The 62705-nt window shown below is 38.1% G+C and overlaps 2 protein-coding genes and 1 long non-coding RNA gene across 3 annotated transcripts; 2 read left to right on the top strand and 1 right to left on the bottom strand.

Annotated features, from left to right (window-relative positions):
* Nucleotides 1-7708: 7708 nt before the first annotated feature.
* Nucleotides 7709-16096, top strand: S100A11 (S100 calcium binding protein A11). Its single transcript, XM_074263486.1, has 3 exons — nt 7709-7864; nt 12442-12600; nt 15782-16096. Exons 1-3 carry the CDS (start codon nt 7862-7864, stop codon nt 15932-15934), a joined length of 315 nt encoding a protein of 104 aa, XP_074119587.1. The 5' UTR covers nt 7709-7861; the 3' UTR covers nt 15935-16096.
* Nucleotides 10377-46362, bottom strand: LOC141539982 (uncharacterized). The gene is made up of 6 exons (XR_012481442.1): nt 45998-46362; nt 33848-33984; nt 27306-27519; nt 20562-22709; nt 19777-19876; nt 10377-11699 (listed from the first exon to the last, which is right to left on the bottom strand). It is a non-coding gene; the product is annotated as an uncharacterized LOC141539982 (long non-coding RNA).
* A 6-nt stretch (nt 46363-46368) lies between these two features.
* On the top strand, nt 46369-60647 carry S100A10 (S100 calcium binding protein A10). Its single transcript, XM_074263487.1, has 3 exons — nt 46369-46496; nt 56352-56504; nt 60219-60647. The coding sequence occupies exons 2-3, from the start codon at nt 56373-56375 to the stop codon at nt 60378-60380; spliced, it is 294 nt and encodes a 97-aa protein (XP_074119588.1). The 5' UTR covers nt 46369-46496; nt 56352-56372; the 3' UTR covers nt 60381-60647.
* The last annotated feature ends 2058 nt before the right edge of the window (nt 60648-62705 follow it).

The following is a 62705-nucleotide window of genomic DNA, read 5'->3' as shown; positions in this document are numbered from 1 at the left end:
CTCTTTATGTCTAAATCATGAACCCCATTTATCTTAATGTAGGGTGTTAGATGTGGATCAATGCCTAGTTTCTGCTATACTAATTTCCAATTTTCCCAATAATTTTTGTTAAATAGTGAGTTCTTATCTCAGAAGCTGGGGTCTTCGGGTTTATCAAACACTAGATTACTATAGTTATTGATTATTATGTCTTGTAAACCTAACCTATTTCACTGATGAACTACTCTATTTCTTAGCCAGTATCAAATAGTTTTGATGATTGCTGCTTTATAATATAGTTTTAGGCCTGGTACAGCTAGGCCGCCTTCATTTGCATTTTTTTTCATTAATTCCATTGAAATTCTTTTTTGTTCTTCCAGGTGAACTTTATTATTATTTTTTCTAGTTCTATAAAATAATTTCTTGGGAGTTTTATTGATATGGCACTGAATAAGTAGATTAATTTAGGTAGTATTATCAATTTATTATATTAGCTTAACTTACTCATGGGTACTATTTTTCCAATTGATTATATCTGACTTTATTTGTGTAGAAAGTATTTTGTTATTGTGTTCATATAGTTCATGACTTTACCTTGGCAGATGACTCCCAAATATTTTATATTATTTACAATTTTAAATGGAATTTCTCTTTGTATCATTTGCTGCTGGACTACATTAGTAATATATAAAAGTTTAGCATTCACATTTACAAAATTTTGAATTCAAATTTTTCTCTTCCCTCCTATCCCTTTCCTCTTCCAAAGATAATACAGTTTGATATAGTTTATACATGTGCTATCATGCAAAACATATTTCCATATTAGTCACAGTTATGAAAAAGAAATAGATCAAAAAGAAAAAACACATAATAAAGAATAATGGGGGAAATATGCTTTAATCTGCATTCTGAATTCATCAATTTTTTTTAAAATCTGGTTATAGATAAAGGGCAGCTTGGTGGTGCAGTGGATAGAGCACCAGCCTTGAATTCAGGAGGACCAGAGTTCAAATCTGGCCTCAGACACTTAACACTTCCTAGCTGTGTGACCCTAGGCAAGTCACTTAACCCCAGCCTGGGGGGGAGGGGGGAAATCTGGTTATAGATAGCATTTTTCTTTTTAAGTCCTTTGCATTTATCTTGGATTATTGTGTTGCTAAAAAGAACTGAGTCAATCATAGTTGATCATTACATAGTGTTGCCAGTACTATGTATGATGTTTCCCTGGTTCTGTTCATTCCATTTTGAATCAGTTCATACAAGTTTTTCCAGGTTTTTTTGAAATCTGCCTGTTCATCATTTCTTATTGCACAAAAGTACTCCATTACATTCATATACCACAGTTTGCTCAGCCATTCCTCAACTGAGGAGCATCCTCTCAAGTTCTATCATTTTACCACCTCAAAAAGAACTACTATAAGTATTTTTGTATGTGTGTAGGTATGTATGTATATGCATACAAACACACACAGAGAAATACTTTTTCCCCTCACTAGAGAATCTGGAAACACTAGAATTTATTGAGTAAAGGAATGACATGGTCAGACTTCACTTTAGGAAGATCTGATAGAGAATTGGATGGAGTGGATGGAGACACTTGAATCAGGGAGACCAACCAAGGCTAATGCAGTAGTCCAAATGTTAGGTGATACAGGGACCTTTACAGAGTAGCGACAATATCAGGAAACAGTAGAGCATAAATGAGAAATGTGGTAAAAGTAGAATCAACAGGATTTGGCACCAAATTGCATATGGTGGTGAGAGAGAGTAAGAAGTCAAGGATGACACCTAAATCAGGGGGAATGGCACTTATAGGGATTAGAATGAAGATAGTGCTTTTCAAAATAATAGGATGGACAGAAATGGGGAAGGAAGGATTTGGGGGAATATGGATATATGCATGTGTGCATACCTACACAAAGAGAGAAACACACATACATACGTGCATATATATAGATATAGATATAGATATATACAGAGAGAGAGAAAGAAATAGAGAGAATGAGAGAAAGAATGAGAGAGAGAGAGAGAGAGAGAGAGAGAGAGAAGGAGAGAGGGACAAAGGGAGGGAGAGAGAGGAAAAAGGAGAGGGAGAGGGAGAAGGATGCTATGTCAAGTTTAACATATCTATGGAAAATCTATTTTGAGATGTATAATAAGCATTTAGTGGTACGAGAATGGAGATTAGGAGAAAGATTAGATAAATACACAAGAAAGTCTTCTGACTAGAAGTGATCATTGAATCCATAAATGCTGACAAGATCAGCAAGTGAAATAATGTATAGAAAAGAACTCAGGACAGAACCTTGGGGAACCCCACATAGTTAGTGGACTTGACTTGGAGAAAGATCCAGCAAAAGAGACTGAGAAGCAACAGTCAGACAGGTAGCAGAAGAAGCAGGAGAGAGCAAAATCACAAAATCCTTGGTAAGAGGAGAATATCAAGTAGAGGGTAATAAATAGTGGAAAGGCTACAGAGGTCAAGGATAAAGAGTTAAAGAGATTTAGAATTAAGAGAGAGGTCAGTGATCATTTTGAATGGAGAAGATTTGGGTAAATAAAGAGGTCTGGAGCCAGACAATGGAATGTTTTATAGAAAGAGAGAAGAAATGATGATAGATTGTGAAAGGATTTCTCAAGAAAGGTGTCCATGATAGAGAAAAGAGATATGGGACAGTAGATAGTGGACATAGATGAAGCAATCAAGGTCTTGGAATGTATTTTATTGGGAGGGGGTGATGTTTTAAAAGATGAAGGAGATACGGATATGTTTCCAGGCAATTGTTATCTCTTGCTTGTTTTGGGCCCCTAACTAGCAGTTACAGCAACTAAACAAAAAAAAAGAAAAAGAAAAAGATTTCTCATCTCATTGGGAAATATAGATTGATGTGTAAAAGCTACTCCTCTCTCCACTATGCTTTACAATTCATGTATCTTATTTCAGATGCATTTAACCCTCACCCCAATCTCCAAAGTCACCCACATAAAAATCATTTCTGAAATGAATAATCATGGGTTCTTGGAAAAATCAGTTTCTTTAAATAAATAGAGGGAAAACTTTTGGAATATGAGGAATGGCATATATCTATCTTAGAGCCTTCCTGGGAGCACTGAATGAAAGTGAGGAAAATCAAAAGAGTGAAAGCTAGGAAGTCCAGTTGTCACCATTTTGTTCTTACTAATAGATGCAATTACAGCCACTTTGCAATTACCCCATTTACCAGAGCTCCTAGACCAAGACTTCCTAAACTTTTTCTACTCATGACCCCTTTTCAAAGGAGGAATCTTTACAAGACCCCAGGTATATTGTATATAAAAGAAGTATACAAACCAAATATTTATTGTTAATAAACCATAATTTCACAACCGCCACCTTCAGTATATGAGGTCACAGACCCACTGTTTAAGAAGCATTGTTCTAGGTTCCAAGAAGCAGCCCTCTCTTTTCTTTGATCCTCTCTCCAACCCACCCCCATAAAACTTTTTTTAATTTTGTGTTATTCTTAACTTTCCTTGAAAACCTCAGCTTATTCTGAGCTTTAGGAAGGAAAGTTTGATTTCTCTACAGCTATTTCAAATGTCAGAGAGCAAGGCCTTGTCAAACTAAGGCTTAAAGGAAGAGCCCAGAATTTTACTTTACATCTTTGGCTGTGGTTATTGAATTCCCTGAGTATATACTGAGCATAATGTCCCAGTTCTTTGCATTCTAGAACTCTGGACCTACATATAATAAGGAATCTTACATACATACTTTTTTTTTTTTTTTTTTTTTTTTTTTTTGCTGAGGCAATTGGGGTTAAGTGACTTGCCCAGGGTCACACAGCCAGAAAGTGTTAAGTGTCTGAGATTAGATTTGAACTCGGGTCCTCCTGACTTTAGGGCTGGTGCTCTATCCACTGCACCACCTAGCTATCTCCATACATCTTTAAAAATAAAAATAAATCTTGTGATTCATTTCTAATTCCTGAACAATAGCAAGTTAGTAGGAAATTAACACAAGGAGAGTTTGAACTCCAGCTCTACTATTTATTCTCTATGTGATTTTGGGCAACTTTTATTATTATTGAACCTCTCTAAGGTTCAATATCCTCATTTATAAAATAGGACAGATAGCCTATATGATCATCTTGGTTCTTGCTCCAAATTTTATGATATGAAGAACACTAATGTTGAAGTCATAAGATCTCGCTATGTATCATAACTCCTACTCTTACTGGCTATTCACCACAGAGAAGTTACTTATGGAGAAACAGAGAGAGAACAGAGAAGGGGGAGGGGAGGAATAGAGACAAAGAGACAGAGAAATTTATTAATCAATTATAAGATAATAAGAGCCAAGCTCTGTGCTACACAATGGGGACACAAATACATGACGGCAAAACCATTCTGCCCTCAAGAAGTTTGTGTTTTATGGGAGAGGGGAGATAATACATAAAAGGAGGGGCAGTTTTAGGGGAAGATAGTAGTATGGTGTGGAGATGTCCAGGAAGTAATACAAATGCCTGGTTATGAAAGAAGAAAAACTTGTCTGTGACAGCCTAATGATCCAGAGGAGAAATCCAAGGTTCTGGGGGAACCAAAATTACAAATCCAAGGAATAAATGGGGATAAAGGCCAGAATCAATCAATCAATAACCAAGCATTTATTTTTTTAAGTAATAGCTTTTTATTTTCAAAATATATATGCAAAGATAATTTTCAACATTCACTCTTGCAAAACTTAGTGTTTCAAATTTTTCTCCTTCCCTTTCCTTTACCTCCTCCCCTAGACAGAAAGTAATCCAATATATGTTAAACATGTGCAATTTTTCTATACATATTTCCACATTTATCATGATACACAAGAAAAATCAGATTAAAAAGGGAAAAAAGAGAGAAAGAGAAAAAAATAAGCAAATAACAACAAAAAAGGTGAAAATACTATGTTGTGATACACATTCAGTGCCCACACTCCTCTTTCTGATTCAGATGGTTCTCTCCATCACAAGTCTATTGGAATTGTCCTGAATCACCTCACTTTTGGAGAGAGCCACCTCCATCAGAATTAATCATCCCATAATCTTGTTGCCATGTACAATATTCTCCTGGTTCTACTTATTTCACTTAGCAACATTTCATGTAAGTCTCTTCAGGTCTTTCTGAAATCATTCTGCTTATTGTTTTTTTATAGAACAATAAAATTCATATTTCTATAACTTGTTCAGCCATTCCCCACTCAGTTTCCATTTCCCTGCCACTATAAAAATGGCTGCTACAAACATTTTTGCACATGTGGGTCCCTTTCTCTTTTTTATGATCTTTCTGGAGTAGACCCAGCAATGACACTGCTATATCAAACAGTATGCAGTTTGATAGTCCCTTTAGCATCAAACTACTTTCCAGAAAGGTTGGATCAGTTCACAACTCCATCAATAATGTATTAGTGTCCCAGTTTTTCTACATTCCCTCCAACATTTATCCTTATGTTTTCCTATCATCTTAGTCAATCTGAGAAGTTGTGTAGTGATACCTCAGAATTGTCTTAATTTTCATTTCTCTAATCAACAGTGATCCAGAGCATTTCTTCATATGACTAGAATGGTTTTAATTTCTTGTCTGAAAATCATCTGTCCATATCCTTTTTATCCATTTATCAATTGGAGAATGGTTTCCCAAAACATTTATTGACTATTATGTAAAAGCCACTAAATAGAATAGTCACTGCCCGTAGGGAGCTTAAATTCTCATGGAAGAGACATCCTATGCCCATATATATATACATGCTCTGCATTAGTCATGGTATTGCATTGATATAGATGACTCCAAGTGAGTGACTATCAAAGAAAATAGGCAATTGTTCTGACACTTGAAACCCTAGGAACTTATTTGGGCCACTGAGAAACTAATTTTGGCTTGCCCAAGATAATACAGAAAATCAGATTTTCCCTACTGGATGGACATTGCTCTAATCATTATACTGTACTATTACTACTAAAAATAGTTAGCATTTATATTACAATGTTATCACACTTAATACTGACAACAACCCTGTGAAGTAGGTGCCCTATTTACAGATGAGGAAACTGAGGTAAGCAGTGGGATTAAGTAACTTGACTAGTAACAAAGTTGGTAAATATAATAATAATGATGATGATGATAACAATAACAGTAATAATAATATAGCAATTCTATAGCACTTATTATGTGCCAGGCACTGTATTAAAGGTTTTACAAATTTGTATCATTTGATTCTCATATTCATACTGTTAGGTAGGTACCATCATTATCCCCATTTTACAAATGAGGCTAAGGTTAAGTAACTTGTCCAGCTAGTAAGTATCTGAGACAGGATACAGACTCAGATCTTCCTCAGAATAAGCATTTGGTAGTATAATACATAGAGCCCTAGACCAAGAGTCAGAGAGTCCTGTGTTCAAATCTAGCTTCAGTTACTTATTCAACATAATCTTGGGAAGGTCATTTACCCTTTCTCAGTTTCAGTTTTCTCTAGTTATCCCTTTCACATTTTAATTTTCCCTATCATGGGATATCATGAGTTTTCCCATATCATGGGAAATTAAATGGAAATTTGGGAGAAGTTGTACAGAAGCCACAGACAATACAGAAAAAAGTTAAGAAACTCACAAATGCATAAAATACAGGTATATTATATAACATCAATATATTTTATCTTTTAATACCATAATAATTCAAACTTCTCTGATACAAAGAGAAGGCCAAAACACTTTACAGGGATTTTCCAGATTGAGTAAGCACCTAACCCCAGGGTGTGGAAAAGATAACTGCAATATAAAGTTAGGATAATAATAACATTCTCCTAAAGTTGTTATTAGGCTCAAATGAGATAATATTTGTAAGTATTTAACACAATGCCTGGCACAGAGTGAGCAACATACAATACTTCTTCACAAATCTGAGGCTCAGCTGCTTCACATATTACTACATAGGAAATTAATACATGATCATTTGAAGAAGGGGTAGAGAATTCTAGCAACTGGGAGAATTAGGAAAGACTTCTACCACTTAATGACTCTGACTCAGTTTCCTCATTGGTAAAATGGGAATAATTATATCTCGAATATTTACTTTACAAGAATGTTGTGGGGAAGTTCTGTAAGTCATAAAATGTTACAGGTCTGTGTGAGTTTCTTCATTCTGTAAAATGGGAATAATTATACCTGGAATATTTACTTTACAAGAATGTTGTGGGGAAGTTCTGTAAGTCATAAAATGTTACAGGTCTGTGTGAGTTTCATTGGTAAAATAGGAATAATTATACCTGGAATATTTACTTTATGGAGTGTTGTGGGGAAGTTCTGTAAGTCATAAAATGTTACAGGTCTGTGTGAGCTAGAATTACAATAGCTATTATTACCAAATAGGAAAGAGAAAGTTTTGGGGATAATTACAAAAGAGGAACAATTCTCAAAGACTATGCCCTTTTTACATATGACTTCCCTTCAAGAAAAAAAAAAAAAGAAAAAGAAAGAAAACAAAATAATAAAAGTCCTAGGCTTCTTTTTTTTTAAGGGAAGAGAAATCCCTCCCCAAAAAAACTAAGCAAAAAAAAATAAATAAATAATGAAAGCTTTCTCTGAAGAGAGTGTGTGTGTGTGTGTGTGTGTGTGTGTGTGTGTGTGTGTGTGTGTGTATGTTAGGTGTGGCTATGTGTTTAGACACGTTCAGATCTGCAGGAAATCATGTGGGCCAACCAGAGAGAAGGGGCTGTCTGACTAACTCCTGAGCAATGTAACCCAAGCGAAAGGGGTGTTGGTCATCCAGAGATAAGTTTGGAGTCCCACAAATCCGTTGCTTATAGCATTTGCTTGCTCTCTGACGCTACTTGCTAGAAGTCCTGCTTCCAGTCTCTCTTCACTCAACAATGGTAAAGTAATTTTTTTTTTATTTGTCTTCCTCTTGACCCAAAAGCAGCAGCATAGTTTCCCACAGGTTTCTGGAATGTCATTTCTCATTTGTCTGCTCTCATTGAAAAAATAAAAAGCCTTCTTGCTCAGCTTGGGGGGTGGGGGGAAGCTGGAGAAAGAAGGAGTCCTAGATTCATACTCATCCCAAGAACATGGGTGTGAGATTCCAACCTTCTCATTAACTGAGATGGGGGCTGAGGAATGAGGGGGCAGGGAAAGATTCCTCCCCTCTGATAGTCGTACTGGGCACTTTGAACCAAATTAAAAAACCTTCCTGGCAAGGGATCAAAGGTGTAATTGACTACCTCCTCACCCCTCTTGGGCCCTGAGCATTCATTAATATTAAGCATAATAATAATGAAAATAATTACTGTGATTTCCTGTCCATATCTGAGGGGCCCCAAGGCAGGTCTCACAATAAAGGAGCTGGGAGGGCCCAAGCAAAAACCACAGGAATAAAGAGGATTTGGGGGACTATGGCTAGGGAAGCCCAGAGAGACCTGATTGTGTATTCCCAAAAAGGGAAAATTGGGGACTTGATCTCGCAAATCCTGAGAAAAAAATGGAGTTTCACTTAAACCCTGGTCAGCTGCCAAAGGAGAAAAACACTGAAACAAAATACTGTAGCTAAGCCTAACCACAGCCAAATATGTGGGAGGAGCCCCAGTCCCAGACTCTAAATTACCCCTCTTTCAACCCTTTTTTCCTGTTGCATTCTTTCTCTCTTTGAGACCAGACCAAGGGATCTCATTCTTTTTTTTTTTTTTTTTTGGTCCTTGACTATTTTAATTTTTAATGAGCTTTCTCATAGGCCTTCTTCAATATGAAACAAAATTCTAGAGTTTACCATGCATAAGGAACTAAGAAATAAAACAGATTAATTCATTTCAATATGATAAATTATTTACCAAATATTTCCTGCGCCCCCTTAACAAACCTCTCATCTCTCCGGTGTGTGTAATCATGCCACATTGGGAAACTCTGATTTAGACATACTTCTTGCCTCAATTCAAACCTCTTCTCCCAATTCTACTGGTTATATCCTTCTCCAGATTTACTCTCCTTTCTTACTCCTCTCTTGCCTTTTCATTCATCTCTAACATAGATTTCCTTTCTGATATCTGAGGGTAGTTTGGTTTTCTTGGAGTGGCTTTTCCCCAATGTGCAATCTTCCTATGTGCCACACCGCTCCCCCCTTTTAATAGAATTTCTCTTTCTCCTTGATAACATTTACTACTCATTTTTAGAACTTGGATCAGAGAATCACAACACAAAGTGGACACCCTTGGGGAGAACACTTTTGAATATGATTTTACTTTTTTTTCCTTTTTCTTTTCTTTTTGTTTTTTTTTTCTTTTGGACAAAATATATTGATGTCTTTTGTTATTTATCATCTTTATTTTCCAGTATATCCCTCCCTTAAAATGACTTTTCACAAATATATCTTTGGTTCCAGAAATCCATTCCCCATAACTCATGGATATGATCTAGTGATAAGTTGTCACATGTGTGAATGGCTCAAAGCCTGAGGCAAGCCATCCAGTAAATGGGAAGCTCTTTTTAAATCTTGCTTAGAGAGCATAAATGGTCCATCTCTCCTACATATCATAGACACACAGATGATTCTACCTACATTAAGATCATAGATTCAGGATTGAAAAGGACTCTAGAGGTCTCCAAGCCCAACCCTATAGAGAGGTAAGATGATAAGGGAGGTTCATAAAGGCTGGGACTTGTCAAAGGCCCAGCAGATTGAAAAGCCAGGATTTAAACCCAGGTCCCTTCAAACCCAGTGCTATTGCTAGCACACCAGACTTATTTAATTTTGAAGCAATCTCTCCTTTCTCCCACTTCCTCCTTTCTTCTTTCTCAATCTTTTCCTTTTGAAACGTTAAGGGTAAAAAAAAAAAAAAAAAAGAGTACAAAGGTTATCATTATCTCCACCAGACCCACTAGAGAAAAATTCTTTAAATTACAACATTCCCATTCAAAACTCTTGGGGATGGGGGAGCTGAGACTTCTGGAAGCAGGAAGCAAAATGAGAAAACCACTGTGGAATCTGGTGAGACAACTGAAAAAAGAGGTAGAAGCAACTGTGGGAACCAAAAAGGAGCACAGAGGTCTCACAAATGAAAGCCAGCCTAACAATCGGTGACTCATCCAGCCCAGCCCAGACAGAGCCCCTCCCTGGGCCACATGTTTCTTTCATTCTGTGAGGTGAAAAGACAATGGCTCTGGTAAAGTTAGGTAGAAAAAGAGAACTCTGGAGCTTTATCTGGAGGAATTCTTTTATTTTTTCATTAACTTTTTCTTTATTGTTCTTCTTAATGAAAGTACCTTTAGAAAAATTCCACCTTTGTCTTGTCTCACTAGATGGGGAAGGGGATTTACCCAAAACCTGTGCCAGGAAATTTAAGGGAGACCTAAACTATGGTCACCCCATAGCTTTGGGGAAGTTCTTGGGAAGAACTAATGGGACATGGGCCAGACAGAGGTGAAGATAAAGAGGAGAGATAAAGAGACAGAGACAGATAGAAAGGGAGCCCATTCTTATCTCACCTCAAGTACCAAGAAATTATGGAACGGGTGCACAATTCAGAGTTCCATGACCTACTGACCCATTTCCTTCCCACCAAAGTATTCTCTTTGGAAACCATATGGGAATCTGTTGTCTCTTCAGTTCAATTCAATAATCCCCCTGTTAAGTGCTTACTTCAAACAAGGCACAACCCTGTTAGCACAGTTCCTGCCTTCAAAGACATTACATTCTATTAGGGGTAAGGAGGAAGGAAGTCCATAGATAAGTAAAAACAAAGTAATTTGGGGGCAAGAAGGGGAGAGAGCACAAACTGGAAGGAGATTGAGAAAAGCTTCCCTGACCCTAAAAAACTGAATGAATACAAGAAAGTATTCTGGTTCTGGGCTCTGGGCAGCTCATAAGCCCCCAAAATAACCATCACAATTATTATCGTTATAAATAATGGGTTATTAGTGGATGAAATTTTCTCTGGTTGAGTCCCTTTCATTATTGTTTAGTTGTTCTTTGTGACTCCATTTGAGATTTTCTTGGCAATTTGCCATTTCTTTCTTCAGCCCATTTTATAGATGAAGAAACTGAGGCAAATAGGGTGAAGTGACTTGCCCAGAATCATACAGCTAGTCAAATGTGTGAGGTCAGATCTGAACTCAGGAAGATGAGTTTTCTTGACTCCAGAACTGGCACTCCATCCACCCTGGTGCCCCCTAGTGGTTCCTTGTTATTTGTTCTTTATTCTCTCTGAGAGACCTTGACACACAAATGAATTGGATTGAAGTGAGGAAGGCTGTGCAAAGTCACCAGCCTTATTTTCTCCTCTGGAGCTATCTGGGTCCAGTGGCCAGATATAGATCAAACAACCCTTTAAATTCTTTAAGAGACTGCATTTATTCTCTTTGTCCACCAGAGGAGGGAACCCAACCAGTCTGCACTTCTTTGGATTTCTGCTCCCTGCCCTCACCCTCTCTTACAGTTTCTATAGTGAGAAAAAGACCCATTTGTTGGTAACAGCGGTCGCGGTCGTTGAGGCTTTCAATAGTCTCTGATTCTTTCAGATTCATAAGTTCTTCTACTCTTAGGATCACGGACATAAAGCTGTAGCAGGCCTTAGAGACCAAGAGAATCCATATTTTTACATGAGGAAATTGATAGCCAAAGAAATTGTTTCTTGTCCACGATCCCACAGGCAGTAAGTGACAATGTAGGTCTTGATCTTGGATCATCTGATTCCAAAGTCACCATGCTGCCTCACAACTACTCTGTGAGAGAGATAGTACAATTGTTATTATCCTCATTTACAAAGTGGGGAAACTGAAGCACAGAAGACTCACTCAAAATTATACAATAAATAAGTAGCAGAATTTGGGCATTAGTTAGAAGGTTCTCTGAATCCGAATCAAACACTCTGTCTTACTCTATGATTGTTCCTTAGATACAATTTAAAATTCTCCAAATAATAAATACATACCTTTCACTTCTCTTATTGCCATGATAAGCTATGTATAAAAGTAAAGGGTTGCAACATTGGGGAGAGGAAGAGTAGGAAAATCTCACTACTTCTCCCTAAGCATTTTACTCTAGTCATTAGGAAATTTTTCCTTGTGTGCATAAATCAGTCTCTTCGGAACAATCTTCCATACTTGGCTAAAACAATTATTTTTGGACAAGACATAGCCTCTCTGATCCTCAGTATCTTTATCTATAAAATGGAGATAAGACTACCTCAAAGCACTATTTATTGTTAAATGTGAATAATATATATAAGGGTCAAGGAAATGGGACAGAGGACATAACATAGTATAATTTTATTTGGCTTAGAACCAAAGATTTCCTAAAGGAAAACCCTATCCATGGGAAAATCCATCTTACCCTTTTGTACTAAAATGTGCTCCTCACGCCAACTGAAAAGATAAGATTATCCCTTATGTGTTCCATAATTACATTTCTAATTATAATTAATTTTGCTGATTATAATCTATACCTGTTGTTTCCTTTCCAAAGGCCAAAAAAGTCACTCCCACTGAAACAGAGAGATGCATTGAGTCCATGATAGCTGTTTTCCAGAAGTATGCTGGCCGGGAGATTACTAACTCTCCAAACACCCTCTCCAAGACTGAGTTCCTGAGCTTCATGCATACAGAACTAGCCTCCTTCTCACAGGTACTAAAGAACAGTCCCTAAACCTTCTGCCTATAGTTTTGGTCACCAAACAGACCAGAAATGAGAGATTTCTTTCAATGGCTGAGCTACTGTCCAAAGTTGGAGAGACAACAGATATCTTGACTGACAGAGTCCAAAATGATCGAACAAAGCCCAAATGGTAACCTGAAGCTGACAGGAGGAAATGTAATGGAGGGAAATAAAAAGTCTTTACATTCAGGTTTAAAAAAAAATTGCAAGAGTAAGATATGGGAGGAAAGAAATGGAGCTAGAAAACAATTTATATGAAAAAAAAAATCTTGAGAGTTTTAGTGGACTGACCACATATGACTCCATAGGGTAGGGGTGGTAGCTAAAATGGCCTGTGGGTTCTCAGGCTTCATTAATAGAAAAGTCCAGACAAGCAAAGAATATGACAGTCTTATTATAGTTTGCCTTAGTCAGACCACACCCATTGTACAGAATTAATTTTTGTGTTCTGCTTTTTAAAAGAGACATTATCATTCGAAAGTTCATCAAAAACAGGAAGCCCAAGTTGGGGAACTCAAAACCATCGCATTAGAAGAATAGTTGAAAAAGCTTAAGATTTTTAGCCTGGAGAAATGACATCATAATTCTCAGATATATTGAGAGCTGCTTTATGTCAGATTCTATCTAGTCCACTTCACCTTTGGGGATAGAATCAAGATCAATAGAGTAAAAGTTATAGAGAGGCAAGAAGATAGGTTTCAACCCATTATAAGGAAAAAAATTTGTGCCAATTGGAACTATCTAGAAATGGAATAGCTGTGGCAGCTAGGAGGTAGAATGGACAGAGAACCAGCCCTGAAGTCAGGAGGACCTGAGTTCAAATTTGCCTCAAATACTTCTCAGCCATGTGATCCTGGGCAAGTCGCATAACCCCAATTGCCTGAGAGAGAGAGAGAGAGAGAGAGAGAGAGAGAGAGAGAGAGAGAGAGAGAGAGAGAAGAAAAAAAAGAGAAAAAGGAAGGAAGGAAGGAAGGAAGGAAGGAAGGAAGGAAGGAAGGAAGGAAGGAAGGAAGGAAGGAAGGAAGGAAGGAAGGAAGGAAGGAAGGAAGGAAGGAAGGAAGGAAGGAAGGAAGGAAGGAAGGAAGGAAGGAAGGAAGGAAGGAAGGAAGGAAGGAAAGGAAAGGAAAGGAAAGGAAAGGAAAGGAAAGGAAAGGAAAGGAAAGGAAAGGAAAGGAAAGGAAAGGAAAGGAAGAAAGAAAGAAAGGAAAAAAGAAAGAAAGGAAAAAAGAAAGAAAGAGAGAGAGAGAGAGAAAGGAAGGAAGGAAGGAAGGAGGGAGGGAAGAAAGAAAGAAGGAAAGAAGGAAAGAAAGAAAGAAAGAGAGAGAGAAAGGAAGGAAGGAGGGAGGAAAGATAGAAAAATAAAAGAAATGGAATGGGCTGCATCAAAGCAAATTCCCTATTAGTGAAGATCTTCAGGCAGAAGCTAGATGACCAATATTGTAAGTGGGTATCAAGATGGTCATGGAATCTAGAAGAATTAGAACCACATCTCATCTCTGAAACACACTAAGTGTGTGACTTCAGCCAAACTTACTTTACCCATCAATGCAATGGGCAAGTTCCTAGAATTATAAATTGCAGAGAAAGTGAAAACTGGCACTGATATATAGAATTTCCTCACTTATGAGTCTCTTATGCCAATGAAATCACAGTTCTAGTGTCTATTCCTATGGAGTTATGGGTTCACTACTCCCATAGATGAGGTACCTCTAAGATCCCTTCCAATGCTGAAAGCCTATGATTCTAGCATATGTATAGAGAAATGATAGAATCACAGAATTTTACAGTTGGAAGAGACTTCAATGGCCATCTAGTCCAACCTATAACTAAAAAGAATACCCACTCTAACATACCTGGCAAGTGGTTATTCAGCCTTTGCTTAGAGATTTCCAATGAAGAGTGACCTACTCCACCCTCCCAAAATATTAAATTCTATTTTTGAATGGCTCTAATTGCCAGGAAGTTTCCATCAAGCCTAAATTCACCTCGTTGCTATTTCAACCCTTTAATCCTAAGAGACTAAGATGTAAGAGTCTAATTCTTCCGTATCACATCCCTTCAAATACTTAAATCAGTTATCATGACAGTGCTGACTCCTCTCCCAATGTCTCCTTCAAAAGAAATTTCTCTTACTCCTTTCAATTAATCCTCATATGACAAGGATTTTGCTCCTTTCCCATCCTGTTTAAGTTTCTACAGATGCTCTCCAATTTGTTATTATTCTTGTTCAGTCATGTCTGACTCTTTGTGACCTATTTTGGCATTTTCTTGGCCAAAAAACCAAAGTGGTTTGCTATTTCCTTCTCCCTCTCATTTTACAAATGAGGAAACTGATGCAAACAGAGTGAAGTGATTTGCTCAGAATCACATGTTTGTAAGTATCTGAGTGTGGATTTGAACTCATGAAGATAAGTTTTCCTAATTCCAGGCCCAGCATTCTATGAACTATAGTACCACCTAGCTGCCCCCTCCAAACTATCAGTATCCTTTCCAGTACTGTGCCTAGAACCATCTTCCTGGTGTGGTCTGAACAAGGCAGAGTAAAACAGAACTTCTCCCTCCTTATTTCTGGAATTCATGCTTCAGCATTTCACTTAATATAACCCCAAATGTTAGCTTTTTTTTTTTTTTTTTTGACTGCCACATCACACTACTAACTCATATTGAGTTTTCAGTCCACTAAAGCTCCTAGAATTTCAGGAGAATTGCTCTCTCTCGCCATGCCTTCCTCACCCTGTTAATTGGGATTTTTGAATTCAAATATAAAACTTTATATTTATCCCTATTTAATTTCACAAAAAGGATATAGGAAGGGTAGATTTAGAAAATTGTTCAAACAGAAGACATAGAAAAATAAAGGAAATAGAACCTAATGGGGCAATAGCTATATTTCATTCACTTTTCTCAAGCTCTATTCTATATTTAGCAGCCCAGACACTCTATTTCTCTGAGTAAAGATCTGGCTTACCTCTGTCAAATATTCTTTTCTTCATTTATTCTTGAAGTATAACTTATTTTAAGGACCCAAATCTGTGGAATGCCCAGCACATTTATATATTGATAAACAACATGATCTTCAATCTTAGGGAGAGATCAGCATGAAATATTAAATGATGATTAAATAATGAACTTTCTTTTATTATTTCTGCAGAATCAGGACCCTGGAGTTCTGGACCGAATGATGAAGAAACTCGACCTCAACTGTGATGGGCAGTTGGACTTTCAAGAATTCCTTAATCTAATTGGAGGCTTGGCACAGGCTTGCCATGCGTCCTTCACTCAACAGCCTTCCAAGAAAATTTGAACGGGCCTCCCAGTCAATTTTCCAAATATACCCTTCCTCCAAACCAGTAAATATGTACCCATTCCTCATAGTCACACACTGAACCCTAAGAAGCCAAGGCTACAATACAGAGCCATTCACTTTGTAGCAATAAAACATGATTTTTTTTAAATAAACATAAAAGTTGTTAATTGTCTAAATGACTACAGGAGAAGAGAATGAAAGAAGATTTGGGTAAATTATAACTAGTAGAAACATGAATCAATTAAGACTTGGCCCCTCCATAGGAGGGATTGGGTTTGTCTGGGAGCTTCTCTCAATAGCAATGCCCTAGCCAGATTCTTGACTAGGAACTTCATTATCTGATTAATCTCTCTCTGAGGGCCCTTGCCACCTTAACAAATTCTGAAGCTAACAGGACATCAGAAATAGTACAGATTTATTGCTGTAGTAAAAGATTTAAAAGAGTTTCCTAACATCCCTTCAATAATAAAGAAAATTCTGCTCTTTCAGAAGGCAATCACTTCTTCTGGATCCCCAACTTCACTCTGGACCTACACAAGTCCACATGATTCACAGTATTAGCAAAAAGTTAGATGTCTTATTTTTCATTATTGGTTGCCCTTAATGTCCACTGATCCTTCTTCCCCCTGGGGGCTACACAAATAGTCTCTGGGTCTTTTTCTAGGTCCAAGTGAAGTTATATTCTGTCTCTTCTTCCACTTTCTCTCACTGATATTCTAAATCCTTTCTCTCTCTCTGTCTCTGTCTCCCTCTGTGTCTCTGCTGGTCTCTGTCCTTCTGACTCGTCTCTGTCTCTCTCCCCTTCCCCATCTCCTCCCTCTCTGACACCATTGTTTCTTTCTAAGAGGCCAAATGGAGACAACATTCTTCAGCACATCTCCCTCCAAGAAGCCTCAAATATCTGTGCCTCTGTTCCCTCTGAATCATCAAGCCCAATAACCAAGTCAAGGGTTAACTTTATAATTCCTTAAATATCAGATGGGTACCAGATTCAAGGAGAAAATAAAGAGCATATCTATAAATCTGGGGGGAAGAGGGGAAGGAAGGAGCTAGGAAAAGGGAATTCAACCCTTGATCTGGAAACGGTAGAGAGAAGAAGGGCTTATGTGACTTTTCATTACATATGTAGCCAGTCTCCACAGAGAAGACCCTATCCAAGTTAGCAACATTCTAACTTTCCCTTCTTATCTTCTCCTTTGCATTCAAGAACTACAAGTGAAAACTTGGGTCACCCCTAAGGAAAATACTACTTCCTCTAGAAGTTTTTATATGTAACTACTCTCTTATAATAGGGCAGCTAGATGGCACAGTGGATAGAGTGCCCACCATTAAGTCAAAAAACTCCTAAGTTCAAGTCTGTCCTCAGACACTTACTAGTTGTGTGATCCTGGACAAGTCACTTAATCCTGTTTGCCTCCATTTCCTTATCCATAAAATGAGCCAGAGAAAGAAATGGCAAACAACTTCAGTATCTTTGCCAAGAAAACCCTAGCATCACAACTACTCAGAAATGACTGGAAAAACAACTGAACAACAGACATTCTCTACAAAGGTGTTTTCCTGGGGATTGCACCCACTTGTGAAAGATGCTTCCTATTTACACTTTATTCTGAGTACAGAGTCAATATTCAATTATATAAACTAATGAAGAGAGAACACTGGCATTAACTTTACCCTCTTAATTATATTTCACATAAGTTAATGTTAAAATTGGCCCTGAGTTCGCATTGACTGGGCAAGTAGGAATGGGATAGAGGATGGGAAAATCTGACCTGGGATTAAAAACAACTTTGTAGCTAATACCTATGTGAATAATTAATAGTTTTAGTGATATATTTATATACTACATTGCACATGGAATATATTATATAGGTATATCGGCCTCATATCCAATCCCAAATTACATCATTATCTCTAAAATCCTCCCCAAAAAGAGTTGTAGTAAAGGAAAAACCCAAAGATTATAAAGAAGCAAGGTTGTGGCTTGATGTCTGAAAAAATTATCTTCCAAGTAAGGGCTGTCCAAAAGTAGGACAGGCTTCATTGGGAAGAGCTGGATTCCCCCACCTTCAAGGTCTTCAAGAAAAGGTTACATGATCACTCATGAGATGCATCCAAAAATGTCCCTTCTCGCTCTCAAATTCTGTGATTCACTAAAAGACAGAAAAGAAGCCTCAAGGAAGAGATCACATTTCAGGATGTTGTTCTAAGAATGTGTATCACTATGACTTTTTAATTTTTTGTTACAAACCAGTGCTGTGGAATATGAAGGCCCAGAAGTTCTGAGTCACACAAACACACCAAATATTCTCTTTTTATGTTTTAACAACTTAGAAAAAGATACTATTTAGTGAGTCACCTCCTGAGGTGCTTCGAAGTTGACCATGTGTGAAAATAAGGCTCCATCGAAGAAGTTGGCCATGTGTGAAAATAAGGTGCCGTTATTCCAAAGCACATAAAAGCAGCAAAATGATGGAGCTAGGGCACCTCTAAGGTAATTCAACATTTCTCCAATCCACCTGGAAAAGGTGAGGTCTTGTTTTAAGGCACCATCCCCAGAGTAGCATCAATTTGAAAATCAGTCAAGCAGTTTAGAGAGCAATCTGAGATTATGCCCAAAGAGTTATTAAACTACCTATATTCTGATCCAGCAATAACACCAACAAGTCTGTTTCCCAAGATGATTAGGGGGAAAGAAAAAGAACCTATATGTTCCAGACTGAGCCTAGGAGACAGTGATCGCTTATAAACAGCAAAGGCAATTCAGTCCTTGAGCCCTTCATCTCCAGCCTAACTGAGGACAGTCAAGTTCTCTCAGTGTCTTTAGTCTATTCTAGCATATCATAAGAACTTTCAAATGAAGATTAGGTTTCATTTGTCTAGATGGGGCAGTCCCACCAATGACCAAGTGCCTATTGAATAGAAGCTAGAAAGGCAATATGGAAACTTCAGTTGAGCTCTGAGTGTTCCCAGTGACTCCAGGGTACCTGGACAATCAATGGACAAGGTACCAAGTACTGTGCTTCAGAACTGAGGATAAAAGATAGCCTCTGCCTTCAAGAAGCCTATATTCTAGGAAAGAATGGGAGGTAGAAGGGAAAGATGTGTACATATGTAAATATTCACAAACTATAATAGACACAATAATTACAGCTGAATTTATATAGCACTTTAATGTAGCAAAGTACTTTACATATTTTCACAACTACTTTGGGAAGTCAGCCAGTTAATAAATACCTGGAGCTGGATATGGACTACAGTCACTCTGACCCTGGGACTATGAGAAAGATTTCTACAAAAAGCTAGATGGCACAGTGGATAGAGCACCAGCCCTGAAGTCAGGAGGACCTGAGTTCAAATGCAGCCTCAGATTCTTAACACAGTAGTTGTGTGACCCTGGGCAAGTCACATAACCCAAATTCCCTCCCAAAAACTAAAAAAAAAAAAAAGAATGTGGAGTTAGGGACAGAGAGTAAATTATTTGGCTACTTTGGGTAGTCATTCCTAACTTTAGCCCAGGACAAAGATTTGGCAAAAAAAAAAAAAAAAAAAAAAAAAAAAAAAAAAAAAATTAGGAAACCTGGATTCTAATCCAAATCTTGTCCTCAAGTAACAAGATCTGAGATCTAATTTCATCCCTTTGTGCCTCAAAATGAAAGGGTTTAAACTAGGTAATCTCACTGTTAATGTCTAAGATTCAATGATTCTTTTCTATTCTGTGGACCTTATCATTCCAAGTCATGGAGGGGAGGAGAGAAGATTAGGCAGAAAATTGAGGGAGGGCATAAGAAGGGGGAGAGAACTGTCACCGAAACACAGTCAAAGTCCCCATGACTCACCTCACCCAGCCTGTCACACAATAAGCACCATTGTACACTCCATCAAACATGATGAAAAATGTGTTGAGAGTTCAGGCAAAGTGGAGCCAGAGGACCACACCTGTACAAGAAGGGATATGATTTACTTTTTTATGTTCTCTAGACTCCCTAATCTCCCCAAATCTCCCCTTAACCCTGTCCCTCTTGTTTAAAAAGACAAGTAAGAAAGAACTGGGAAAGCAGTAACAAGTCTATGCTTGCTAAGAATTTGAGCTGTGGAGTGATTCAGTCACAGTGTGAGCAGTCAACAAGAACTTGGAAGAAATCATTCCTAGGAGTGATTATGTTGCTTGATTTCATACCCTCCACCTCTCCCTGGTGAAAAACTATTAGCTATATCCCCTAGGAGGACAACAGAAGGTTCTATTACTTCTCTTCTTAATGATACATCATTATTATCATCAAAAATTATTGAACCATGCAGTGAATAGAGGGCCAGTTCTGAAGTCAGGAGGACCTGAGTTCAAATATGACTTCAGACACTTAACACTTTCTAGCTGTGTGACCCTGGGCAAGTCACAACCTCAATTGCCTCCAAAAAAATTATGGAATCAATTTGATTTCAGCTGCATTACAAAATAATATAGAGAATAGATTATAGTTGCAAGCCTTGTTTTCAAGTTTAGAATATGTTAGAGAAAATAAATAAGATAAATGTGAAAATTTCATAATATTAGACTTGACAGCTCAGAGGGGAGAAAAAACTCTCATGAATTAGATTTTAGGTTGGACATAGTGGCACATACCTGTAATCTCTGCTGTTGGGGGAGGCTGAGGCTGGTGGCTCTCTGAAGCTCCAGAGCTCTGAGTTATCGCAGAGCTAACGCCAATCAGATGTTTGTATTGAGGTTCAAGTAACTCTATAGACAAAGTCTAAAGACAGTGTTCTAGGATAGTAGTTCCTGGTTATTAAAGGACACTAAGTGAAGTCATCCATTTAGGTGACCCGATGGTTATTAACGCATCAACCATATGCTGTTATAATCATATCATGGAGGGCAGAATATCCATTTGGATTATCATAAATTTTAGCTATTTTTACCACAGCCAAAGTACTCTGGACTCAGCTGCTGATTCCTCCATAGCCATTGTGAAGGCTCTCTGAGTTTTGCCTTATCTCAAAATCAATATTTTTTTCCATTAGTTGTCCTGGAGCTAGCAAGTCTCTCTTTACTACTCACTGGAATGACTGGTTGCTTGTGAAGCTCGTTGAGAAGGATATCGGACTCAAGGGCAAGACCCAGAACAGACAACTATTCTTCTGACCATAACTCTGCACAATTATCCATGATGTCTCCTCTCTTTCTATTCTTGAAAAACCCTGTTTTCCTGTCCCCCTGGTGACAGGAATTCATTGTATCTGCCTCAGTACAGCAGTAACTTCTGTCCATCACCATCTAGACTTTCTTCCCTGGTCTCAGCTTTATGGGTGGAGACCACAACTTTCCATGTAGGTATCAATATAAAGATTATTACATTTCTACCTTATCTGTCAATAAGAATCACACAATCAGAGACTCTTAGAAGGAATTGGAAGGGATTTCAGGGACTACTCTGTTCAAGTCTAATCATGAAGAATCTCTTCTATAGTGGATCCATTAAGTAGCGTTCAGATGAAAAGGAGAAATTGACACTAACAAACATCATTGTTTTTCACCATCTTTGTGTTTCACGTGGTAGGAAGGAAAAAGCTTTGAACAAGGTAACTTTCAGTTTTTGGTGTCCATGCCCACAGTGGGCAGCACATGACAATTATCATGAAGTAGATGGATCATATCTAGAGCCTCTCGGGATTCAAATTGTATATAAAGAATTGAAACCAACAAAGCATGAAACCAATAGGAAACTGATCTGTAATCTATAGGACCAATAAAATGAGAATATTTTTAATTGTCTAATAAGGAATAAGGGACAGGAAAACCTAGGAACTCAATCCTAATTGTGCCAATTCAGCAGGAGGCTGAAAATGGGTGAGAGTAATAATTCTCTGGGTTTATTAGCCATGATCTACTTGCATCCTGGGAGAAGGGGATAAATTAATTAAACCAATTTTATTAGTCAACAACCCACCCCCTCATTCCAGCATCCTATCATCTGGATCAAAAAGTCTCCTAACCATGAGACACACACACACACACACACACACACACACACACACACACACACACACACACACAGTAAAGGAATCACATGGAAGCATATAACATGAATGTTGCTTTCTTATATTTAATAACTAATTATTATACTAGGATCAAAGGTTTTCCCCTTTTTTACTTTCTCATCCATAAACCAACCCCTATGGGAAATCTCTCTCAAAGATTTACCTAGGCCAAGATCTAATCAGACAGTAAAAGAAATTATGTTTTGACTAATAGGTTTATTCCTGCTCATTGCGTTTGCTTATTCAGGTCCTGGTAAAAGATTAATTCTCCTTATTATCAAGACAAGTGGTATGGAAATTGATATTACCAAGATCTGAATGATCTAAGTGTACCCCAAGATAGCCTACCTCTCATTTGATTAACTAATCAGAGGTGATTGGGCATTCCTCAGGAATACCTTCTCCTCAAAGGACATATAAACTGTGATCTCACTGCCATTATGGTCTTTGGTCTAAGAGAGACAGACAGATGACCATCCTTTTATTAATAACCTGCTGACCTTATTAATAAAATGATTAAATTATGCAGAAACTAATCCTCTAGAAACTTTATAATCATCACATACTGCAATCAGGATTATGCCCATTATACAGAGCACTAGGGTTTGAAAGGTCTTAATGCACCCATCAGATAATCCTAGAGCCAGGTGACAGATATCACTGTTGTTGTAGTAATGTCATTGCTTGAATCAGGTGTAAGATGGAGTTGAACATTGTCTCTGCAATAATGTACCTGAGAGAAAAACACAAAAATAAGCAAGATTTCCATGAAAAGCAAGAGTATAATTATGGCCTCCATAAAAAGCAAGAGCACAATTATGGTGCCCACGAGTCCAGTCACTCCCAACAGATAGGTAATGATTACAGTTAAAGAAAAAGTGGAAAATTTAACAGGACAAAAGGAACCGTGAGAAAGGAGTCAATATTTTGCGTTTGTTCTCATTTTTTCTCATTCTATATTTGTTCTCATTCTATGTCTGTATTGTCTGTGGAATTAAGACCAAAAAAATACAGGTTAGAGTCTTAAGATTCTCTTCCCCTCCAGCCCGTATCCTCCTTTCTAGATTTAATCATGTCCTTTCTCTTCAGCCTACAGATGCACTATCCAATGGAGAGGATCCACAGGATTCCCCTAATTCCCTGCCCCACTCTCAGTCCCCATCTTAACTATAATCCAATTATCACCACCAACTAGCTTCCACCAGATCATTCCTCCTGACTCCCTGAGTGACTAAGTTCAGGATAGGTCTCAATAGGTTTCCCTTGCTGAAAATTGGCTCTCCTAGGGAAGATTAAGTGGGCCTTGAGCAGGGTGAAAAAAAACAATTAGTCTCCTCTCCAGATTATCAGAACATGGCCAACATCCATGTTGGTTTCAGCTCCACCTTAACTGCTGAAGCCTGAAGAGTAGACCATTCATCCTTTTTCTGACTTGGAAAGGGAAAAGAAGGAAGGGCAAGTCCAGATATGTAGCCATTGAGTTGCACACCACTAGTTGTAACCTAATGTTTCCCCTTCATACATACATCCATATTGAATCAGTTAACATCTGGGATAATGGAGACTTGTCTACAAAAGGGATGAAGATGTTTAGACTGCTCAAGACAAGTGGTCAATCTACCCCCCCCCAAAAAAAAAGGATTATCTATTGTCTTGGGAGGATTAAGTTTGTTTCAAGCATCCATTTCATTGTTTCACAAAGCCTTCTGCTTGAGGATAAAATAAGACTTAGAAGAGTCATCTAATATTGAGGGAAAGTCCTCACTAATTCCAATTTCTTGATTTCCAGCTCCCAGAATTATGTCTTAAAGGATTCCCACCTTTTATTCCAATTGATCTCTTCTCTGGACTGCTTCAATTTAGAAAAAGTGCTACTTGTTTCCCTTCCTGTTTCCTCAAATAATCACTTAGAGAAGAAAGCTTTCTAGATTTCCTACTGTACAGTAGTTGTTGGGGATAAAAGTGAAGTCACCCATTTTGAGTGACCCCACAACTATTAATGCATCAACCATGTTCTGGATGATAAAAGTAATATCAGGGGAAGAATGTCTATTTAAGTTATCATAAAGCCACAAAATGACTACCTCCTCTCTCAGGACAAAAATTGCTTCTGTGGGGGTGGACCAAGACTGTCTGAAGCAATTGGGAAATCAAATGTCACCTAGGGGGACGTGTTTGTTTTTTGCTGAGTAAAGCCAGATTTATGGTCCTCCACTCAGTAAGTAGCTATTTTATGGGTCAAGAGGGAATCCTAGATTAAGCCCTCTCAGGCAGGGCTTCTTAAACTTTTCCAACTTCTTTCTGCCTGAGAAATTTTTATGTAACTCCAGGCTTATGAGTATATAAAATAGATATACAAATCAAACATCTGTTGATAATAAATCGCAATTTTGTGACCTCCACACAAGGTCCCCATATAGAATTGGAAACCCCCATAAGAAACTGAACTTTAGAGCAATTCATTCATCTAATTTTGACTGATTAGGATCCCTAAAAATTTTCTTGGTGTTAGTAGTAAATGATAGTCCCTTATTAAATATCTTCAGGTCACTTCTGGATGCCATTTTGCGTTAGGGTGCTTAGGAGGAGAATCTTATCATTTGTGCTATTCACAAACACAAGTCCCTCTCACTGAGTCAAAATCTTCTATCACTCTGAGGAAGAGTCAAAATATGAAATCCTAGGTCACTTGGGGTTAATATGTGAACCCTGAGGAATATGAAAGAGAAACTCTCTTGACCACTGATGCTTTCATAGCCTGTGTCCTAAGCATCTGGCCACTGCTCTCCACAAGGAAAATTCCCATCCCATCTGTTTCTTTTCCTTTCCCCACTCCTTCCTTTCTTTCTCCAAACAGTTAAACAGATACAGCTATTTGCTTCCTGGTGCTGCTAGAAGATTAAAGTACAGATAAAATGGCAGTCCGCACACAGATAGCTTTAACAAAGAGGAGGAGAACAGCTGTTAGAAGCAATCTCTATGTGTGGCCTCCAAGTGCCCAATGGACAGCATGGGGGAGGGGAGGAAGCAATTAAAGGCTGAGAACCCCTCAGGAGCTTTCATATTTGCTTCCTAGGGGATTGGGGCTATACCAGTCAAACCAGTTTTCAATGGCTGACAATAGTATAAGTGGTTATTCAGCTTTTGCTTGTTTTTCCTGTGAGGAAAAATGTACCCTCACCAAAGGTGACACATTCTACAGGTTACCATAATGGAAATGATCCTGGGCTTAAATTCAGGAAAACTAGGGTTCAAATCCTATCTCAGACATTTATTGACTGTTTAACACTGGGTATGCCATTTAACCTCAGGTTGGTTTAATTCAATAGTCCATGATGATCCTTCTAGTTCTAGACCTGTGAGCTCTGCTGCCAAGGTGAACAGATCTTCTCAATCTTTCATTAGATAGCCCTTCAGATTCTGGACAAGATCTATCACATTCTCCCATCCATGATTCTGTAGATCTATTGTGCGTTGCCTCAATCAAACTGTGACCCTTAAAAAGGCCAAAATCTCCCACTGGACCCAGAGGGCTCTGGAGGAGAAAATGAGGCTGGTGACTTTGCACAGCCCTTCTTCAATTCAATTCACTTGCATATCATGGCCTCACCTCCCTGAAGTCAAGTTCTCTTCAAGAGTAAAGGACAAACAACTCGGTATCACTAAGGAGGTCAGAATTGCCATGACTTGACTCTTTCCCCAAAGTGTTCTGTTCTAACCTTGGAACCAGTAAGAAGCCTGATTTTGAATGTTAAAGTAACCCTGTTCCACCTTTGGATTTATGTGTGAGGTAGGGGCATAAGGTAAAAATGAGGGGGAGATGGGGCAGCTAGGTGGCGCAGTGGATAGAGCACTAGCCTTGAATTCAGGAGGACCTGAGTTCAAATTTGGTCTCAGACACTTAACACTTCCTAGCTGTGTGACCCTGGGCAAGTCACTTAGCCCCAGCCTCAAAAAATTTAAAAAAAATAAAAAAATAAAAAAGAATGAGGGGGAGAAGAAGATGAGAGCCTACAGTTACCAAGTAGTTATGGAGGAAGGAAGAACAGAATGCTTCATAAAAATTTGTTTTGCTTTTCTTTATTTAAATGTTTATTTTATTTGTTAATCCAGCAATTGCAATCAGTTATTAACCACTGAATACATTTGCTAATCTGTGTGCCAATTCCAAAGCAGTAAAGAAAGAAGGAATTTTGAAGAAACTTTCCTGAAGAGAGGGAGAGATAAATTTAAAACTAAAATTTTGCCAGAATTCAATGTCTGGCTGGGAACTAAGAACTGTTATTTAAAAAAAAAAAAAAAAAAAGAGTTGTAGGGGGCAGCTAGGTGGCATAGTGGGTAGAGCAGCAGCCCTGAAGTCAGGAGGACCTGAATTCAAATTAGACACTTAACACTTTCTAGCTGTGTGACCCTGGGCAAGTCACTTAACCCCAATTGCACAGAGAAAAAAAAAAAAAAGAGTTGTTCTCTAGGGAAAGAGAAACCAGGGTTACCATAGACAATTAGATGAGTCAGCAGTGTCTGGCAATACAACTACCTGGTATCATGTAGGGTTTCTGACACATTCTTAGGTTTGCCTTAAGTGGAAAGTTAGTCTCAGAGAGGAGGCACCCAGGAAGTGACTGGAGAAGAAGTCATGCCCAAGGGGAGGAATAGCTCAACCCACAAATGAGATAGTAAGAAGATACTAACTGCTTTCTAGCTCAGCATAGCACCACCCAACTATTGCTAGACTTAAATAGCCCACTTCTAACAGAGGCAGACCACTATGAAGTTACTCTCTCAACAACCAGTTTTACCATTGCAAGTAAAAACAGTTTATAGTTTTCCTGAATTCCCCATAATTGTGTGATTCTGTGAAGCTGTCCTGTTCCAAAGTAGCTTACTTTGTAGTGGGAGGATAAAATATGTACACTGATAAGTAAATATTAGCCCATCTGAAGAAAAACAGATGTAACAAAATTAAAGATTGGAAAAATTTTGAGTAGAAAATGGTACCAGAGCTGAGCTTTGAAGGAAGGTAAGATTCTAAGAAGCAGAGGTAAGGAGAGTGTACATTCAAAGAATGGTCTATGAAAAGCATGGAGACTGAGTTTGGGGTTTTATCTTGGTTTGGGGTTTTTAAAAGATGACTTGTGAGCACTTAAAAATGGAAGCAATGGTCTCAAAGAACCAATGGGTTCATTATGAACCAGTGATGCTACCTCACAGAGTTGTTGTAAAGATCAAATGAGACATTTGTAAAGTGCTTAGCACAGTGACTGACACCTAGTAAGTGTCATATAAAGCCTTATTCCCTTCCTTTTCCCCCAGATTCACTCTCTCTCACCTTTTCCATGTGACTCCTGGACTAGTAGATTTTTAAAATGCTGCAAAACACTCAATAAATCATGTAGGGTGTGTTCAGGAAGGACATCATGACAAGAAGGTCTATGAGTTGTAGTTCCAGTTTCAGAATTTGCTCCAGGAATCTCTTTGAATCAGAAATTATCAGAGTCATCAAGAGGTCAACCTCTTTATTTCACAGATGAGGAAGCTGAGGCCTGAAAAAAAAGAAGCTACTTGTCCAAGAGCACATAGACTATAAGCAGCAAAGGTAAGATTTAAGTCCAGGTTTTCCAACTCTTTATCAGAACTCTAGTTCAGAAACTTCAAGATCATATGAACAACAAAATGGAGAACCAGACTTTTCTCCACTCCTCATGACAAAACTCCTCAAATAAGAATTAGGTACAAGAGGTAAAGTAATTATCACTGTCTATTTAAATGTAAGCTATCAATTTGGAACTATGCCCAAAGGGCTATCACACTGCATTTTGCATACTCTCTCCAGAGTCACTGGAGTCCAGTGGCAAGACATAGGTAAAGATGATTAGAGCTGGCCCCGGCTGTAGTGAGGGGTCTTGACTTCTTTGAACTAAGATCTTTCTCATGTCTCATTTTGTCTGAAGAAAAGCCCATTTGGTAATTAAAGGCTAGGTAAGAATTAAGACCAAAAATTACTTAGTATATATTCATAAGCAATCTAGAGAAGGAAGATCCTCAAAATTTCCTCTATACATCTATTCCAGAAGAGGAGTTATAGGAAAGTGGAAACAAGCTCTGCCTAAGGCATTCGACCTTTAAACTAAAGAAAAGAGCAGAATTCTATCACGTATGGGAAGCCGCACTAGACTTGAAGGAAAGTGACTGGTATTTGGCTGCAACCACTCCTTCCCACTCCCCAGAAGTCAATGGGGCAAGGACTGGTACTGGTAAAAAGAGAATTATTCAATATGGGAGATGATTTTGTCCAACACTCAGGGAATTTACCAACAAAGTGGGAGGAGTCAGAAAATTGTCAGTAGGAGAATAAAAAGAGAAAAAAACTAAGTTATATAAAGTCCAAATGGCTAGGGCAGGATTCATATTCTACTCTGCTTGACTCTAAATTGCAGCCTTCTCAATATGAGCATCATATGGCTTCAAAGATCCATTTGCATTTCACTATATTAATCAGTTCTACTGCATTTCTTTTTATTATTTTTTTAAAATGCTATTTGTTTTGTTGGGTAAATTTCTATATAGGGGAATACTGGAGAAAACTATGATGATTTTTTAAAAAGACTTCAATAAAAATCTCCAAGCTTCAGCTTCTGGTATAAGAATTTATTATCTGACAAAAATTGCTGGGAAAACTAGAAAATAATATGTCAGCAACCCAGCATAGATCTACATCTAACACCCATATCAAAATAAGATCAAAATATATACATGATATGGACATAAAGTATGAGATCATAAACAAATTAGAAGAGTAAGGGATAATTTACCTATCAGATCTTTGGAGAAGGAAGAAATTTATAACTAAAGAAGTACTAGAGAATATTATGAAAACAAAATGGATGACTTTGATTACATTAAATTAAAATTTTTTTGCACAAACAAAGCCAACAGAAACAAGATTAAAAGGGAAGTACAAAGCTGGGGAAAATCTTTACAGCCAGTGTTTCTGATAAAGGTCTCCTTTCTAAAATATATAAAGAACTGTAACAAATTTATAAGAATACAAGTCATTCCCCAATTGACAAATGGCCAAAGGATATGAATAGACAATTTTCAGATGATGAAATTAAAACCATCTATAGTCATATGAAAATGTTCTAAATCATTATTGATCAGAGAAATAGAAATTAAAACAATTCTGAATACACCTCATACATCTCAGATTGACTAAGATGACAGGAAAAAAAATACTAATAAATATTGGAGGGGATGTGGAAAAATTGGAACACTAGTGCACTGTTGGTGGAGTCATGAAATGAGCTAACCATTTTGGAGAGCAAACTGGAACTATGCCCACAAGGTTATAAAACTGTGCCTACCCTCTGACCCAGCAGCACCACTAAAGAAATCATAAAGGAGGAAAAAGAACCCACATGTGCCAAAAAAAAAAAAATGTAGCAACTCTTTTTGTGGTAACAAAGAATTAGAAAATGAGTAGATGCCCATCAATTGGGGAATGGCTAAATAAGCTGTGGTATATGAAGGTGTTGGAATATTATTGTTCTATTAAAATGATGAACAAGCTGATTTTAGAAAGGCCTGGAAAGATTTACATGAACTGAAGCTGAGTGGAACAAGCAAAACCAGGAATACATTGTACACAGTAGCAGTGAGAATGTCTGATGATCAACTATGAAAGACTTGGTTCTTCTCAGTAGATCAGTGATGCAAAGCAATCCCAATAAACTTTGGACAGAATGCCCTCTGCATCCAGCAAAAGAACCAAGGAGACTTAATGTAAATCAACACATACCATGTACACTTCTTTTTTCTGGGGTTTTTTCTCTCCCATGGTTTTCTCCTTTTGTTCTGATTTTTCTCTCCCAACATGATTCATAAAGCAATGTGTATTAAAAATGAATAAATATTATTTAAAATCCTCAATAAAAACTGGTTTTAAAAAGTTTTATCTTTAATTGATTACAGGTTCTTCTCAGAAACCACATAGCCAACTCTCCATCCTTGTCCTCTTGAAGAGCTCAACTAACTCCTCAATCAATGTATTCTGACATTATTTTATATTTATTATCTCTTCATCTGCTATAACTCTCTCCACTCCCCAATGAAAATTCCTTGAGGACAAAGACAATATCATTTTTTAATTTATATTGCCATCACTAAACCCAGTACCTGGCACATAGGAGGTGCTTAACATGTTTATTGTTGAATTGAATAATGGTTCCAAATGACTTTTCCAGTATTGTTTCATATTACTGTCTTTCCTGTAGTCTGTACTCCAGCCAAAGTAGACCACCCACCCTGCCCCTTTCCCATCCACCACCCCAGCAATAGAGAGAGTCTTTGCTGTCACTATTCCTCAAATGCATTACCTTTCTTCTCCATCATGCTCTTCCAGTCAGTCTTTTCTCACTTCCATGCCCCATGGCCCCATATAATTTTAAAATCATTTCTACTTTTTAAGGTCCCCTTTCAAGAAGCCTTCTTTAAAACCAGTCTTTCCTATAGAGAGAATTTTTTCCTTTTTGAATTTTCCCTATTAGCATATTTTTTCTATACTCTGCATGTATCACATTCTAACTTATACTACAATTATCTGACACCTATTCTCTGTCTCAATTAGATCCTGAACTCCTAGTGAGCAGGTGCCATGTTTTATCCATCCCAAAGGCCTCATACATAGTATCTACTCAATGCATGTTTGTTGAATTGAATTATTTATTAATTGATATAGAACTTGAGAGTCAACAAACTTGGACATTAATTTAGCAGGAAGTTTTATTATATAACCAATAATATAGTCACTGTTGAGTTGGAAGTTGGAAGAAAACTGATCCCATCCTCTTATGTTTAAAATAAGGACTAAAGTCCAGAAAGATGTGTTGACAAAGACTGAATAGGTCAAAAAGAGATATAGGTATTCAGACTCAGAAGTCAGTGCTTTTTTTCACCAAACCATGAAGTGAATAAAATATATTCACTCCTTACCTCTCCTTTTTAGAATCCATTGCTTCATTTAAGGCACAACTAAAGTGCTATCTCCAACATGAGGCCTTTCCAGAAACCCCAATTATGAGCATTCTCTGACTCTTACAATTATCTCTTTCACATTGTGACTTTTCCTATCAGTCTTGACATAGTTCAGGGCAGCATGGGAAATTAAATTGGAATTTGGGGGGCAATTTTGCAGAAGCTACAGATGACTCGTGAAGGCCAACAACGTAGAAAAAGTTTAGAAATTCAGAAACACACAAATTATATGCATGGTATTGTATAATATCAACATATTTTATCTTTTAATACCGTAATAATTCAGACTTCTTCTGTGGAATCAGGGTGGGGTCACAAAATTTTATGCAGATTTTTAAAAATACTGAGGCTCTGCACCTCTAACAGTTCATCCCCACAGGTGAAAGATTTAATTTTACTTACTTTTCTCCATACTGATATAATGTATCCCAATAAAATGTAAACTTACTATGGGCAGACACTGTTTCTTTTTAATCTTTGTATCCTCCACATCTCGATTAGTGCCCTTAAGCATAGAAAGTACTTAATAAATGCTTATTTGAATTAAATATCTGATCTATCTAAGTCAGATTTGATAAGAGGGTCAAGCGGAACAATAGTTGCAATCACTAAACAAAAGTAGGGTATTAGCCTGATTATCAAGCCTGCCCCCTTCTCTATGATAATACTTGAACAAATTAAGAATTAAAGCTCTTCTTTCTTCACCAAGACCAACATTAACATGCCTACGATCACAAGTCATTACGTTCTTCAATCTCAGAGAATTCCAGTTGTTACAGAAGCCACATTTAACAAATGCACAAAAAATAAATAAATAAATAAAGGTTGGAATAGCCACATGGTGCAATAGAAGGGACTTCTAGGTTGGGGACCCAGGGACAAGTCTTGGTTCTGCTGCTTGTTACCTGTGTACCAAATCATGTAACCTCCCTGAGTATGATTTTCCTCATCTGTAAAATGGGAGAAGGGAGAAGGATTAGATTAGGTAATCTCTGAAATGTCTTTCTGTCACTCTCTGATGCTATGACTCTATGGCCACTAGGTGGCACCATAGTCAGAGAACTGGAATCAGCAAGACCTAAATTCAAATTTACCTCAGACACTAACTGTGTGATCCTGGGGAAATCATTTAATCCAAATTGCCTTAGTTTCCTTATATGTAAAATTAGAATTATAATTGTATTTATTTCACAGGGTTGTTGTGAAGATCAACATTAATATTTACAGACATTAATATTTTTAAAACAATTTTAAAAATTTAAATTTAAAAAAAATTTAAAAATTTAAAAATCTGAAAGTACTAATGTAAATGCTAGGTACTATTATTACAGAACACTTGTGAGATAACTAATATAGGCATTACTCTCTCCATTTTACAGATGAAGAAATAATAATAGCTAATTGTAAATAGCATTTTAAGGGTTGAATCGGTTAACTCATTTGATCTTCACTCCAACCTTATGAAGTAGGTGCTATTATTATCCCCAGTTTACAGATGAGGAAACTGAGGCAGGCAGAGGTTTTTGTTTGTTTGTTTGTTTGTTTTTGGTTTTTTTTGGGGGGGGAGTTTGTCAGAGTCACATGATTAATAAGCATCTGAGATGAGACTGGCATCATCCTGACTCTAAATCCAGAAAATTTGCCCTGGGAGCAAATGAGAGTCAATATTTGAATAGGGGTATTTAGTGATTCAAGATCAAGCATTAAATTCCTTGAGACTTGGGTCTATTTCATATTTGTCTTTCCCTCTTCATAACACCTAGCACAATGGAAGCAATTAATAAATATCTGTTAATTGACTGATTAATATACCAGTCTGCCTCTTACATGCCAGGAAAAACAAAGCTGGTCAAACTGAATGATGTAATTGAAGGGTTTTTTAAGTCTACATAGCATCAAAAAATATACAATCATCATCATCATCTGGACTGAATTTTTCTAGGTGCAAACACTATTGTTTTAGCCTCCTATGGACAAACCAATATTGTTCCCACCATCTAAGACTGAAGAAATGCAAACAAAGACCTAAGAGGAATGAGCTAATAAAAGTGAGTGCCAGACTAAATTACCATCCTGTGTGGAGAACAGAGAGAGTGTTTATCTTTATCTTGGACTGTGGCCATGATCAAGCCTTGCTGCACCTCCATTTAGGCTTCTCTGATTCCTTCTTTGTAACTGCCAGGAGGGCATGTTACAAATACAACCCAGGAGAGAGAAAAAGACAGACAGAAAAAGAGAAAGGGAGGGAGGGAGGGGAGAAAGAGTAAGAGGGGGAGGGGGGAAGAGAGGGAGAGAGAGGAGAAAGAGAGACAGAGACAGACAATAGACAGATACAGAGACAGAGAGAGAAAGAGGGAGGGAGAAGGGAGAAGGAAGAAGGAGGGAGGGAGAAGTAAGAAGGAAAGGAGGGAGGAGGGAGGAAGAGAGGGAGAAAGAGAAGAGGGAGAAGAGAGAGAGAGAGAGAGAAGGAGGGAGGGAGAGAGAGAGAGAGAGAGAGAGAAGGAGGGAGGAAGAGAGAGAAAAAAGGAGGGAATAAGAGGGAAGAAAGAAAGGAGGGAAGGAGAGGGATGAAAGAAGAGGAAGGGAGAGAGAAATGCAAAGTCCACTCCACAGCTACACCTTCCACAGCCACCAGAGGTTCCCAAAGCATTAGTTAGACAAGAGAGACGCACCCTCTTCCCCCACAGATAAAATTGCCATCTCACACATTTGCACAAGTCTCCCCCAGTTTCCAGTCTGCCAGGTTCCCTAGGCTTGCCAATTCTCACTGACACTTTCAGGAGTCCTAAGCCCATGAATAAATAGTCAGCATTTCAGCTGGGCTTAGGTTGTCCCTACCTTGGAGAATACATTCCTGTGGGTCAGCGGCTTAAGCTAAAGCATTCCAGCCTCCACCACCAGCAGAGGAGCTCGGCTCTCTTCAGGATTGATTGGCAAGAAATGGCCCAACCTGCTCAGAAAGAGGCTACAATTGCCTGTCATGGAAGAAAACAGATCTTTGGTTAGGTGACACCATATGAATCACACATATATTCAGAACTGGAAAGGACTCAAGAGACCACTAGTCCAACCCCCTCCTTTTACAGATGAGGAAACCAAAGCCAGGAGAAATTGAGTGGCTTGCCCAATTCCAAAGCCTGTGCTCTTTTTAGTAAATATTGCCTATGCTTAGCACTGTGTGATACATAGTAGGTGCTTAATAAATGTTCATTGAATGAATGAATGAATGCCAGCTTAATAACTCTGGTCAACCACTAGAGTTTGCAAGAGAAAATAAAAGTTCATAGGAGCACAGATTTAGAAATGGAAGAACCTTTTAAAGTCACCTCATTAATGTCCTCCTATTTTACAGTTGAGGAATGGGAGACCCAGAAAGATTAAGTGAATAACCACGTAAATAGTTAAGCTCCGAAGCCAAGATTCCAACCCAGGCCCTTATTCTGACTCAGAATTTAGCAGTATTCCTATTGTACCACCATGTTGACATGTTTGGCTTAAAAGACAAAGAAAAGAAGCTGGAATTGACTGGTTATTCCTGCCAGTCACACAAACACTCAGTATAATCAGGCCCAGAAAAGAATAACTTGTTCTCAGTCTTGTCTCTTTCTGAGTGTTTACTTTGAGACTAGTCATAGTCAGAAAAGAATCCTACAGCCACCCTCATCCAGAAACCTACAGAGGCCATCGTCTTATCTTGAAGCTGTGCTGTACATGGCACCCAAGACCATGGGACTTGGGGTCTTAAAGATTGTCTAGTCCAGAAGTTCTTAACCTAAGGGTGATGGACTTGCCTCTCAAATATTTTGTGAAAAGTATAGAGGGTCTCCAAAATCTTAGTTCAGTTGGAAGCAGTCAATAAATATTTATTAAGCACCTACTATGTGCCAGGGATGGTGTTAAATGTTGGGTACAACAAGACAACTCCCAATTCCAAAAGGACTTCTGATGAAAAATGCTATCTGCTTCCAGATAGAAAAGTGATGGACTCTGAGTGTAGATTGAAGTATATTTTTCTTTTACTTTATTTTTCTTGCTTTTTCCCCTTTTACAACATATTTGATGTAGAAATATGTTTTGCATGACTTCAATGTAGTATTGTTCTAAATGGGTGGGAGTAGGGCTGGAAGGAGGGAGAGAATTTGGAATTTGAAAATTAAAATCTAAAATAAAAATAAAAAAGATGTCAATAGTTTAAAAAAATTCATGATCTAATGGGGAGAAGATGGCATGCAAACAATTGTGTACAATAAAGCTATATACAGATTAAATTGAAAACAAATTGACAAAGAGAAGACCACAATTAAGGGGAGGAGGAAAGGCTTTTTATGGGAGGTAGGATTTTAGCTGGGACTTAAAAGAATCCAGGGATATCAGGAAGTGATAACAAGGAAGGAGAGAATTCCAGGAATGAGGGATAACAAAATCAAGTCAAGAGAAATGGAGTGTTTTGTCTAAATAACAGCAAGGAAGTCAGTATTGCTGGATTGAAGAACTTGTGGACAGGGAAGAAAACATAAGATATAAAAAGACTGGAAGAGTGGAAGTATGCCAAAATGGGGTTTCTTTTCATTTTTTAAATTCTGGATTTATCAAACAAAAATAAAATGAACATTTCTATAGACAGAGTATTACAGAGCAAGATGCTCATACATTAAATTATGGGTCTCCATTATATACAGTTTGCTTTTCTTTCAAGTATATAACCAATTCTACATGTAACTTTCAAAATTGTCCTATTCGACTATTATTCTCTTTGGCCTTTATAATGTTCTTTTCTGTTGTTGCTGTTAATTAATCAATAATTGGTTAATATCAAAAATATAAAATTATCATTTTTCCCATCATCTATCTCCACCCAAAAGAAAGATAGAAAGAAGAAAAGAAGGAAAGAGGGAGGAAGGAGAGAGGGGAAAAGGAAGGAAGAGACGAAGGTAGAGAAGGAGGGAGTGAGAAAACTAGGTATCATATAAACATAATCAAGCAAAACAATGCTTATATCCAAAAATGTTTTTCTTATTTTGCATATTAGTCTATTATTTGTCTGTCATGAGGTAGGCTAACATTCTTCTTTATCTGTCCTTTGAAGTCATTTAGTTGATCAAAGGTCTTGGGTCTTTTAGATTTGTTTGTTTTTACATTATTAGTGTTATTGTATAAATTGTTTTTCTGGTGCTGATCATTTCATTTTTTGTCAGTTCTAATAAGTCTTCCCCAGTCTCTTTGATATTGGGTTTTTTTCATTTCTTAAAGTACAACAGTATTCTATCACATTCATACATTACAATTTGTTGGGTATTCACCAATTGATGGGCATCCCTTAATTTTCAGTTTTTTGCTATCATAAAAAAGAAATACTAAATATAGAGATAGAGATATAAACTTTTCTCTTTCTTTGATTCTTTGGGATATATGCCTAACGATGGCATATCTACATCAAAGGGCATGCACTTTTTAGTCATTTTGAAGACATCATTCCAAACTGCTTTTCAGAATGCTTTAACCCATTTAATTTTCCTACTAAAGATCTCATTTCCAAAAGATATAAGAAACTGATTGAAATTTATAAGAATAAGATCCATTTCCCAATTAACAAATGATATAAGGAAATGAAGAGAGAGTTCCCAAGAGAAGAAACCCAAACTATCAATAATTGAGTAAAAAATGTTCCATAATCATTATTAGAGAGATGCAAGTTAAAATAGTTCTGAGTTTCCAATTTACACTCACAATATCTTAAAGCTGACCACAGACACATTGCATGTGTTTATGACCGTGCACTTGTGCACATACACATACACGCACACACACACATGCACGCACACTACAAATGTTGAGAGGCTATAGGAAAATTGGCCCATTGATGAACTCTTTGATGGAGCAGTCAATTATCATCATAGGCTATATCATTCTTATCATTCTCAGTTGAGTTCAAATAGAAACAGTTCTAGGACTAGTTCTTAGCCTACTATTCTCCTTTTATTTTTAATGCTCTGAAAAAACTATAGAAACTATAGAAAAACTGTAAGTTTGGTAAGCACCTCCTTATTTCTATATGGTTTCTATTTTTTCTTTGATATAAAGGGAAGGAAGTATAATTTCATCACACCAAATCTCCTGCCTGGTCTTCTAAAGAGCTTCTCCCTTCTGAAGAGAAGAAACACCATTCCATCAAGCACCACCCTCCAAAGAAGAGAAGAAAGTCCATTTTATCAAGTCTCTAGCCTAGTCTCCTGACTTGGGAAAACAGGAATAGCATCATTCCTTCAACTCACAGAACTTGTTTGACTACAGCCCAGAAAAAACTTCAACCCAAAGCCAAACCCCTATAGACAACAAAAACCCAAGCTGAACTTATTCCTCTCTGATTAACAAAATCCCCTATAGTCATATCCTTCCCATCTCAGTAATTTTGAGCCCTCAGTACTTATCATTCAAGCCCCTTTGGCCATCTCTCATTTTCCAATCCTTTATTTCAGTTCTTACAACCAAAATCCATCAACATCCCATTTTAAATGACCATCCTTTCCCCCTGGGCTCTTTGGAATGCCTGCTCCATAGGCAACAAACCTGCTTTTATCTTCAATATTTCCCTTTCCTACTCCTTCCATCTTCTGGCTCTCTCTTTATGACACAATCTCCTTAGTTCCTTTTCCTTCATTGGACATTCTCTTGATTCATTTGTTAAGATTAGGGAATTGGTGTTCAATAATGAAGAGAACCAGCTACACTCAGCAAAAAAACACTGGGAAATGAGCGTGGACCACAACATAGCATTTCCAATCCCTCTGTTTTTGTCCACTTGCATTTTTGTTTTCCTTTTCAAATTATTTTTACCTTATTTCTAAATCCAATTTTTCTTGTGCAGCAAGATAACTATAAATATGTATACATATATTGTATACTTTATATTTACATATACTTTAACATATTTAATATATATTGGTCTACCTGCCATCTAGAGGAAGGGGGAGGGGGAAGAAGGGGAAAAGTTGGAACAAAAGATTTTGCAAGGTTCAATGCAGAAAAATTACCTATGCATATGTCTTGTAAATAAAAAGCTATAATTAAAAAAAAAAGATTAGGGAATTGGAATCTTCATTGCTTCCCATTGCCAGTTGCAAATTCTCCCTCTACCACCAATAGTCAAAAACTTCTCTTCCTGTAAGAACCACTCAATCCAACACACACACACACACACACACACACACACATCTGGCACTTGGGAGCTGCAGGACACTCCCCTTCTTTTTTCAATTAGAACAATACATGTTTCTCATTCACACCATGACTTCCAATCCCCCAGTTCTCTCCCAGGCCAACAACACCTCTGCACTAGTGACACTTTTCTTCTTTTTCCTACCTTGCAAAACTCTACATTGTCTTCATCTCTTGAGTCCTTTGTCCCCTTATCATAACTAATCCTGATCCTTGAATCATGTCCTTCATCCACTGCCTTCACTCCAAGTGTTTCCAAGAAAAGATGTAGGAAATCATGAAACTGTGCTGACTGGTCCACTACACATTTATGTTAAACAACTTCATCTGGTCCCTCACTGCAGCAAGGCAATCTTTTCAAAGCTCCCTAATTGGTTTACTATCTCACTCCCCAATGCCACTCTTCCAAACCTTTTCACCTCTCCTCAAATTTCCCAAGATTCCTCATTCCTCCTCTCAGCAAGAACCTTTATTTAAAAATTGAGATTACTTGTTGAGAGCTACCTCTTCTTCCCTTTTCCTCATATCTTATCACCCAGATGCTGTCTGCCACTCTCTCCTTTTTTCTCTCTATCTCACCTGGTCCTTCTCTTTGCCAAGGATTCCATTCCATCCTGTCTTCTTTAGAAGATTGTTCTGTCATCCCCACTCTTATTTATCTTCATTCTCTCCATGGCTACTGACTGCTTCCTTGCTGCCTGCAAACATGCCCATGATTCTCTCCTCCTCAAAAAATCTTCACTTGACCCATCTATCCATGCTAGCTTTTATTCCATATCTTCCCTTGCTTTTATGGCTAAATTTGAGAAAGTCATCTATGTAGGTGCCTTCACTTCCTTTAATCTCACTTTATTCCTAACTCTCATTAGTCTGCTGTTTGGTTTTTTTTTTTTTTTTTACCTCATCATATAACAATCTGTCCTTTCCAACATTACTAACAATCTCTTAATTGCCAAATCAATCCTCATTCTTCTTGACTCCACCAAAGCTTTTCATGCTGTTGATCATCCTCTTTTCCTTGATATTTTCCTCTCTCCATGTTTTTGTGACTCTTCTTTCTTGATTCTCCTCCTACCTAGGGAGCCATTCATCATTCTCATTTGTAGAATCTTTATTCAGATCATTCCTAATAACTATAAGTGTACCTATAAAGTTGTCTTGGCTCCTCTTCTCAGAAGAAGACAGGGTTGAATGATGTGGCCAAAATCACACAGCTATTAAGTATCTGGGGCTGAACTTGAACTCGGGAAGAGTCTTCTTAATTCCAGATCTGGTGCTCCATGCACTATGATAACACCTAATTGCTCTTCCAAGTATTCAGTAAAGTGTACATTTTTGTAGTTTGTAATGCTACTGCCTAGTTTCTACTGTTGCCTCATATATTTCAGCATTAATCACTCCTTCTCTAATCTCTGATGGCAATAACTAGATTTGGCCAAAGATTTCCACAGCACTTCCTGGTCTCCCTAGCATAAGGACACTTCCTTTCCCCTACCTATTCCTCACCTTTCCAGCTCCCTTTTCTGTGTTGTTTTGAGGTCTAGAACTGTCTTGCTTGTCTTTATTTATATCCCCTTGCTTATCTATCTAGTTTTTGATGTCTTATATAGGCTTTGAAAGAGTGGATAAAATAATTGCTTTTTGTAGTTTAGTAAAATTATTAGAATGTAGGCAGCTAAATAGCACTATAGTCCCCAAAGATAGAACTGGAGTGACTCACTATCCTGAGTTCAAATCTAGCCTCAGACATTTACTAGCTATGTGACCCTAAGCAAGTCACTTTACCCTGTTTGTTTCAGTTTCCTCATCTGTCAAATGAACTGGAGAAGGAAATGGCAAATCCTTCCAGTATTCTTGCCAAGGAAACCTCAAATAAGGTCATAAAGAGTTGGACACAGCTGAATAAAAAATAACAAAATTAGAATGTAAAGTTACCTTCTCAAAGCTCACTAAAAGCATTCCCCCTTAATATGCTTTTAGTAGCAGTAATTCATCCAGTTCCCATATGGCTTTGATTCCTTTTACTAGTTGTGGCCACATCTATTACAAACATTATTCTTCTTTGTCCAAAGGGCTATACACTGTGCATACCCTTTAATCTGACAGTATTACTACTGGGTCAGTATCCCAAGGAGATCATAAAAGAAGGAAAAGGACTCACATGTGCAACAATGTTTGAAGCAGCTCTTTTTGTAGTGGCAAGAAATTAGAAACTGAGTGAATGTCCATCAACGGGAGAACAGCTGAATAAATTATGGTATTTGAATGCAAGGGAATACGCCCTATAAGAAATGATGAGCAGGTTGATTTCAGAAAAACCTGGAAAAACTTACATGAACTGATGCTGAGTGAAATGAACAGAACTAGGAGAAAGTTAGATACAGTAATAGCAAGACTGTATAATGATTAGCTATGACAGACTTATCTCCTCTCAGCATTGCAGTGATCCAAGACAATTCCAACATACTTAGGATGGAAAATGCCATCCACATCCAGAGAGAACTATGAGACTGAATGATGATCAAAACCCAGTATTTTCACCTTTTATTTGGTTTTTCTTCCTTGTATTTTTTTCTTTTGTTCTGATTTTTTTCACAACACGAATTCTATGAAAATATGTTTAAAATAATCATACATATATAGTCTATATAGGATTGCTTGGAGTCTTAGAGAAAGGAGAGGGAGAAAGGAAAGGAGGAAAGGAGAAAAAATTTGGAACACGACATCTTACAAAAACAAATATTGAAAACTATCTTCACATGTAATTGGAAAAATAATATAAAAGTTAAAAAAAAACTTTTTTCTTAAATTTTTATAGATCAGCGTCATGTTAAATTGCTGTTATTGTTGCCATTTCTAATGTACAACCTCGATTTTAAAGTCCCTCCATTTTTCCTACTCAGTTCATAAGGAAGGTTGATTGTAAGCCTGAGTTGTATAGCTGATACAATTCAGTTTGTTTCAATTAAACATTTACTAACCGCCAACCATGTGCAGAGCTCTATGCAAGGCATTAAAGCATAGAGAATTTAGACAAGAACCAGTCTCTGACCTGATAGAGCACATGGCCTAGTTATAATCATAAGTAACTCTAAAACATGATATTACAAGATAAGTACTGACTTTCACGGTCCTCCGGGTATAGGACCTCTGAACATTTGCTGGCAAAGACAGGAATATCTAGGCTGACTAAGCATTTCAAACTCACACCCCATAGGAGTCTCCTCTAAGGGATGACAGGATGCCTTTGAAAATTAGCTTCTGGGTCTCCTTTGCTTTCTGTTCTAACACAGAACTGGCCTTAGAGAAATATCTGAGGCAAGGGAAAGATTATAAACATCCAGTTTTCAAAGAGGCTTCACGAGTGGTCAGCATCAACACTGTAGAGAAAGAATAAAAGGGAAATCCAAGTACAACTTTCCTGGCAACGGTCAAGATTAAGCACGTGCTAACACATGTAGGATATTCCCTGACTCTGTTCATTCCTTTCTGATCATTCATTCCTTTGGGATGTTCCCTGAGAGAAAAGTTTCATAGGAAAGAAAACCCCAGGAATTTATGCTGGGCCATTTTCCACAAGTACTTGCTTGTAATTTCTGGAGATATTTGAAGCACAAATAAAATATATGTCTGTCTGGGTACTTTTGTGTTAAGGATGTAAGGCCCAGATTAATCTTCCTAAACCTAACACCTCCACATCACATCATGTCGTTTCAGTTGCTACTCAAAGACCTTTGGTGGTTCCCTGTGGCCTACAGAATCAAGTCAAACTCAGTCTGGCATTCAAAGTCCTTCATAATCTTATTCTTCTTACCCTGTGACTTTGATGAAAGTTATATTGCTGCATCAAGCCTCATTTTCGTCTCCTGTAAAATTAGAGGTTTGGACTAGATCTAAGATCATATATTTAGGGCTAGAGGAGACCTTAGAATTCATCTAGTCAAATCAATCTCCTCATTTTGGGTCATAAGACACTTACTAGCTTGTGATCTTGAGCAAGTCACTTAATCCTGTTTGCCTCAGTGTCCTCATCTGCCAAATGAGCTGGAGAAAGAAATGACAAACCATTCCAGTGTCTTTACCAAGAAAACCCCAAATGGTATCACAAAGAGTCCATGTCCCTTGTTGGGTCTTTTTTTTTCCTGAGGCAATTGGGGTTAAGTGACTTGGGTCACACAGCTAAGAAGTGTTAAGTGTCTGAGGTCATCTTTGAATCTAACTTCAGGGATGGTGCTCTATTAACTGCAACACGTACTTACTGGATCTTAGAGAAGACGATGCTGCTAAATACTGACAACAAAATCAGTGCATTTTGACCTGGTATGGAGCAACCATGATCATGATGAGAACCTCTGTTATCATGATCATCATTGATAATGTTACTCAAAGACTGTCACTAAAACTTCCTTCCTGAATGTCAAGGCAGTGAGACTCTGGAATTTTCTTTAGAAAATATTTGAGATGGACAGAAACAACTACACCCAGAGAAGGAAAACTGGGAATTGAATGTAAACTGTTAGCACTACTGTTTATCTACTCAGGTTACTTATACCTTCGGAATCCAATACTTAACATGCAAGAAGAAAATTGGATTACACACATATATTGTTTCTAGATTATACTGTAACACATGTAAAATGTATGGGATTGCCTGTCATCTAGGGGAGGAAGTAGAGGGAGGAAGGGGAAAATTTGGAAAAATGAATACAAGGGATAATGTTATAAAAAAATTACTCATGCATATATACTATTAAAAAATTATAATTATAAAATTAATTTTAAAAAAAGAAAATATTTGAGATTGGAACAAGATTTGTTGCCTTTTCAGGCAAGCCATCTAATTATCTCCAGGCCACAGTTTCTCCATTCATAAAATGAACACATTTGATTCTTGTGATCTCTAAGATCTAAAACTATGAATCGATGATCTGACTAGTGGCAGCTGGGTGGACAGTGGATAGAGTGCTAAGGCTGAAGTCAGGATGACTCATCTTCTTGAATTCAAATCCAGATGCTTATTAGTTGTGTGATCCTGGACAAGTCATTTCATTTATCTATAAAATGAGTTGGAAAAGGAAATAGCAAACCATTCCTGTATTTTTACCAAGACTCCAAATGGGGTCACAAAGAGTTGGACATGACTTAAAAAAAAAACTGAACTGAAAATTATCTGATTATAAGTAAAAAAAATCAAATTTTGCAAAATTGATGTAGTACACAATCATAAGAGAGAATATCTGGCAGTAAACTTGGAATCAGAAGACCTGGAAAATGAAAAGTATATTTCCAAGAAGCAACATTGTATAGAGAATAGAGATCTGTCCTCAGAATTAGGAAGATTTGGCCTCAAATTTTACAGCTGACAGCTAATAGCTACTGAGTAAGTCACAATATCTCAGTGCCCCCAGACAAATCTCTAAGACTGAAAGTTGAAGAGAAGATATAAATCTGTATTAATAGCAGAAATTCCTCCAAAGGGACTCCCTGTATCAATGAAATCAAAAGTCTGGCCAAAAAATACGAGGGATGCTACGGGGAAAAGTTTTATGTCTTTAGATCTTAGAATACTCTGAAAATGTTAGCTATTTTTGTTATTCTTTATTGAAGCTCTGAAGATAGAAAAAGACAGATCTAACCTTCAAAGGAGACTCTGTCTTAATGGGACATGCAGCATCTTCACAAATAAGCATAATGGAAAATATAACATGACAGGGGAAAAAGAGAGAGAAGATTTTAAATCTGGAGCTGGAAGAGGCATTAGTAATTCCTCTGGTCCAGTCTTCTTATTCTACAGATAAGAGAACTGACCTCCATTAGGTTAAGGAACTTGTCCAAGATCATGCAAGCAGTGACAAAACCGATATTTGAATTCCACATCCTCAAGATCTGAACTCAGATTCTTGAACTCGAAGCTTGTCACTCTTCAGAATGACATGCTCTAAAGCAAGAAAGCTTTTTGTCATCTCTGACACTTTAGTGCCTTCCCTCTCAAACTACCTCTAATTTACCTTGGCTGTATCTTATATAGGGACATTTGAGTGGCATGAGGATAGAGTACTAGACCGAGTCAGGAAGCCTCATCTTTTTGAGGTCAAATCTGATCTCAAACATAAGCTGTGTAACTGAGCATGTCACAACCTTGTTGGTCTCAGTTTCTCTATCTGTCAAATCAAGGAAATGGCAAATAACTCCAGTATATTTGCTAAGAAAACCCCAAATGGGATCGCAAGGAGTTGGACATAATTGAAATACCAAATGACAACAACAAAAATATCTCATGTATGTAATCATACATTCTATTCTGAGCTCTTTGAGAATGGGGATGTTTCCCTTTCTTTGTTTGAGCCAGAACTTAGCACAGGGCCTGGCTTTAATAAAGGCATATTGTTATTTTCCATGAAGTAGGAGGTTCCAAAGTTGAGACTTAAAAGAAGAAAAAGATTTCAAAGGGTGGAGGAGAGACGACTCTACATGCCTATTTTAATGCATAAATCAAGCTGTGAGCTCCTTAAGGTGAAAGTTTCTTCCAATGATGCCAATTGAAACTATGCACATCTTCTCATCCTCTGTAACTCTAATCCATATGTTCACATAAACTCAGCCAATACAGGGGTCTTTCTCCCCAATTTTTCTCTCTCTTTCCCCAGCTCTTCTTGACATTGTGCGAATATAGAGCAGCATATAGGCTAGCTGTGTACCAGCTCTCACTGGCTACCTAATTAGACTTATACATGACTTTGTGTAAGCAGTTTGCAATAACTGGCAACCTCCACTATGTTTGTTGCCTCTCCATTGCCTTCTGGACAACCTGTAATTTGGGTTCCATGGAAATTTTGGCTACTGTGTGAGTTTCAAAATATCAATATGGCAATACGGAATTGTGCTTCAGGAAGAAATTTGACATTAAAAAGACAATATACTTTCCCAAGCTCAACACCAATCTCTCCACCCCTAGGAAACCCACTGCTTATTCAAATGAATTCAGTCCAATCAGCTCTCTTTTTCCTATTCATGTATAGGCTAGGCTTATTGTTCATTCACACTGTCCAAGATATATGTAATAATGGAGCAGCTTTATGAGCTGACTATGCAACTACACATTATAGTTTGGACAGTCTAAGTCCACTTAACTGCTCATTTGCATGGTATAGTGCTCATTCCAGGTCAAAATCAAAACAAGATCAGGGAATAAAGCTAGCAATCTTTTCAAAGATTTTGAGACATGCATTTGAAATGAATCTACTAAAACTGAAGTTGAAACATCAACCAATCTAGAAAATGAAACCAGCAGTCAAGAAAAGCCAAGTCTCCCGTTAAGTAAAGACAAAAATGTACAAAGTTAAGTAAAGTTAAGTAAAGACAAAAAATGTACACGTCAACCTAGGAAGTCAAAAAATTATAATGTAATCTAGTGATTAAAGGGCTTACACTGTGCTAGGCCCCTGAGATCCAAAGACAAAACAGAAGCTGTTCCTGCCTTCATGGAGCTTATATTCTCTCCTTAACAGCCTCGAGTCCCTTTTACCTTCCTCAGGACCTCTTTGGGATATGGAGATATTGAGGAAGTAAAAGAATGTGGGCTAAATGATGGCAGCCTCCCCTATTCAGAGACACCCCAACTCGGGAAAACCCTTGATTGGTTTCTGGGCTCTTTAAGTGTTAACTAGCTCTTAGTTGTCAGACTGTTCCATCTTCCCCCGCCAGAAGCAGTTAGAAAGACGAGTCTAGAAGAAAACAATTCCTGGATCAGGATAACGCCAAGGTGCCTGTTACCGTTGGTTCTGCGCCAAACGGCCCTGCCCACGGCTGCTGGATGCTTTTGTTTCCACCATCTTCCACACACGGAGAGAGCCAGCGCACACGCCCCTGCCCCCAGCCTCCCCACTCAGCCACACACACCCTGCATTCTAAAAGGAAATCTAGTGGGAAGCGCGCCGTTCTGGCTCGGGGATGCCCCGAAGCTTGCACGGGGGAGCGCACTCCGACCCAGAAAGAACACGCGCGCTCACACAACGCGAGGAGGGAGGGAACTGGAAAAAGTTAGAACCTGGGCCCTAGAGGTGGGCGGGCAGGAAAGGGAGGGAGGGGGGAAGGGGTGGGGCAAGAGGAGGCGCCGTGCAATCAAAGTCTACTCCAGAGTCCCCTGCCCAGCCCCGCGTTCCACCCTCTCCCCCACCCACCCCGAGAACCCGAGCCTAATAGTGCTGGCCGCGGTCTCCCAGCCTAGTGAGTCTGCCCGTTCCGCTCAGCTGCTGCTTCTTGCTTAGGCAAGGTGAGTTCCCGTCTGTCTCTAGCTCTCGGTGGTCATTTGGGCGACTTTGCCGCTTCTTCCCACCGAGTGCGGGTGGAGGGGGGCTCGCGCTAACTCCGGCCCCCTCAGGGAGGACCCCCAGGCTGGCCGCGCGCGCGCTCTCTGCTCCTCCAGTCTGGAGCTCCCGCCCGCCTGGAAGCAGGCTGCGCGGGTCCCGCCTCTCCAGATCGGGCTGCACTTCCCAACGGGGTCAGGGTGGGAGGGGGCCCCGAGCAGGAGGCGCCCGAAGCCACTTGCGGGTAGCCGTTCGCTAGGGAACCGCTGTTCCAGAATGACTGGGACCACACCCAGGGCGAGCCGAGGCGCACCCCTTCCCGCGCTTGGACTCACACTGGCTGCTAGGCAGGGCAGGACCGTGGGGCACGGGGAGAGAGGCTGTCAGAACACCTGGGAGCTGGAATGCTGAGAATATGCCTGCAAGGATCCGGGTTGGAGCGGTGCCCCGAGACTTTGGAGGAACAAAGGCGACCCACACACCTTAAGCTGCCTTCCTTCTCTGTAACAGCACCCCGGCCCCCGCTTCCAGCTCCCATTCTCTTTCGGCTTCTTCTTGTCTTGTCCGTTTCCATTCTCCAGTCCCTCGGCCCTCACCCTGCCGATCCTCTGGACGCTGAGAGCCATCTTTCTGGCAGGCAGCCTTCAGCCTGGCTTGGCCAAACTCTGGCCAGATGTTCCTCCAACATTTATTCCCAATAAAGCGCCGAGTGAGACGGCCTTAGGAAATCCTCCCCGGAATAGACGGGCGTGACCTTTGTAGACCAATTCGGGATGGGCAGCTTGGACTTTTAGTCGAATTTAATGTAGGTCACTCCCCGGGGCACCAGAAGGCTGCTGGCTCCCAGCTCTCGATTTACACTCCCGAAGCGTTTTTTCTCTCCTAGATGCTTTGGGCTGGGTTTCCTGTTGTTTATCCGCTTGACTAGAAGGTGGCTGGCTAGTCTTTTTCTAGAAGGGAGGAGGGGAGACAAAAAAAAAGGGGGGGGGAAGGAGAGAAAATGAGAGGGATCTGGGAAAAGGAGGATCAAAGAGACGGGGCAGGAATCAGAAACAATCTTAAAATCACCCTCAGAGCTGTTTGCCTTGGTAGTAAGAGGGGAGACAAGAAAAGGAGAAAGGAGAGAAGTAGAGAGGGTTCTGGGAGAAGGAGGATCAAAGAGATAGTTAGGAATCAGAAACAATCTTAAAACCCTCCTCACAACTGTTGGCCTTTGTAGTAAAGTAAGAGGAAGCTACAACTAAAACGTTTCCTCTCCTCCAAAAAAAATTCATAAAGTTTCAATTTCACTCTATCCAAATTAGGAAGTTAAATTTGAGAGATGGGCAAAGAAAAATTACCTGAATTCGGAAATCTAGAGTTATTTTTGCCCAAGGGAAGAAGGTCATGATACACAACTTTACTGATTCACTGGGGAATCATTAACTATGATAACCTAAAGGAATAGAGAATAATAATTACAGACCTTACTACTGCACTATCTAAACTTTTATTCTGCAGCTGGGGGGAGTTAACTGCCTCAGTTGAGAGTATGGGAGGAGGACTAATTGGCTGTTTTGGGGTTGTTAGAAGATATCTGGAAGAAAAGAAGGGAAGGGGGTGCTTTGGAATGGATGGCACCCATCACCTATATTCTTCTCTCTGGGCCTAATGGCTTCCAGGGGCATATGGGAAGCATGTTCTGTTCCCGGATTCACCTAGTGGTGGAAGGCTGAGTGTGACTCAGCTGCCAAGATTGTGTGGGTGTGGCCCTGGATACCCACAGGTTTCTCTGTTAGGGCAGAACTATCCCTACAGGAAAAGGGAAATTGCTGTTTTTTTGAGGGCATTCCCCAAGGGGGAAGTCTGTCAATGCCAAATTTGAACCCTGATTTGAAAGAGTATTGGATTCTGTGAGTGAGGATTTTGTAGCTGAGACTATTTATAAAACTGATAGAGATATGTTAGGGCTGCTAGATTTTCATTCATTTGATATGGATAGAGTAAGTGACTAGAGACTGCTTAATGGGGGGAGAATACAGTTCCTATCCTCATTTGTATGGAGTGTAGGGGTTCCTAATCTACTTTGTATCATGGACCCCTTTCCCAATTAGGTAAAGTCTTTGGATCTCCTTTTCTCAATAATGCTTTTTAATACATGGAATTGCAAAGGAAACAAATGCTATTTTAATATAGTTATTCGATTTTTAAAAATTTTGTTCATGAACCCCAGGTTTAAAGGGAGATACTGATACAAAAATGAATGTCAAGGGTATGGTGGAAAGATTATTGATTTGGTGTGTCACTCCAAGTCCTGCCTTGTATCCCTTTAGAAACATCCCTACTTCTCTGGAAAGCAATTGTTTGACCAGATAAGTCATAAGGTCTCTTCTAACATTAAAAGCTAGGATACTATTAAAAAACTTGAATGTAAGAGAGAAATAAAGATCTATGAAGGTCCAGAGGACAGAGAGATGACTTCTAATCAAGAACAAGAGAAAGAAGGCTTCCTGAAGAGGAAGAATAGGAGATTGGTCTTGTTAGGATCTTAGCAGGCAATGATAAGTAGAGAGCATTCCAAGAGCAAAGGGCTTGTGGGTGTGGAAATACAAAATAAGTTCAGGGAACCAGAAGAAGATAAATATATATTATAACTGTCTGAAAGATAGACTGGCAGGTATTTTTTCTGGTTATTAAAGAGAGGTAGTGGTTGCTGCAGTTTTTTTTTGTTTTTGTTTTTTTTTGTTTTTGTTTGTTTGTTTTTGTTTTTGTTTTCTCTTCAGCTTGAATTTCTGTCATTAAGGGTTAGGCTTCATATCCTGAGCTTGGGGTGATTCCAGGCCCATAGAAACAATAATAGCCTGATCTTTGCCTCCAATGTGTTTCAGCAAATTTCGAAAGATACTATGGGTGGGGGAGAGGAATTGAGTTCATAATTCATTTCAGATTTCTTCCTCAGCCCCACCCCTTCTTGAATGCTATCCAGTTTTCATCCTCTTGCAAGAAATAGAGACCTCTCATTTTGCAAGAGGCCAGTTTCTTACTACATAAATCTGCAGTGTAGAGAAGTCTTTGGGAAAAGTCTGAGCGTTCCTGATAGCCAGCTGATATGAGCTTATATATTTATTTGGGCAAGAGAAATCCTATTAGGTGATACTTTTTGCAGGAAGTTTCAATTAATGAGGCAGCTTCCAGCCAACTGTCTTGTATGGTCTCCCAGACCCTGAGTTGGGTGGGGTTGAGATTGGGTGTGTCCTTACTCAGCTTTAAAAAAAAAAAAAAAAAAAAAAAAAAAAAAAGGCAGCTCTGTTAGTGTTTAGCCACTTAGAGTGAACTTGGATCCTGAGTGAACAGTCCCATTGTTTCCATGCTGTTCTGCATATGTTAGCATTTTGAGCTCAGTGAAATGCCAGAGTATTCAATAATGTATACCATGGTCCATGCCTCCCCTTTAACAAAGATTTCCCAGAACTTAACATCCCTTTGCTAAGTAGCTCCCACCTGCTAGCCCCCAAAGAATTGAATAGCATAATGTAAATACATTTAGGGAAGTACACATGCTGATGAATAACTGATGTTTTTGATTTAGCTCAAAAAAGCATCAGAATTAATTCCTCTTATTGGAATTTCAATTTCAGTATTTCATCCAGGATCTTTGTTGCTCAAGGCTTCTACAGCCTGATTGGGTGCAGTAGGTAAAAAGATTGTACTTACATCCATTCAATTCTTCTGAACCCTTAATAGGCCTCCTTATTAAAGACCAAAAGTCAAGAATTCCTTCTAGTTTCTGCTCTGGAACCATTACTTTATGATTTCCCAAAGGCAAAAGCAAAAAAAAAAAAAAAACCCTCAAATATTTTAAATGGCTCTTTGTTTTTGCTGAAAGTTCTCACTGAAATGCTGCCAACTTCAGGCAGGGCTGGGTGGGCTATAGGGAAAGAGGGACAGTTGAAATATATGAGATGAAAAATTGTGAAGTTCAGATGACTTCGATTTAAAATTAGATCCAGAACAAGGGTCTAAAGGGTTTTTTTTGGGGGGGGGGGTTGTTTGTTTGTTTTTGTATTTTTGTTTTTGTTTTGAGCTGGAGCATAGTCTCTAGATCAGTTTCAGGAGGTTCTTCAGAAGTATCTTCCAAAAGAAGCCCCCAGTCCTTTGAATTCCCATTTGTTTCCAAGAAGTAAGTGCCCTTCCATTTCATATGAATAGAAAGCATTAGTTAAATGTAATATTGCTAATCTAAAAAGAAAAATACTCAGTGCTGAGCCCTTACAATAAATGATATCAGAGAATCTGGGTTACTATCCTGGTTTTTAGTGATATGACTGTTCAAATCACTTTTCTTCTCCATGGCCTCATCTTCATCAGCATTAAGAAGAGGAGGTTAGACCTCTTCCAGATCCAACTCTATGGCAAATACAGAACATACTGGCAATAACAACAGAGGAACATTAAACAAATCCAGAATGGACAGTAAAGATATACTAAGGTCCCACTTAGTACAAATAATGAATCCTCTGAAGTGTTCTCAGTTATTGACATTGTCAGTATTTGAAATTATAAATATGTAAAATATGGTCTTGTTTCCAGCCCAGTGGAAATATGCTCTGTGACTTTGAATGTGACCACTTCCTGGGGGTAATGTCCTTATTCACACTCATTGGTACCTAATGCTATTTATAAGACAAAGAAGTCGATTGTATATAGATTCCTATAAAGGTTTTTTAAAATTCTAAAGGAGAAAGAAGTGAGAGAAAATTTAAAGAGAATGGAAAAACAAAATTAAAAGGAGAAAAAAATAATTTTGAGGGTCTGATCAGACCTGTTTTTCAGGATTCATATTTTCCTTCATTTCTGGAATTCATTTTCTCTGCCCACCATCCTGGGGCCCTTCCTTTCTGGGCCCCTCCCTTATATTACATCTGGTTCTGACAGTTACTTTACCTTAAGCTCCATCTAGTGTTTTTCTTTGTTTCCCAATCTTAACTAAGTGGCTTATACTTTTCCCTTCCCTTTGGATCCTATTGTAACAGCTTAATAGGTACTATTAGATTTAGAACCAGAACCTCTGCATTCAAATTTTAGTTCTACTGTCTCACTGAATCTCCCTGGGGTCTTGGTTTTTTCTTCTATGAAATAAAGAAGTAAATTGATAAATGGAAAGAGAGCTGAATTAAGAATCAATCTCATCATGAATCCTAGCTCGGCTATCTACTATGTGTGTGATATTGGACAAGTCACTGGACATTTTAGACCTCAGTTCTCAATTTGTAAAATGGAGGTAGAGTGGGTGACTCTGAGCTCCCTTTAAATTCTATACTTCTAAGTTAACCAAGGACCCTTTTTCAATTCCTATAACTTTTCTCTATCAGCTACCGTTAGAATCTGCTTCTGGGGGAGGATTTGAGTTTTCTATATAAGATGGAGGAACCCCACCCTATCTTCTATCCAGAGTAGCTCAGCCTGGGACGATGGTTGTGCAAATGGAAATATCAGGCTCACTTCCTCTGAAGTGCTGCCACCAAACTCATAGCAAAATTGGAAAGGGTCAGTTTGCCCGAGCCCCGCCCAAATGGAGAAGTTTCAACCAAGCTGATTCAGACCTTGCAGCTGCCAGAGAGGGAAGCAAGGGGGTCCCCCAGCGAGAACTACAACATTTTGGTGATTCATCCACTAGTCAGGAGAGCAGCTTAAGGCACAAAGTCTCCACTTTTTTATTGGTTTTGGAATTGACCAACCTCTTCTACATAATACAATTCCCCAACTGTAGTCTTTAGCCAATTCCCACTAAAGTGATGGTTAATGATTGAATTCAAAATGCAGACCTTTTTTTTCCCCCAAGAGTTTTTTTTTTCCCATTTCATCACCATAAATCTCACTTTTCTGCTTTTTCATTTGTGAGGGGGAAGGGGAAGCAATCTGTAAATTGCTAAATTCTGAATGCATTTGCTGAATTAAAAAGCTGCTAGGAAGGAAAATGGGCAAATTACACTTCAGAGGTTTACTGGCAGTGTAACCGAGTCACTTTCACTTCTCTATTCCTCAATTTCCCTTAAAATCCCTCCTAACTCTAAATCTATGCTACTATAGGCATGATGCTATGGTCTGGTGTCAATCAGTCAACTTAATTAAGTGCCTGTTATGTGCCAAGCACTGTGTTAAATGCTTCAGATACAATGAAAGGCAAAACATTTCCTGTAATCGAGGAGTTCATAGTCTTAAGAGTTCCAATTATGAATCTACCATGTTGTCTTGGATGAGTCACTTCTCTCCTAGAAATCAGTTCCCTCATCTTTGGAATGAGGAAGTTAAATTCAATGATCCCTGGCACCATAAATCCATGATAAGGAGAGACAAGAGTATTCATGAAGGGCCAGACTCCAGACAGAATCTTTAAGAATATCTGATCTTTCCTCTCTTAGAGAAGACATTCATAGAGTCACTTCATTTCAAAGACCACAACACCATTAATAAATCCTTTCTACAACATAACTGATAAGTTGCCATCCAATCCCTGCCTGAAGACCTCCAATAAAAAAAGCTCACCACCTCAGAAGGCAATTTGGACTGCTCTGATTGGTAGAAAGTTATTTTTCTTCAGTAATATCAGATCTAAATTTGTTTCCTTGCAATTTCTGTTGTTTGTTCTCGATTGTAACTTCTGAGACCAAATGGAACAAATTCAGTCTTCTTTCATCTAATAGCCTTTGGAACTCTTGGAGATAGTTAATGGTGTAGATTTTCTGTTCTCCAGGCTAAACAATCCCAGTTTATAGAATCGTGGGTTTAGAGATCAAAAGGACCTTGAGGTCATTTTCTCTAATGTTCTCTTTTTACAGATTGGGAAAATGAGGCCCAAAGTGACATGTCTAAGGTTACCCATAACAATAATATGCCATAGTTAAAACGTAATCCTCTGGATGCAAAGTTTACAGAATTCTGCACCTGAAGAAAATTCAGACTGGGTTAATTTACATTCTGTTTTATGGAGGAAAAAAAAATTCCAAAGAAAATGTTTTGTGGTACTTTAAATAAATAAATGACTGGCAACATTGAATTCATCTTTATGATGCAGGATTCATGATCTTGCTGAAACAGCAGAGATGAAATGTCAGTTTTGCCAAGTCCTCTGACTCTAGAGTCAGTGCTCTTTTTCCTATACCATTTATTTTTGCCAAGTCATATATGGCACAATCTCAAAACCCCTGCCCACCCTCCTCTGGAAGCTCTTCAATTTTAGCAGTATTTTTGGAACACAAAATAGAACACAACTCAGAGATGACCATACTTTCACCCTCAAGAACTTTCCTAAAGTTTGTTTTAAAAAAATAAAACCTACTGGAAATATTCTATCTTTACCTATGATAAAGTAGAACTAGAAGAATTGTACTGTGGACTGAAATTAGGAGTCTTTAGAAATAGAAAGGGATGAGACACAGAAGATCTGGTTTCAGGGGTTGCCTAAGGACTTTGGAATAAAGAGTTATGTTTGGCTTTTTTTTTTTTTAATCTGTGTATTCCCTATTTCATTTAAGCTATTTTCGATTTAAAGTGGCGTAATAGGACCTCCTCTGATAGGCCACTCGTTCTCATTTTAATTGTTTTAGAAAAGACAGATGGTCAAATGCTGTCTTAAAACTTTACCAAAGACAGAACCACTGTCATTCAAAGCAGAATCTTTCTGTGGTCCAGTCATTTCATTCTTTCTGATTCTTGGAGACCTTAAGATATTCTTGGAAAATATGCTAGAGTGATTTGCCATTTCCTTCTCCAATTCATTTTGCAGATAAAAAAAATCGAGGCAAACCAGGTTAAGTGACTTGCCCAGGGTCATATAACTAGTAAATGTGTAACCAGAATTGAATTCAGGAAGATTTGTTCCTGTCTCACCCCAATACTGCATCTTTTGTACCACCTTCCTGCCTCTAAGACCCCTTCGAGGCTCTCTCAAATGCCGACTCAGATGGTCTAGCTTTATATTGTACTTTTGTCTATTTTTGAAGTGAAGGGAGGGGGAATCTCCAGAATATTTCATCCCCCTATAATTCTTGCTATTCTCTTCAAGTGAAGTATCTTTCTAATTAGTCTTCCTAGTTCAAAAAACAGGACATGACGCATTGGCTTCTGCATCCCTCTGAGCATAAAATGGAGAGAGGGATTGACTGTTCTTAAGTTGAGTCAATCATCTTGTTCACCAGTTTCTCCTTGAGTGCAGTAAAGAAGGATCTAAAAGAGATCCATCAGTGCTGAATGTGCATCAGCTAGTTACTGCCAAACAAAAACCACAACTTTTTTTTTTTGGTTTTTAAGTGGTCCTTTGAACATCTTTCCTCAAAACCTTCCATCTGCTCAATCTTTAGTGATTAATTTGACAAGGAGGCTTTGGGCAAGGTCTCCTTTTGTTTCTGCCAAAGCACACTTTTCTGAATTTCTGAGACTTCTCCCCACTCTCAACTAGTTAAGTCATTTCAACAAAACATTTTAACTGTTACCATTCCTAGAAACATGTTCATCTCAAACCAATTCAGCTCATCCAGGAAGCATTTATTCAGTAGCTATTATGTGTCAAGCATTATACAAGTACTAGGAATCTAAAAACAAAATAGTCCCTGACCTCAAGGAACTTACATTCTATGGGGGAAACAATATATACTAAAATAGTAAAATACTTGCATTCTACAGGGGAAACAATATATATTAAAGAGTAAAATACTTCAATGGATCTGTAATTTCATCAATGAGGATGTTCCCTCCACTAATGTAAATTACAATCTATCCATTCCTGCCCAACTTTGTGATTTATGTGTATGGCCCCCTACTCAAATTCACCATAGATGACCCACCCAAAAAAATCAGGAGCCTTCCAACCTCCCATTCTCAGCATAGGTCAATTCATCTTTTTTCACCATTCCTTTCTTTGGTGCTATCCTTTATTCCAATTCTTCATAGTTCCTAATTTTAATGTTTAATATTTAATGAAACATTAAATATTTTTTAATATTATCCTACTCATAGCTACCATATAAAATGTGCACAGACCAAAATATTCGAGAAGTTATTTTTCTAGTGCTACCCAAAATTGGTTTCTCCCTTACGAATTCTGGTCAGCAAAAAAAAACAGAGCAAAACTGGTCTCATTCCACAATATATTAAAGTACATGGCTACCATAAACCTCCATACAACCTAAGCACCACAGCTGCAGCTATCTTTTATTGGTTAAGGCATTTTATTTCATTATAGAATATGGAAATTTACTGCAGTAGCAAGTTACAGGTACCATATAAATAAGTGCCTAAGGATTTCAGCAAACTATAGTCAATTATAGGCAAGTATTTTCCCTTCTGCAGTTAGATATAACTAGATTACAAAGACAAACTTAAAGAGTTGATATTCACATCTGTTTCATATCTGTTGATATTTTCTATCTGTTGACTGAACATGGCTATGTGGGCTTGGGGTATTTGGAAACAGATAAAAGCTTGATTAACCGACACCCAAAAAATAGTAAAATATCTTTCCTTTCAATATATTGTTTTGTCAAGTAAAAATCTAAGAGAGTAGGGCATGGGAGGAAGGAAATAGAAGAAGATACAAGAACACTAAGGAGAACACTGATCCTGCTTTTCCTAATAATTATAGTTGGGTTCAGCTGAATTAGCTCTAGGATGGGAGGGGAAATAATGGCAACCCATTCAAAGCTGTAAAAACACAATGCTTATGTTTGACTTGGTTAGAGCCATAAGTTGATGCCATAGAAACATCTGTCCTAAGAAAGACAATATCTAGGTTATAGTCTCACATCTGTTGAGCTTAAACTTGTGTTTGGGGAATCTTTGAACAGGTTTCAGAAGACACCACCAAGATGCCATCTCAAATGGAACATGCCATGGAAACCATGATGTTTACATTTCATAAGTTTGCTGGAGACAAAGGCTACCTAACAAAAGAAGATCTGAGAGTTCTCATGGAAAAAGAATTCCCTGGATTTTTGGAAGTAAATATCAAACCTTTTAAAGGATGGAAGGGAATAACTTGGCTTCTAGACTCTCGTTTTCTTCTTCTTTTCCTATTCTATCACTTCCTTCTAGTGGTGACTATGAAACAGGCATTTCCATAAATTCAACAATTACTTAATGAGTTCCTGTTGTATACAGAGGGGTGTGGAGAGAAGCCTGTGCCAAGATGAAGACAGGATTCCCATCTTCAAAGGGCTTATACTCTGATAATAACTATAATAGCTAGGTTTATATAATACTTTGAGGGTTGCCAAATGTTTTACATATGTGACCTGCTTTGAATCTCACAAGCAGCTTATGAGGTAGGTAAAATTATTATGATACCTATTTTACAGATAAAAAACATCGAGGTTCAGAGTGAATAAGTGATTTGCCTAAGTTCACACAACTAGCGAGTGCTTGAAACAGAATTAGAACCCAAGTTTTTTCTGATACCATATCTAACATTCTTTCCACTAATAACCATAACATAATATACATTTCAATTAATGACATAAGAAGAGTTGAAACAAATAGTATTCAGAAGAATGGAGTCACCAAAGGGATAGTATATTGAGAGAAGACAGTAAACGAGTGAATTGATTCATCCAATTTCTCAACATTAGTGTTGTGGTCCCTACATCCTAACCATATACCATAGCTTAAATCAGTGGTCCTCAAACTTTTTAAATAGGGGGCCAGTTCACTGTCCCTCAGACTGTTCTGGCTTAAATTGTCCCCTTTAAAGGAGATAAGATCGTTCTTCTTTCCCCAGATCTACTCTGTAATGATGCTGAACATGTCCTTAGTGAAAACCAAGCTTCATATGGTTAAGATATGGACAGGAGGTCTCTTTCAGCTCTAAAACTCCATTATCCTAAATTATGACTCTCCATTCTCATTGCATTTTCAGCTAAAAAAGTCTTCCATTTTCCATAGACATTTCCACTACATTGTTTCTCTTTACCCAGTCAGACCTATCCTGGGGCATCTATTTGGGTGGAAGCATCCATCCTTCAGATATTGATTGGATCAACCTATTTCAGGAAATGACCCATCAGCAGATAGAAATGGGCATAGTGAAGCATTAAACCTTAAAGTGGGCCTTTCCTTCTTGAGAACACACATGATCACTGGAAAATATAATTACTGTGCTTGATGTTGAATAATTTAATAGCTTCTAAAAGATGAAAAGATAAAAAGTTAAAAGGCTCCTGGCTGCCTCTTACCATTTGTCCTTAGGAAATGGTGCATTAGTAAAGCAGATGACTCCTCTTTTATAGGCACAGAGTAACATAGTGGTGCATTATGACTGGCATTTTGTTTATAACAATATTCTGACTGATCTCAGAGATGACCAAATTACCAATTTTATTGTATCCCCAAGTGGATAAAAATGAGCAGTAGAATAATTAAAATAAATCAATCCACTGGTCTTAAAAAGGCACCCAGAGCACTGAATGATCTTAGGACCATTAGGAAATCCTAGGTTTGAGCTCTGAGACATATGAGCTGTATTACTCTGGATTTTTTGACTTGATCATTCGATGTTCTAGGTGTCTTTTTAAGAAAGTAATTTGTAAAGTGCAAACTGGCACAGGCAGAAGAATTTCCTTATTTAATAGTTACCAGTATCATTGAAATCACAAGCCCTAATTCCTTTGTTTATCCTATTTCTGGAGCTAGGCACAGCACTGGGTACATAGTAGGTGCTAAATAAATCTTTTAATAGTGGATTGATTTGTTTTCATTATTCCACTGTTCATTTTCATCCACTTGGAGATACCTGTCATAATAATCATACAATCAATAGCATACAATAATGTAAGCAACAATACAACCAGGGTTGCCTCTAAGGCACTGGAAATAAAAACAAATTTAAAACTGAAATTATCTTTGTCTTCAAGTTTACAAACTTGAATTGGTCTCTGGCCAGAAATGGCCAAATTCCCTTCCAATCTGGCATAGTAGACAGATAGATGCTAGACTTGGAGGAGCTTTAGAAGAACTTCAACTCCTCCCTCGGCCACTTTTCAGCTGAGTGATACTAAGCAAATTACTTGACCTCTCTGAGCCTGGGTTTCAGGATCTGTAAAATGGGGACAATCATAACAATGATCTCACAGGATAGTTATGAGGATCAAATAAAATAATGTCGAGGTAGTGATTTGTAAATCCTAGAATGCATTATAAATTGGAACTGTCTTTATCCTGCTTCTAAAAACCAAAGCAAATCCCTACCAGGCAGGTTCAAGTCTAGACTCAGATTCCCAGAGATCTGTTTTGCCCTTTGTGTATAGTCTAGAGAGTGATGAAAGAGAAAGGCAGGAATTTTCTCCAGGGTATTTCATCCTTCTGGATATTGGAATATTAATTTGCTCTTTTCCTCAAGCCAAATTAGCCCATCCTGGCTTTTCATAAGCCAGCCCATGACAGACAGCTAGCCAATGACCCTCTGGCTTCTCTATATCCTAGATTCTGAAAAGTAGATTGGCTTCTAACATGGAAGTTGCACAAGACAGAAAGATCTGAGGCACAGATATTTACTACTAAAGGCTGATAGGTCCATAAAGAAGAGAGGGTTTCAGAAGGGGTATGTGAGTGGTGTGAAGTCATGCTTCCAATTCTACACCTTCCCGTTCCTTTATTACAATACACTCTCTTGTTTTTTCAAGTTGGTTTCTTACATCATCTCAATCCCACCCACCAGTCTTTGCCCACAGCAAGAAAATTGAGCCAGAACTTGCAGAAACCTCTCCCCAAAAGTAATCAGCTTCTCAGTATGATGGAGGCAGACAACTCTATGAGAATGCCCAAATTTAATTTTTAGCTTAATTTATTATTATTAATTTAGCTTTTAAGTGAGAGCAAGCTACAAGAAAAAAGTAAAACAAATCAGTACAAAATCAGGAAAAGCATAGAACCTCGTTTCTAACTTCTGCCAGAGGTCATCCAGTCCTGCCCTCACCTTTTACAGAAGAGGAAATTAAGGTCCCCAAATTCTCTAACTTCAAATAGAACACTCTTTTCTCTTTTTTTAATATAAAAAAATAAAAGATATAAAAATTTATTTAAAAAAAAAGAATATTATAGCCACAGTCTGTTAAAGGGAGAAGAGAAAAATAAATGTATTGTAATATGTGTGTGCATATATAATCTGTATCAAATTGCTTGCCTTCTCAAAGGGGTGAGGAGGGGAAAGGGAGGGAGATGATTTGGAACCCAAAATTTTTAAAACAATGTTAAAAATTGTGTTTATAATTTATTTAAATTAATAAATTTATGATTTATTTAAATAAAATAATAAATAAATTTAATTTTAAAAGAATTGGTTAAAAATATGCAGCTATACAAAATAAATTCATCCTGGGGCTATACATGAAAATAAATATGTCTCATTCTGTGCTCTAAATCTAAAATCTCCCTATAATGGGTAGCATGTTTTATCAGGAATCCTCTGACATCATGAATGACCATTATATTGATTACAATTCTTCTAGCTTTATAAAGTTATTTTTCTAACCCTCTTTCCACTCCACTTTTTCTAATATTTCCCTCTATAAACTAGTCAATTGTTATAGGTTCTCTGAAAAATCAGAATCCAAAAATGTAGGTACTTTCTCTTTAATGGCTAGCTATACAGAGCTATTACGCAAGTCTCTCAGCCCAATAATTGATTCATATGCTTTTGTTTCTTGTGATATTTTTTTCAGAACCAGAAAGATCCTTTAGCTGTAGACAAGATTATGAAAGACCTGGACCAGTGCCGAGATGGAAAAGTGGGATTTCAGAGCTTCTTTTCATTAATTGCCGGGCTGACCATCGCATGCAATGACTATTTTGTTGTACATATGAAGCAGAAGGGGAAAAAATGAACCCAAGCTAAGGAATTCTTCCCAAACCTGATCCTTTGCAGTATCTTGAATGGTCACTTTTGAGATATTCCCATATAGCTACCCCTAGGATAAGAAAGTTGCATGAGCAGACCCAGAACCTTAGAATGTACAAATGAATTCCAGGCTTACAATTTGACAGCTAGGGAAAGTAAAAACAAATATATGTCAGATAAGCTTTTGATTTTTTTTGTATTATATGCACCCTCTACCCCAAAATAAAAAGAGCATCCTTTTTTTAATGTCTAATCTGGGTTGGCTTGTTTCTTCAAAAATGTTTTTTTGCTGCCTTACTTATCACATAGAGCTAAGAGTGACATCTTGCACTTGGCACACTTCCCATCCATCCCTGGTCAGATGACTGTAGTGATGCTCTATCACTATTGTCTACTGAAAGAGAGTCATTTTTCTAAGTTCTGCCTGGTTGCTCAGCAACAGAATAGATCATACAGCTATGTCCATACCAATCAAAAGAATAGGGAACATCTCACACAAGTGGGTCCCAAATGTTTGGCTCATGAATATAGCCTTCCCTGGTTAGATGGAGGGAAAAAACCTTGAAAAACTCGCCTTTCAGTCCTGCCTGATAGCATCCCTGATAGACATTTTCATAGCAAATAAGATCCATTGAAAATATACACAGTGTCTCAAAATTTGTACATATAATAACTTTTACATAACACTTTAGGTTTATGAAGCATTCATTTGATCTTCATAACCTGTGAGCTAGATTCTAGTAAGATCCCCATCATATATTTTGAGAAACTGAAGTTGAGTGAATATTAATTGCCTCAACCAATTTCATATAGCAGGTAAGAATAGGGCAGGATATAAACACAGGTTTTCCTGACTATAAGTCCCACACTACATTCACTATGTCATATATCTGCCTCTATGCTATCTAATTCGATTTTAAACAACCATTTGAAACATGCCCATTTTACAGAAGAGGAAGCTGAGACTCCAAGAGATTAAATAACTTCTCTATGATTATATAAGGCAACTAGGTGGCACAGGGATTGAGCAATGAGCTTGGAATCAGGAAGACTCATCTTCATGGCTCCAAACACTAGCTACAAGACCCTGCTTATCTCAGTTTCCTCATCTGTAAAATGAGCTAGAAGGAAATGACAAACTATTCCAGCATCTCTGCCAAGAAAAACCATGAAGGTAGGGACACAATTGAAAAAACTGAACAACAACCACAACCAAATGGTTGCCTACCAAGTGTCAGCAGCAGAAATTGAATCCATATCTTCTCCTGACTCCGATTTCAGTTCCTTTCTTCTACGCCACAGATTTACAAAATAAATGGCATTTTAAAAAATCACACAATAAAGATTCCTAGAACAAGGGACCAATACATTTAAGTCCTAGGCAAGGAACTGGTCATTAAATAGAATAGAAACCTTCAGCAAAATATCCATTAACATTGAGTGCCTACTATGTGCAAGGCATTATGCCAGGCACAAGGGAAACAACTGGACTCAGCACAAATTTTATAAAAGGAAAGGAGAATCCTTTTTCTTAGCTGGTGAATTCAAGCAGAACAAAGAATTCAACAACAGGTTCTATATTGTTTTATTTTTCTGTAAGACAGATAATATAAGCTCCTAGGAAAAGATGAGGGGGAAGCTCTAGAGTACCACCCCTTGGATAGCCATCCAAGATGACTACTAATAGCCAAAAATCCCACTCCAATCCTCCACCTGCCACATAAGTTATATCTTCTCTTTTCCATTGATTTATTTATCAAAAGATTCAGACCAGGTTGCATCTTCAATGCATCTCTTCCAGGCCAACTGTGGTTCTATGTTGGATAGGGCAACATTGCTAATCAAGTGGTAAGAATAGGTACAGTTGGGACACAAAAAGATATCAAGAGTTCTCCTGGCCCCAATCCAAGACAAACTTTTACATCACTAACCATTTTATATGAAGGCAGAAAAAGTCAAGTCATGGTCTAGATTTCATCCCCGTGTCTTGGTTGAATATTCTGCCTTTGCCTACATCCCCCTTCTTCCATTGGTAAATTCCTTCTGGAACCTCCATTTTGAGGAAGGACTCAGACCAGCCTGCCATCCTTAGACCTTGCCACCATGCTTCCTTTCTGCTTTCAGCTTTCTTTTTTGTTGTTGTTGTCTAGACACTTCAGAATATAAGATCTTCAAGGGCAGGAATTATCCCTTTTTTTGCTTATATTTATATTTATATCTCTAACACTTAGTACAGTGCCTGACATACCTTAAACACTTCATAAATGGCTCTTGACTTGTCCAAGATTGCACAGGGGAAAAACCAACAGAG

Source organism: Sminthopsis crassicaudata, chromosome 4 (assembly GCF_048593235.1).
Source record: "Sminthopsis crassicaudata isolate SCR6 chromosome 4, ASM4859323v1, whole genome shotgun sequence".
Taxonomy (NCBI): Eukaryota; Metazoa; Chordata; class Mammalia; order Dasyuromorphia; family Dasyuridae; genus Sminthopsis; species Sminthopsis crassicaudata.
This window is presented reverse-complemented; position numbering and strand designations above follow the sequence as displayed.

What these genes read in the sequence shown, in the direction of transcription:
- S100A10 (XM_074263487.1), top strand. Translation starts at nt 56,373, where the DNA reads ATGCCATCTCAAATGGAACATGCCATGGAAACCATGATGTTTACATTT. An exon ending in AATTCCCTGGATTTTTGGAA is followed by an intron (nt 56,505 to 60,218) that starts GTAAATATCAAA and finishes TATTTTTTTCAG; the next exon opens with AACCAGAAAGATCCTTTAGC.
- S100A11 (XM_074263486.1), top strand. An exon ending in AACTAGCCTCCTTCTCACAG is followed by an intron (nt 12,601 to 15,781) that starts GTACTAAAGAAC and finishes TTATTTCTGCAG; the next exon opens with AATCAGGACCCTGGAGTTCT.